General features: G+C 36.4%; 2 protein-coding genes across 3 annotated transcripts; both read right to left on the bottom strand.

Moving 5' to 3' along the window:
- Positions 1 to 26,403: 26,403 nt before the first annotated feature.
- LOC139125872 (uncharacterized) lies at positions 26,404 to 31,639 on the bottom strand. The gene is made up of 5 exons (XM_070691963.1): positions 31,515 to 31,639; positions 30,733 to 30,857; positions 30,251 to 30,479; positions 28,381 to 28,472; positions 26,404 to 27,759 (listed from the first exon to the last, which is right to left on the bottom strand). Exons 1-5 carry the CDS (start codon positions 31,582 to 31,584, stop codon positions 27,688 to 27,690), a joined length of 588 nt encoding a protein of 195 aa, XP_070548064.1. The 5' UTR covers positions 31,585 to 31,639; the 3' UTR covers positions 26,404 to 27,687.
- A 650-nt stretch (positions 31,640 to 32,289) lies between these two features.
- Positions 32,290 to 53,033, bottom strand: LOC139125905 (uncharacterized). 2 transcript variants are annotated; one of them, XM_070691987.1, is made up of 6 exons: positions 52,946 to 53,033; positions 39,190 to 39,492; positions 35,434 to 35,529; positions 35,144 to 35,205; positions 32,961 to 33,042; positions 32,290 to 32,662 (listed from the first exon to the last, which is right to left on the bottom strand). In XM_070691987.1, the coding sequence occupies exons 1-6, from the start codon at positions 53,016 to 53,018 to the stop codon at positions 32,331 to 32,333; spliced, it is 948 nt and encodes a 315-aa protein (XP_070548088.1). In that variant the 5' UTR covers positions 53,019 to 53,033; the 3' UTR covers positions 32,290 to 32,330. The 2 variants fall into 2 exon arrangements, with proteins under 2 accessions (XP_070548088.1, XP_070548089.1); XM_070691988.1 differs by lacking the exon at positions 52,946 to 53,033 and adding an exon at positions 44,735 to 45,506.
- Between the last annotated feature and the right edge of the window lie 19,056 nt (positions 53,034 to 72,089).

Here is a 72,089-nt window from a genome sequence, read left to right as displayed (position 1 = left end):
TACTTTTTTACTCTGTGGTGATGTTGTGGCAAACATATTAAAGTTATGCATACGGGTTAGCTACACAACACATGTTTTATCATACTAAGTAGTACTGCATTGACGAATAAAGGGCTACATGTTAATTAAAATGCCCTTTCCACTCCATACTCAATGTTCCCAATTCATATATATTTAATTTAAGCGAAAAGCTCCCACACAGGTGGCTCTGAACATGATTTTGATGTTATTCTCTTCAAATAGCGCTCTCCTACCGACTTGTGCTATATGTACTTTGTGTACCTATATCAAGTGAATTCCTTCCTCCAATTGGGTTATTGCTGTTACATTATGGCAATATTTTGGTCGATCGACTTCGAACGGAAGTTTAATGCCGGGACTGAGCATTGTTTACGTGAAGGGTATGTCAACGTGTACTCGGCTTTGGAAGTGAAGCGACGTTGATGGCAAAAATGAAAACATTGATTATGCGGAGCGTGGGATAAATGCTCAAATGCGACATTTCAGGAACACAAGAAATGTTCAGTTTCACGTAATTACTGGTACGTCTTTCTGGAGTGTAGTGACGTACGCGTTTCCGTGCTAACATGTGAATTATCAGATAACTTGTGCGTTCCGAACGATTTTGCTTCATACTTTTTCTTGGAAACACGATAAATCGGTGTAATATTTTTGTAAAATTAATCCTTTACAAGACTACTACTCTTACAGTTCTAGCCATTCGTGAATCAAATCGGTCGATTTTCTGCAATACAGTTATATATAAAATATACAGAAACCTTTTATGATGCGGCGGATAAAAGGTGGCGTGAGACTACAACATTTGGCTCATGTCGGGAAAGCGAGTACTTCTTGTACTGGTGTATGGTCTAAAAACGGATATACTTTCAGGCTGGGATTTTGTTCTGTGAACTCTGGACGGTTCAGACTTACATCAAGCCTGTAGCCAGAAAAGGATTCACTCTCTTACTCATCAGAGTCTGTCTGGACTCAACTCCATGGAGACTGTAATTTAGGAGTTTGTGCCATCCCAGCTAAGCTGAGCAGAGTAATCTTTGTACTGTTTTGTAACTTTCCCTCAAGACTTTGTTATAATTATTATTTTAATACGTTTTCATAAAGAAAATCGCTGACGTCACCACAAACATATTACGCATGATTATGACCTAAAGTCGAAGTGTCGTTTGCTGTTTTGAATGTCTGTGCCATACCACAGACAAATAGAGAAACAGACTAGTGTTGTTCAAGGCATGAAGCGGTTACGTAACCCATCCATGTTCGCCTTGCCTCAGGTAGCTGTTGCCTCTCTTTTCCGAAAAGTGCCGATCATGCATCCGATTTTCGCCAATTGTTAAGCGAAAGTATGTTTTGGCAAAGTTTTTGTTGTTGTTGTCATGTGGTGCTGAGCGGAATTGGCGTGCTAGCGAAAAACGGGAGTGTTTTGAGATGCAAAAAAGTGAATTTTACCATTTTAAAAATTCCTCTCATATTTTTATGAATATATAATAAGTTTGTTTTAACCAACTTTGAAATTCTTTTATCGATACTTTCTGGTTTTACTCAATGGTTTACAGTCAGTCACACCGTCGTTTACACGTTCGTCGAGGAAGGACATGTTTATGAAACTGCTGGCGTGTTATGTTTTGATTGGCATGAAGCAGTATTTCTTCCCTGAGAGCTCACAAAGTAGCTATGGTTGCTACGCGACTGGCAGCACGATGCCATCTCGTCGTATTTTTCGCATTATCTCTCGCAATTATCAACCACAAAGAAAGTCTCCAAAAAATTTAACCTTTGAAGCTCATTTTAATATGAAAAGAGCATGGTCTACCGAGACGACCATGGAACAAAAAGGCATGCCGCGTTGCTAGTCTGTCTTTCTATTTGTCTGTGGCCATACATACATGACGTCTTACTATCACGTGACGAATAAGTCACGCGTACTGATGGACGTAAATGGTCAACTGATCTTGTCTATTTTATCAGTTACACTACTCTGGCATCTATCTCCATGTATTTAGTTATTCAACCACATCAAACCCGATCTTTCCTGGTATCTTTACACTCTCTGTGTCGGCATTACGGAAAAACAATGTGTTTTGCTCAAAATCATATAACACATCACTACGTGTCTTTGCCAAATAACTTTCTTGCAAAGATTTCTTCATTTTCCTTTAATTTGTTAGGAAAGATTAACATATTGGTTGGGTTCACATTTTAATATGACAAGCGATCGTAGAAATGTTGATGTATGTAAATGTACGCAAATCAACCGATTGCCAGACTTTTTATCCTTCTATTCAAAACAATTAACTCCCCTCTGGCATGGTCATATTTGTAAAATATTCACATTATTTTCTTTAAATATTATATACAAAAAGGTCGGTTTGTGTATTTGTTGTACAGTTTTTACATTTTGAATAAGAGTCACTTCAGTTTTGCTTATTATGATTTTAATAGCTTTTTTGAATTTTTAGTCTTTCAACGCCTGCCATTTAAGAATGGAAATATATAATGGAAAACAAAAATCTTTTTTTTCTACGTATACTCCAGTTTTAGATGATATATTTAATTTAAAGAAGTTGTGACAAGTTTTTGAATAAGATTAATTTTCTCATTACACCAAAATTGACGTTTATTATACAAAATATGTAGGCTATTCATCCTTCAATTTAACTGTTGCTCCCATACAAAACTTTAGATTCGCCGCTTTTTTTGTACTTGAGGTATATTGGGGTTTTCATATCATATTTCACAAGACATAATGCTTAGCGTGTTGATTAAGTGCAACTCCACCTTACATTTTTATCCATTAAGCTTCTACTGATACGATATTATTGTTTTCTTACTGATAAACAACTATTTTCTCAATGGGCACGTTTTCTGTGATGTTTTATGGCAGGTACTGAAGTGACAGTTTGGCTAACCAAGTGTCAGTTCATCACATTATTTGCATTAAAAACGGCATAAAAATCATAAGTGAGAGCTCCTGCTCTTTATGTTTGTTTCAAATTCTGTAACTGTTTTGTAAAGTGATTTTCCTACTTACTTTTGCCTGTATCGAGGATTGCCACAGCTGTACGATATATGTATATATATATATATATATATATATATATATATATATATATTATATATATATATATATATATATATATATATATATAATTATGTATAAAAAGATCTGTAGAACTGCGGGTTGTTGAGTTGTAAGATTTACCTTACTTCCAATCCCAAAAGTAAAGTTTTGATCTCTCTCTCTCTCTCTCTCTCTCTCTCTCCTCTCTCTCTCTCTCTCTCCTCTCTCTCTCTCTCTTATATTATATATAACCTATAGAACGACAATGAATGTACTCCTTGACAACCTTAGAGATTAATGTGCGAAAGCAGTAGTAAACTGACTAACCTTCAGGCGATGCAACGTTATAGTTTGGAGCAGTGCTTCTTTCATTGATGTTGTCAGTTTGTTCGACCTGCGACAACATATAGAAGAAACTCGTCAATAGGGAAGTTTATTGTAGAAAATACTTCTTCTACGTATGCCTGCATTTGGGATGGTTCAGAGATTCAAAAACGTGCAATTCGTGACAAATACTTTCGAGTGGCATGGTAGGTCAGGCGAACTAAATGTTTCGTTAAACCATAAGGAAAAGAATCATCGGGGTAGGAAGACAGACTGCTACATACGTTCAGAATAGAAATAAGTTCCCAGAATTATTTGATATTGACAAGGCATCAAATACTTCACTCTCTTATTCGTCGACTAAGTATGGCACTGTCTTACATACAATTCACAGTCGTATGCTATGTAATATACCATTGTATGCCATGGCTCAAATGTGAGTGTCGGCATTGTAATGTCATATACAAGAAAATAGATAAATATCAATAAACAAGTGGTTACACCTGGAGTTCAATCCGGGTCAATGCGTCAGCCCGCAGCACAGCAAACATACAAAACCTGTTGCCCGATCACCACCTTCTGCCTATTGCCGGGGACATTGGTAAGTGGTTATTACGCAGGAAGTTGCTTATGAAATATCATTCTAAAATATTGCCTATAAACCCAAATGCACGACAAAAACTATGCAGATAACCCGAATTTATAATGTAGAAAACAAGCACAGCTTACCATTATTATCTCTGGTGTTGTTCTAGGGTTGGTTGTACGGCTTGGGGTCAGAGTGCACACGATTGAATGATCTAGACACAACAAGAGAAACGAAGTAAAAACTAGCAGGGTCCATAGACCTTGGACCAAGAGGGTCTTTGTGTGTCGAATCTTACAACGTCGGAGTAAGCTCTTTCGCAGCTCTGTAAATTGAAGTTTTTCACCCTTATTCCCTCTATAGCTAGGTTCTCTTTCTATTTGGCGAAGAAAACAATACGCTCGGTTAAATAGAGCAAAAGTCTTTTTAAAGTCATATCTTACGAATATCGGCCTACATATTGAATAAGAAAGTACGACTGTCAAATAAAATAAAGCAATGTGTTCGATGTTTCTGTGAGAGGTGAATGTTCTGGGTCTGCTGTTGATAGTTTTGCAGCAATGCTTATGTAGCAATACACACACCGTGTGATGTCATCGTGGTAGATAGTATATGTGTTACAACAATAATAATGGGTAGGCTACCTTGTACTTTTCCCAACACCGTCGGAAACTAACGGAGTAATGCCCCCCCCCCCCGAATATAGTTGACATATTCCTCTTTTCCTAAATTCAAGGAAAGTCATTTTAAAACGTAATAAATGACTTATTAAAAACCAAAGACAAGTATGAACTATCATGTATTTTATTGCCTTGCTAGAGACTACAGTGTTTTCTGATGTTGCTAGTTTCTGTCGCACATATGATAATATTTGCCCCCGAGTTTTGCCATTTAAACTTTAAACATTTACATTTTTAACCAGTATCTTACAAAATCTACATAAAAAATCTTTCTCCAAGAGCTTGATGTGATCCATCACAAGTTGTTGACCAGAACAGTATTGAGAATTTGAAAGCCGGAATATCTGTCTCCGAGGCTTTTTCTTCCTGAAATATGAATACTATTCTTCAATGAAGAGAATTATAATTCTTTAAATAATTTAAGCCATTACGTGTGATCCTATTCAAGGGAACAAATGAACTAATAATTCTTTTTGACCTTTAAAGTGAAGTACACAAACAGATACGCAACGTGGTAAATATGCAAAAAAACTACACTGAAAGTGCAAATGAATTGATTGTAATTATTATACTGTAAAAATAAGTAAAATATCTACACTAATTGCGATGTGGTTTTTAAACTTGATATCAAAAATTCAAAGTCTTAAAGTGACATCAAAGAATTTATTCAGATGTATGTTCTTCATATACCCATGAAAACATATTTTACGTTGACTTGGATGAAGGGTTATTTCATATTTTTATATAGTAGGGGCAACAGTACGACGGCAGCGGTACACATATTAAACTTTACCTCAAAGAGTGTGTGTAGTGTATTGAGCGTTTGCGTGAAGGGAGTAACTTGATTCCTCGTATAGACTCCGTGCACTTTTCATAGCAACATTGATCATGAACGTATTACAAATGTAAAAGTGTGACAAAAATTGCTCATATTAAGTCTACAATAGACTACCTCCACAAGTTGGCTGGACAGGCAGACAATAATACGAATAATTCAAATACTTGTATGTGCCTTCGCAAGGATCGGGCCCAAACTCGCCATTTGATGCCGTTAAAGTACATGTTTCCTTTGCATCACATTTTTGCACAACTTTTTCCAAAGCGTTATTAGTTTCTCCGCAACCAGTGTCATTCATTTTATCGTGATAGCAGATGGAACGCTCTGTCCGTCCATAAGTTGCTGTTGTAACTTTGATCATTCCTTGATTGCATGTTAAGGTCACCTCTTTATCTTCACACACAACACAGGATGTATCTGTTATTAAGAAAAATAAACACAAGAGTAATACTTTCATGGTGTAAATGACTGGTATTACATGGTGGATGATAGAGTTTGACTGAATTCTTTTCCCTATAATACTATTTTTCCATATTCACCATGTATTCATCAGTCACCTCGAAATGATGAGGACGATTTCTGCCCCAATTTCCAGTTTCAAACTGAAGTAAGCGAGGCCTTGTGCCTGATATAAATGTAACGCTGTCTGGCATATCTACAATTTTTAACTAGGCACATGTGAGATTTGTGGTTTCCTACGGCATCTAAAGGTCAATAACAAGATCTAAATCGACGATTCTCACGAGGTAGCTTCATTTTTCGCATGGCTGTGTAGCGCAATACACTAGCACCGATTTAGTCTGGTACCGAAGCACAAAATCCAAATTTTCGGCCCCACAATGGTTCTTGGTGGTTTCTGTATCGTCAAATCCTACTGAATCAGGATCTGTATGATGCCACCCTGGCACCCATGGGTATTTTAATATATTCAAGATGGCCGCCAAGATGGCCGCAAAAATGTAAATAGTAACATCTCAGCTCTATGTGATGCCATGAAAGTGATCCTGATGTCATATGCCAGGTAAACAGAGCCGAGGAATTCATTTCTTCCATTCCCAAACATGCAAAGTGCTTAATTTGCATATAAATCCAAGATGGCTGCAAAAACGACCTCCAAAACATATAAAATTTTTATATCTCAGCTCCATGAGAAGCTGTGGAGTCACTGTTGTCCTTTGCCAGGTAAAGTGGGTCAAGAAACTCATATCTTTCATTGGCTGACATGTACAACCCTATTTTGCATAAAAATTCAAGATGGCCGCCCTGATGCCTGTTTCAGTATTAAGGAGTCTTATCACAATGCACTAAGCCACTGATTTGGTGTCTTTTGGCAAGCTTTACGGGTCAAGAAATCGGTATTCTTTGTTATATTTGTTGTAAAACCAAATATGAAAATCTGAAATTGATACTTACAATCAGACTGCCAAGCTGATTTCCACAACACATATCAAGGTACATGTATATTTAGGTGAAATTGCATCGTAGAGGCTAATACAATTCGGTGTTCAAGGAAAGCCAAAATGGCCAGCCAATATCAACCATTGCCACACAAATGGATGCAACAAAAATATTGAGTCGTATCTTAACCAACCAAGCGTTATTGAGACCTATTTTGTTGTGTTTTGGCAGGTGTTATTTGTCGCGCATTTTTCATTTCTTGTTTTCTGAGCTGGAATAATCTGAAATCAAATGGAGGGAATTTTTCCAACATTGCTGCTATAATGGTTGCCTAAATCATTATACCAAATCGTAATTTATTCAGCAACTTCGACACATTAGGTTCTGTTCGAGAGGTCATGGAATGCGCATTTCCATCCATAGAAATTATCAAACAATCTATTTACATTGAATTATAACGAAGTGTATCTTCCCATACAACTTGAATGGTCATTTTATCAATTCAACCACAATAAGTGAACTTCAGTTATTCTGGGCGAATTTGCTGACCATTATTTTAACTTGCATAAAAGTGACGTTTTGACGATCTTTGAACCAACCTGAGTCATCTCACTAGTTTATCTTTGCGCTCACTTAGTCACTCAGATCACTTTCAGGAAGATCTTTACTATTGCTGTCCTTTAAATATATGATCGCAATGGGTGTGGCAGAGGCCTTCTATGGATACCTTGATCATTGCTAACATGGTTTTCTGTTTTAACACTGCAGATACTTGTCTTTTGCAACTTTTGACGACCAGGTTTCATGTAATCCGTCAGACGTTGTACCCCAAGCTGTGCAACCACCATGTCATTCATAGGAGGCTAAGATACCGATCTCTTGCGTTTGACACCAACTCAAAGCACTTCAGGAGTTGCGAGTCGCATTTTTACCAATCAAGCATTAAAACCTATTTTTATGTGTATGATCATGTTTAGTGGTCGCAGAATTTGAATCTCTAGTTATCTGACCGGAAAAAACTTTCAAGTTTTAGCCAACCTAAGTCACTGACATCCGTTTGAGACCTAATATTTTTGTTGGCTATGCCGTTCCTTATTCATATTTATAAAGTGAAGTAAAGTAAAGAAAGCCTTTATTGAAATCGTATCCCAATTGGGATCGTCATTATAAATTACAATAAAGGTTTTGTAAAATCAACAACAGAGCATGAAATAAAAGACATATATGTATTAATATAAATATCTATATATGGGGATATTATATGTTCATCAATATTTTAATTTTTAATTTTTTTTCTCGTCTGAGTTTATATATGCAAGGTGTATATATTTTTAATGTGTATATATGTTTTAATTAAAAAAAAACAACAATTCAATTAAATATTGGGTAGTTGTACTGCAATTAAAGTGCTTTGAATTGGTGTCAAGCACAAAACATCGGTATTCTTGATGCCCCTACGGATGACCATATCGCAGAAACTATGCAATTGTTCACAGACAACTTCAGAGGGATAATATGAAATATTGTGGTCAAAAGTGGCAAAAGAAGTATCTTTGTGTCAAAACAGAATAATATAATTCATGTAAATGGATGGTTTGACAATTTATATGAGTGAAAATGTGAATTCAATGACCTTTGAAATTGACCCCAATACATACAACCTTGTGTCAAAGATGCTGGATAAGTTAAGATATGGTGTAATGGTTTAGGCAAACATTATATCGGCAATGCGGCATAAAGTCCCTTTATTAGAAGTATGATTTTTCCAGCTCAGCAAACAAGAAATGAAACTCAGCGACCAATAAAACCTGACAAAAAATGATCCCTGGGCTCTACCTTTTTCGAATTCTAGTCCACGGCATGGATCTATGAAATATTGGCTAATGCCTCTCTAGTACGCGGAACACATGTGCGTTGTGATGCAGTCTTATTGTCTGAGAATGATTTTGGAGAAGTCTGGGTTTGCCGAAGACCCAGAGACTGGTGTTTTGATTCCATGATGACAGCACTTTATATTTTCACACAAAAGAGGTATTCAGAAGTATTTAAAAAAGAGCCACCCTTGTCAGTATTGTAACTTGCTTTCGCATCAAACAGAAGATTAGAGAAAAGAGTGATTATAATTATTTCACGTACTCTTTCCCTGTAAGTTATTTTTGAATTTCCCTTGTATGTTTACTCAGTGACACTTAACCGCTCACATATACAAGAAAAGTTCTAAAAGCCCTTCAAGAAAAAAAGAGACTCGGCAACGATTTGCACAACCTTCTAGTACTGGTACCTCAGTTTTGATACACATGTCAACTGTTAATGAAACATTATGACGTACACTTTACTTAGATGTGTGCTATATTCCAGTGAAGGATTAAAGTTTTTTATCACACAATTACTTTATGATATTCTAAATTTTGATGCTAAAGTACTACTAATTTCCCTTTAAATCGCCATGAACTCATTCAATTACACATTTGAACCTTTTTCAAAGCTGTAATTATAGTATCTGCTTCGATAATGTTGATGTTCTTTAAATGAAAGATATGAATTCGTTAGGTTTATAAAATTTTTGTGGGATTTAAGCCTGTAACTTGAAGGACTCCGGTAAGTATGTTTTAAAGTTCTCAACAAGTGTCTTGAGAAACTGCGACTTTCCGATCTTCTTGGTATTAAATACCATTTGGTGACAATACTTGGGAACGGCAGATTGAATATTTCCCAAATTTGTAGAGCCTGATCTATTTTTTCCGTTCAGTTACCGCATACGATTGCGTTTGACTGACTAACTGCGCTTATCACCGGTTAGCGACAGTGCACCTGTGCATCACGAGTCACTTGTTGAGCATTCACTGAATAAAATTATTAAAGTGATTGTTTTTATGAACATGTCACGGCCATTAGTAGCATGCCAGTTTAAATTCCTATACATCGGGTATATTGCATAGAAACAATCGCTAGTCGCCCAAACTAGTTTTATTGCGAAAAAGAAGGGCCCGTGTTTCAGTTGACTACAGTCATAGAACATTGGCTCAACGTAGAATTTTTAAACCGGAAAACATAAACAATAAACCACAAGAGAAAAAGACATCATTTTTTCACGTTTTCCTGGTCACATGACTATTGAAATAGTCTCAGTGAATGCATGTAAACAGGCAGGTTTAATTTAAAGGAATGACACAGATACGTTAGCACGAAAACTTGCAATTAGGAAAAAAGGCTGCAAAAACTGTTCCTACGTCACAACGGCAGTAAATATGTCATAGGATAATGGCAAACATGGTGACACTATGGAAACCAAGATGTTTCCCTATATCTAGGCTTTCCGAAAATATATAATTTACGGGGGTTTTGAGCTTATTAACCACTAGAGAATTGTTAGCTTAAAAAGGTCAATGTCTTGTCTTGGAACCTTAATGTAAATGAAAAATGCTAAATGGTTGGAAATAGAGCGAATTAAGTGCCTTGTACACATGGGCAGCTACCTGGCACTATGTGTGTTTAATAATCGAGGTATTTGCCATGGCAATCACCTCGGTAGTAGTAATTTGCAACATCATATTAATATTTTACAGGGTAAAAGTGGAAGAGAGTATCACTATGGCAGTCTAGAAAACAGGTAATATAATATAGTTTTAACACTGTGTACCAGAATATATGGTTAAACATATAGGGCTCCTTCACACGTGTCATCGTCAAGGCGCTTCATATCGCAGAAAGTGATGTTGCCATTGTTCATTTTAAAATAGAACTGATACGAGACCTTGATTTTATTTTCGCATGTAGTCTTATTCCTTCCTCGGCAATTTTACCAAATTAGTGATAGAAAGCAGGCTGTGCCTACTTTGTTAATGAAATATGACCTTCATTAATTATGCATGTTATCGTTCGTGGGCTAATTTGGCAAGTTATTAGTTATTACGGTAAACAGACGGAAATTTTATTTGTCACGTTTTATTTTGTGGTTTATTTTATCTTTTGTTGTTATATGGACAATGAGTCCGAAATAAAGTCTATAATTAAAAAAGTAAAATTAAAAAAATTTGTCAGGCTGATTATCGAGATTGTGATCAACGAGCGCTTGTGTGCACGTAGACATGGTTCAAATCGTTGGTCATGTAAAAAGAACCACAGTCTTTCAGCAAGTTTTTAGGCATTAATGATAATTTTATTTGAAATATTTTGACTGACACTCCGCATTATGATTTTACGACGTCTTCAAGCTTATGTGAGATGAACACCCTGAATAGTGGATTTGCTCATGCGTGGAATGAACGCGATCGGCAGTAAGTTTTTTCCCGCCTCCAAATACTCGAATAACTTTGATGTCATCTTGTTAAGAGTAAATGTGAAAACTGGATATGATATCTCATCAATGATTCATTGTAACACAAATGCTGCAAGGTGACCAAGTCTATGAATTTCTGTGAATTGTCGTGTCACGTGTCTTCCTTTACAGTCTATGAGTTGAGGTACCGGTCTGGGATTGTAAAGCTTTCAGAACCTGAAGCTGACACACCAAGATGTCGGTTCTAAATCTCCGCATTGACAGATTAGTTCAAATGTTGCACAGCTGATTCTATATCGCCATATCTTAATTACCGTGTTCAGAATTCCACTGAAGATGTTAACACTGAACGCTTTCCTTAATTGTAGATAAAGACCTTAAAATAGAAATAACTATTTTGAATTAGTATTTTATCTGACGGACTGTCATTAGGAAGAGCGTACTGTCCCTGACCAATTTTTTTATGTATTTGCTTGCCGATTAAAAAATATTTACAATATTTTTTTGCTTATTACCCTTTACAATTCAAACTCAGCTGTTTTTCTTTTTAAGTTATACACTTGTTTTACCGAGTAATTTGAAGTATCGCAACATTCAGCTGTAAGGCACATAACACTTTTGAGAAATTTGAAATATATGAATATCAAATTATCCCAAATTAGTTCCAATCATGTTCATGGTAATTTATAAACAATAACAAATTTAACATGAAAACTAAAATTTGAAATTCTTGTAAAGTTCTGCAAGATATCCACACTGAATATATCGGCATTGTAGAGACATCATTTGAAATAACAGTATTCGAATCAGAGGATCATTAATTAATCAAGCAAGTTCTTCAAGTTTGTTGGCAAAACTTTAGGCAGAAATATATCTACGTGCCAGGAATTTCTTATCAACATTAGACTGTAACGTCAGCAAATATCCTGGCCGCGTTTTTTTATTGTCAAAGGTGTATCGCATTGCCTATAGATCGCATGACTGCGCTATTTGCATCGGTATATTCAAGGAAAATCCTTGTTCCATTATCTCATGATAATCTTAGATATTTTTTCAACATATAAAGAGAAGATATTTGAAGTGAAATCAAGCCTCCTTTCATTTATCACCAGCGTACATTTATTTTCAGCACTTGTATGAATTTCCACACCAGTTTTTGTCACCCTACATTTTATGATGGTGATAAACAAATTGCAAGCAGTAAAATTATCATACTTTAGCTGAGGTTCAATAAAATAATAATTGCTTACAAGTGCCATTTAGATAAAGGTGACTAGTTGATTCATGCGTTAACCTATAAAACATATGATGATATTTATTTTGTATCGACACAAGAATTATAAAATTGTTTTCAAATATTTTCTGACGTATTCGTTACTTGGAAACGCCTAGTAACGGAAAGAAGAATATCACTTTATCTGGTTCAATGTCATCTGACCGATCTGTTGTGTAAAAGCTGCAGTCGTAAAGATGATACCGTATAATTTGAAAATACTCTGGTAGTTAGTGGTGAATTTCAAAGACGAGCTGAATTGATAGACAAGATAACTTGCTCCCATATCGTACGATGACATTGAAATTTAAGCATTATTTTTAATGATTTTCAGGTTTTTTCCCAGGTGCTATCCATTTATGACTAATATAATTCTGTTGAAGCAGCAACTGAAAAATATATCACCTTTAAATTGTGAAACAATGGAAGAGGACTGGACATTCCCGTAACCGCAGCGCGTTCGCTCATGTTAAAAATAAGCATTAATGAGTTCTGTATTGGCCCCTTCGGTATTTAGCAATTTATTGGGTGATATAAGTGGAAGGAAATAATTTCCTTTGCATAGGGTATGTTCGACATGCATGTACGCATGCATGAATCGATCAGTACAAGTGCTAGCGAAAATAAACTTCGTTCATCATGTCAGGTGTTCATAGAGTGGCAATGACGTCGTACTGGCAACTTGCGCGCGATGTAAATTGCCAGATGTCCCTCAATTTACAGGCAAAATATTGGTAATTTTGAGTATTAAAGTTGTGTGTGGCCTTCACGATTCATTGCTTTGCTATAATCAATAACATAGAGAAGACAGTAGTTTTCCCCGATCCTTAAAATGTTGTTGAGTGTTTTTGCTTTGTGATACTCATCGCGAGATTATATCGGTATGCTACCGGCATATAATTGACTTAGCAATTTCGTATCCAACAGGACTATTGATGATTAGAATTTTTTGTGAGAATTTTCGAGAAACACGCAAATAAAATTAGGTTTTGCTAGAATCGAAACGATTTAACAAAATTTTTAACACAATTTGTATTTTTGAAGTAAAATCAAACTACTTCTACACATTATACTCTTCATGTACATTAACTTTGTTGCTCGTACGACGTCATCGATTTTCTCTATCACACTTACCTGTCTTGGCCCATGAAATACTCGTGAAAATGATTCCAAGACACAGAAGTCTGAACAGCAACGACAGAGCCATCCTCCAGCAATGTTGCATCGTTAGTGTTAATCGTTCCTTTAAACGCGGAACTTACTTTATTGAAATGTCCACACGTCGTTGCTAATAGCGATGGCAAACGAACCGCCCATTTTCCAATTTGCTAATTTTGTTTTCTTCATCATCTTCATATTATCAGATCACTTTGTATGTGCGCAAATTTTGCCAAATTCAGCATGTCTGAACTTTAAGTTGAAGACATGAGTGGAAAATAATTTTCGTGTATTAGTTGTAAATATGACAAAAGTGGATAGTATTTTGTTTTGCTTCTAGTGTAGTGGCATTAAATAAAAATTATATCTTGCAGACGTTAGGTTGCGTCACATGTCTTTCCTTAAAACATTCTTTTGGCTCACCCTTTTTCGACTCAACGTCCAGGATCCGAACAGCTGAGACAGGCTGTATTGCCCTCTTAACTAATGTGAACAGGTTTCATCTGAGGCAATACAATTCACAGGCAAAGGGGAACAGAAACAGTAAAGTAAACAATATAAGGTAGATGTTGACTTTGCTGTCGTAGACTATGCCTGACTTGTAGGTTAAAGGTCGATTTTTACTTGAATACAACATAGGATGCTACAGAATTTAGGACGCGGCACCAACATTAAGTAGTACGATCATATTAAGTAACATATATAAATAAAAACAAACCCTTTGAAGTGTATGTTATAAATTAATTAATTCTAGAAAGACTTTCTATACTTAGTAAATTTCACATACACTTCTCATGTTTTGGGTTATAATTTTGTGTTAAATTAACGGTCTGTTTTCTACATTATGGTGACGAGGTCTTATAAAAAACATTACAATTATTTAAGCCAGGATGAATATTCCATTTTCATGGGATGTTAACATGCACATTACGTGCAAGTGAACATTTTGTAAACACAATCTAACTGACGAGGAAAGATGTACAAACATCGATCGGTGACGATTTAATGTCTTCATGGGGATTGGAGGTATCGCCCGTTGTATTCCTTCAAGTTTCAATTACCTTAATTGCTCTTTTTATGTCGCCTATTACAATTTTGCAATGCGTCATATCGTCTCGCAGTCGGCTCGAACGAACACACTTTAGTGAAACAGCTATTAATGTTGACAAACCAACATACTTGCGATCGATCACGTGTACATAGTCTGACTGAAATGAAAATGAAAATGTTTGTGAAGGATATTTTAATGGACAGTAAAGAGGAGTGCTGGTTTCCCTGCTACGGTAAAAAGATAATCGGTTGATCACTATTTCCCCCTTTTAAAGCAAAACATTTCTCGAGCCGACAAAAGTTAATTTTATTACAACTTTGATGGGGTTATTATGCGTTCTCTCAAACGAATAGAAGCTATGACATTGCAAATTTTGCTTGAACCTAAGAAAAGAAAAAACAATAACCAATCTGATTTGAGTATAAAATATCATTGAGATGTAGATAATGCCTGTTATCACATTATTGCGAAGGCAAAACGTTTTCCTAGTGTTGTATTTACGCCTGCTGCACCATTACACCTAGTATTCCTAAAGGTAGCAAAACATTAAGAACATCGTTGTGTCATATTTTTGAGGATGTTCAGAATGTACTACACAGAATCCTGTTATGCCCGTATTGAAATGCTTAGTTCATGTCACCTTGTTTTCATAATGAAGTGATTTGCTTCAATAAATTGTAACGATAGTACTTTCATCTGAATTTAAAGTATAAATTGTCTTGCTCTGTAGAGGGTTTTTCACTAGAGGGCTTTACAGGGGTACCTAGGAAATCGTAGTTTTGGCAGTCAAAGATATGTCATGACTATGGACGCAGTAGTTTTCACCAGGAGTCTAATTAGTCGCTAGGTGAAAAGTGACCTCGATGCAGGGTTATGTGTAAGCTGTGATGAAAAATGTTTTGATGACAATTTCACCGGCAGATAAGGCAGAAGCTGGCGATGGTAAGAATTGTATGCCACATCTTTACTATCTTTGTGTTGAGCATCGTTTAAGATGGGGCACCGGGATCTGCGCCCTTAGTGATATTAGCATAAAATGTGCATAATCACGTTTCCAATGGGAACTAAAACATCACGTCATTCCGGAGAAAGGCGTTCTAAGAACGTGCGCATGACCACCACTGTAAACATTCCAAACGGTACAGAGACCCCGTATGATCGCAACTTTGTTTTCATGATCTCCTACTAATTTTACGTTCCGTCTACTTGCTTGCTTGGCTCTGTTTGATTTATAAACTTCGTATTTAATTTCATACTCTTCTGTCAGGATGTTTGAGCCATTTTCCACCGCATTCACACCAGTGTTAGTACTTAACAACATTGATGATTATTTGGCAGGTATAAAGTGTGAGAAAAGATATGTATGAAAGTTTGAACACATAGTGACGTAATGAGATGACGCTATGCATGAGGACTGCTGGAAGAAAAAAAATAGTCAATTAGGGCTTAGTAGCATATGTCGTCATCAGGGCTAACCATATCACATAATGTGAAACCGTAGTTTTTGCATTTAGAATAAAATAACACCATCGATTCGTTTAATTTCCATACGTAGTCTTATTTGTTTGGAGTTTGAACAGTACAACAAGCACTGTTGAGCAGTATAATTTCATTTTTATTGTTCTTGGCTCGTGCAAATAAAACCAACATTAATAATGAATGTTATCGTCCTCTGGTGCATACGACAAGTGGTTGATACGCGTTTATGCATTACGAACGTATTCCGGAACGGTAGACAGATTAACACTGAGAAATGGCTATTTCATGTTATATTCGTCCGGCTGCTTTGTTAAAGAGATCCCGATATGGAGAATTGAAATCAAATTGAAAGATTGAACGACTGCTCATGTGTACTTGACGGAAACATTCGATCACCAAACCCCTACTTGTGAACATTTCATCGCTCACAAGCTTTTATTGCAGTTTTGGCGCAACTTTAAAAAAAAATCGGGTAACTTAAACTCTGCTTGAGCGAATTTACTCGAATAAACGACGTCTGATACGTACAAGCAGATTATTTGAAACTATTCTGTGTTTAATGCTGAGGAAAAATTGCTTCAATGTGCATGGAATTACAGCGCTCAAATTTTGTGGCAAAGGTTTCCAGAGTGTTTTAGTGAAATAATGGTGAATTCCATACATACGATACAGGCAATTTTTTTTGTCTCTATAAAATTCGTACAGAAACAAAGTCCAAGAAGAAGAATAATAACTTATCTATATACATTACTTAAGTTGCCTAGTCAGTGAAGAAAAGGAATTGCTTGTAAAAATCCCTGTGATATGTATTTATGTCGCTACAGGCACGTTCTCTCGCATGTACCTAAGTTGGCACCAAAAACATACTTGAAAATGATTCCTAAAAATAGATACCTGCACAAAAAGAGAAGCACCATCGTTCAGCAGTGTTGGCTGACTCATTTCATTGTTTGTTCTGACAAGTAACAGCCTTACCCAAATGTTATTATCTGTGGCCGATGTTGACTAAGTATTTGCATATTCCTCCAATAAAATTTATGATAAAAAATTAATGAAATAATTTCATTTAATTCGTTGTACACCTGAGGCTTCGGGATCTTTCGCTGAAACACTCCGTCTGGTAAATAGCTTTCAGGGCATTAACATATGGCAAACATTAGTGCAACCTGGAAACGACTGAAGCATGTCTAGCTTTATTTGTTACAATGTGAAAAAAATGTCAGAAATGTCAATAAACACAGAAGTCTGCACAATTAGGCAAAACGACAAATGTCAGAAATGGCAATAACACCAAGTTATGACCTGTTGATACTTACCTATTTTTTATATCATTTTTATGATACGGTGCGCATCTGTATTATTATTCTTTGACGTTAATTGTACAGTACTTTGGAATGTTGAGAAAACCGTTTTTTCTTTTAATGGCTAGTATACTAAACGCTAACTGTGAATACGCAGCCGTGCTTTAGGCCATGGCCTATCAATCGCACTCGGGTCAAGGGACATAGCCGCAGAACTGTGGCGATAACCCTTGACCTGAGCGCGATCGATACACAACAGTACCGCTTCATAATCACAGCTAACACATGTCTTTTAGTAGGTACAATCGCGTGTAAAACATCAGTTTAACATCGCAGAGTATTCACTTTATTGTTTCAGCATATGAGAGTTGGCTGTTTTACTTTTCATCAGTTGATGACAAGGAGAAGCCAATATTGTGTAACAGTATTGAAAAGAGTCGCTGTATATGAAAGTCTCCCCTTTTCCTTAACCTAATCAGGCCGCCTTGTCTTTCATTTAAGTCCCATCTCGCCATTTTACCTATTGTTGCATTATTTTCAGATATTGAAAAGTTGGATTTAACTGGAAATTGGATTTGTTACAGGTGGTGGTACAGAAATTGAAGAAGATGAGTGTACAGGTAGCTATCTGGAAACAAGCCTGAGAACCTCTGTTCATCTCTAATGTAGACTTAAACTTTCAAGGGTCAGTAACTGAATTTTGATAAGTTTCTGTATTTTTGTTCTGAATTTATCCAAGCTTTAGTAGCACGCTATAATCAACTTACTGGAGGATAAGCTTTCAGAGACGTGTAGTCTTTCTTATCAGATGCAAGATGGAATGAAAATTAAAACAGAAAGCGACAGAAAAATAAGAGTGAAAAACGTCCACTCTGAATTTCTGAATTTTACTGAAATTTTCACTCTGTATTTTCTGTCCTTTTCTGCTTCAATTCTTCGATGAAGGAGACTTCACGTCTTTGAAGGCTTATGCTCCAGTAACATTTAGTTGATAATAGCCTGCTACCAAATCTTCGATTATTTTGTATTGTAGATCAACACGTATTTTGTTCCTAGCAAATGTGTTTCAGCTTTGCTGTCAGCGACGCGGACCTTATCTAGTAGATAGATATGTGACATTGTCATTAATATTTTTCAGGGTTTAGTTAAAGATATTACAAACAAACAAACCCTTTTGTTTCAGAAGGACTTTGTTGGACAAGAAAATAGGTTTTACACTCAGTCTGATAAGGACCCTCTTTACCCACTTTCTGCACATTGTGCGTTGCTGTGACACTTTGACAACTTGACATGTTGTGTTTACTTTAGTGTGGACAACTATATAACATGTGCATCAGAGAAGCCTTGACTCTTTCCAAATTTACAATTGTCTATACAAGAGGTAATATCTCTAAACCATCTTACAAAAAAGGAGTATGCATTCCATACAAATACGTCTTTTAAACACAATAAGTAAGCCAAATTTTGAGCTGTTTCAAATTGTTTTAACGTTTTTACAAATGTAAACATAAAACGTAATCAACAATATTTAGTAAAGCCTGTTGTGTCATTACTTTGTTAATATATTTTGAAAACGATTTACAGTGTTTATGTGGATTTCCTTTTGTTTATGTTTTGATAGGAAGGTGTTAGCACCGTTGGTGTTTTCCTCTGACAAACTTTGCAAAGTGTTCATGTTTATTTGCTCATTCTACACTAAATGATTGTGTTTATTCAAGAATGTTTTGTGTGTTATTATTAGAATAAAATAATTTTACTGAATATCAGTGGTCTGCTTTGTTATTTCAAGGCTTGAACACCCCCTGAACGCCCAAAATCAAAGGTGTTTAACAAGTGCATATTATGTGTTTTAGCCTTAAACACACTTATCGTTAAACGGCGTCCGTGCGTTCAAAATGTTTTACAGCCCTTTCAAAGCGTAAATGCGTTCAATTTTTGAACATACTGTTCAGTCATGGATCACCATGGTGTTCAATATAATGTCTGATGAACACATAGTGTTCAAAATTTGCACACGTGTGTTCAAAAATTGAACGTTGGTTGAACACGTAGTGTTAAATTTCGGAACGTCTGGACGCATTCGAAAAGTGTTACAAAAGGGCGTGAAATAGGTGTTCTATCCTTGAACACTTATATATCCTTAAAGTGTATATACATGATTGTTCAAAAGGAATAAGGTCATGCTATGCATTATTTATAAATGATTGTAATGTTGACTATGCTTATTGTTTAGGTTTAAGCCAAAATTCGTGTTGAATATAAAACGGAACAATTTTATAAAATATTTAGGATGCTACTCCTACTCCAGACATTTAGCATCATCATTATATGACTTAAATTCATTAATTATAGTTACTTTAGCCAGACCAAATATTCCCGTCACATTGAGTGTTAGAAGAATAAAATGTGTATATGGAGAAGAAAATTTAACTGTCATATATTAAACACACACACTCTATATAAGCTCCGACATAGGAGATGTGATTTATCGTCGACTGGTGTTATCACAATCTGGATGATAGGGATTATTGAACATACAGGGATGTTTAAATGACAATAATTGGAGATCGATACAGGGATTCCAATGTCATGATGCCTCTGTATTACCTCAATGAATTTAATTACTTCTGAGAATTTCAAATTATCAGCAAATTATCGCCAGGTTGAATGTTAAGCTACAGACCAAGTTGCTACCTTATGTCGCTGATTGGAATGTTGCAACTTATCGTTATCGCTGTAACTTGTGACAAGTTTTTCCAGTATTCTGCTTCTGTTTATCAACTATCATGTCTGACCCTAATGCGTTCGTTATGCTTAAATTTCGAGTATTCTTTATGTGAACACAGCTTTTATGTGTGTAGTGATCATTATTTATTGTTGACAAATGAATTCTAGTCCGGACTTGAATAGAATCCTTGAATACTCATATAGGTTGTGTTGCTATGCTAAATACTTGGCATTAAATTACAGTTTCGGGATTCAATGCAGAAAGTGTAGGGAAACCCCCCAAAAGTTCTGTACAAATAGCAAAAAGATACAACTTATGGAGCTTTAATAAACATATTAAACATATATAGGTTTAAGAGTTGTACAACACAGACTTGTCTTGAAATGTCATGATATTCGAACATTTAAGGTTTTAAATCGTAAGTTTCAAAGGTTTACAATATGAACAATTAACACGATGGAACTATTTTCAGATAACTGAATCTCCATATTTTTAGAATTTCTCAAAATGTTAGGTGCCTTATAGCTGAATGTTGTAACATTACGAATTATCAATAAAAACAAGTGCATGACTTAAAAGCAAATGAGCTTACATTTATAGATTAAACAGACATTACTTCACCGTCCAATTATCCCAAATGTCACGTGTTTTTTCTTATTTTTATAATTTTTTCTTTCTGTTGAATGTGATAAGTATGATAGTTTGACAATAAGTAGTTCTATATTTTGTTTCGTGAAGAATCGACGGCCATTTTGAGTGTCAAATACTAGAAAAATTTTAAATTGTGTTCTTGAGATTCCAGACCGCCGAATGGTATTCTATGCTAGAAGTAAAAATTAAAAGTTTTTCTTCGGGTAAGTTAACCATTGTTTCAAAAATCACTTTCAAACATGTTTCACTGAATATATATAATGCAGTTTTGCTTCTCTCTTATTGCTTTATTTTACTGCCAATCAATATATCACAAAAGCTGACATTGCTCCCCGTCTTTAAAGATGAGAATATAGGATCAGTCTAGCAAACAGTAATAAACCGTGCCATTTGTTTCTCTCAATTATGTTATTTTCAATTCTTATGCGACCTGTGAACGTATTTGCGAAAACATTAGCAACGCACAAAATTGTAAAAATAACAATCATGTCTTTTTTTCAGCAAATCAGCTAGTTTTTTTATATTGTGAAAGAATAATTACAAGAAAACGTTTCATACAATTACTATATCATTTCCCAAAAAGTCTAAGGCATTAAAAACCCAATATTTTTCATAGCTTTAATCATGTTATCTTCACCAAAAGTGTTCGAGCATTCGACAAAGTGCTTGATATGCGCCTAGCATATTTACGTATATTGACGTATACAGAGCACAATATTAATTGCATACGTAACGTATATCGTTGTATATGAAACATTCCAAACTTTTATTTGCGTAGTGTATTTATATGCAGATCATGAGTATACGTAATGCAGATCTTTTCCTACTAAGTGTACTCTGTAGTTTTGCATTTTATTAGTATACGTACGTGTATACTTAACGCATTTGACACATGTAAACAATCAGTATATGTGTATATATTGATGTATATCAAGCATTTTGCCCGATGGAGTCTGTTCACAATCCCTAAACATGCGCTCATCTGTTTCAACAATGATACAAATCTCAAATCATTTTTTGTCCTCTTTCTTATTTGAAAATTTTGTATAATTTTGGAAAGTGATATGTAGGAAGTTAAACATAAATGCAACAAGCCGACATTCACCCGTTAACCTTGGCGTTTTTGCAACCTCAGCGTTTTGACACTCAATACTAAAATCGTACTTACTTTTCTATATTTCTATCAGCTAAGGATATAGTCCAGTCAATCTAAGCCAAAAAAGGGGTCAACCTAGGACTAATTGCAACAGAAATTATTTCTTCACCATGCATTTTGAAAGGTCTTAGACATAACATACTAAAAGTATAATAAAATCTAAGGGGTGCAACAGTGCCTAATTTGCATAAATGTAAAGGGGGCTCACGGGTATAAAATTGTCGCTGATAGAGGTTTCTACTTAAAATATGTGGCTAAACATGATTTTGATGCAGGTTTTTGGCTTATTTGCCTCGTTTTTGGTCTAGGCAAAGTTGATGGAAATATTTTGTCGTCATAGAAATATTCCTCATTTGCATAAATCCAATATGGCCGCCACAACACTTCACTTTTCTTTGTTTTTCTCTAATTAATAACTATGTTTAAGCTACTACTGACAACAATAGAATAATTTTTCACTTTGTATTTTGGAGAAGTCCTAGAATAACATACTAAATAACATACTAAAAGCCTAGTACAATCTAGAATTGTAAACAGAGCCTAATTTGCATAGATATCAAAAGATTATGGTTACAAACTTAGTGCTGATAGAATGTTCTGGGGAAAATAATTGGCTAAACATGATATATTATGCAGGTTTTGGGCTTATTTGCCTTGTTTTTGGTTTAGGCAATTTTGATTGAAATATTTTGTCGTCACAGAAATATTCCTCATTTGCATAAATAAAATATGACCGCCACAACACTTCGCTTTTCTTTGTAAATCCCTAATTAATAACTATTTTAAGCTACTTCTGACAGCAATAGAATATTTTTTTCTTTGTGTATTTAAGAGAGGTCCTAGAATGACATACCTAATGTCCAATACAATCTAAAAGGTATAACATTACCTAATTTGTATAGATATAAAAGGATTATGGTTGCAATACATTCACTGATAAATTAATTATATTGAATTGAGAAAAATGCGACATTATGTTCAAGTTATGTATGCATTTATCTTATTTTTTGTCCAGGCAACATTTTTGAATACATTTTATCGCCTGAGAAATATTCTAATATGTGTAAATCAAGTATGGCTGCTACTGTGTTTCGCTTTCACTGCATTTCACTTAAGAATTATATTTAATCTACACAACAAGTAGTTTTTGTTTCCACTCTGTATTGAATGTATAGAATGACAAACAAAATGACTTGTAAACTCTAAGAGGTGAGACAGTGCATAATTTGAATAAATATAAAACTTAGTAATGTGAACAAAATCGTTGCTGTTAATAGATTTCTTAAAAATATATTGAGCAAATTGATATTTTATTCAAGCAATTTGATTATTTAATGTATTTTTTGTGTGTGTAGGCAATGCATCATATCGTTTAAGATTCCTCATTTTACATAATTGCCATGTGCCCCTCCTACCACTTTACTTTTCCCTTTCTTTCACCTATAAATGACTATATATAATGTTAAAAAACAACCGAGATCATTAGAACTATAATTTCTTCATTGTAAATTTTAGTAGGGTCATGGAAATAAATACCGCAAGTTTAAAGGCCTTTGTTGGCTCGAGATTGTGTCATCAGAAAATCGACCCACCAGATTACAATTTCAATGGAAAACAAAAGGCTATCACACCTCTACAATTCTCTTACAGACTAGAACAAAGGCGATCCCAGGGATCGCGAAAAGTACCTTTCATGAAGTTTAATTTACCCAAATGCTAAATGGGTCATAGATGCTATACAAACCTGGTGCTGATAATTTATTTACGAAAGTGATTTAAGAGATAAGCTGACATTGTAATGACTATGTAAGAATTTTTTTTATACAATGCAAGATCCGAGGTACATGAATATTCCACATTGATTATGGGTCATTAGCATAGAATTTTAATACCGAAACAATGCTCATTAATGTAATCTGCATATTTGAATATCATTATACCTCGCATCTTGCACTAATAGTTAGTTTAGGCAATGTTTTCACTTATATCTTACAGCAATAAAACGTTCTTATTCGCAATAGTCCAGTAAGTCAACCGCGTCACTTCCTTTTCTAATTAAAAGAAACATGAGTTATTTCTTCACCCTAAATACTTAAAAGGTCCAAGAAAGGTTTATTCAAAGTGTCATACAATCTACATTGTGCAACAGAGCTAATTGTAAAAGATTTTATAGGAAATGCCTACATTCTATTAAATGTAATACTTGAAACTTGAAATGTTATACAATATCGTAAAGAGAGATTGGAATTTTTTACTAACATTGCTAAATATATTTTACCTAATTTTGAACGATTCCTCATGTGCATAAATCCTATATGATGATCATTAAAATAATTTTCTTTAATTTTTCAAATTGACGTCAACTTATTTTAATTAATTATATTATCAGTAAAATGAGAAGTTACATTAAGAGACACTACTTGTTTAAGTTATTTATTACTTTAAGTACTTCCTATCGAAAGATGATCATTTTATAACTTGAATGAACATTTTGCTCAATACAAAGAAATTGACATGATTATTTATTTTCTGTGTATTTTAACTCATTGTAATGATTATATACTAAATGACCATACAGAATGAAAAGCCCTGTAAAAATAAACAATGATTGATTCGTATAGTTCGTTTCAATTATCTAGAGAATTTGCATAATGTCAATAATATTTGGAACTTACTGGCGGATTTGGATTATCTTAATGCATACCAAAATGCTTGATCAAATAACCAACACTTTGTACTAAGGGAGGCTGAAGAAAATTTGTGTTTCAGCTCTATTTTCTTCTATTTTCACCCTTACTGGTATTACTAATATAGATTAAGTGTTGGTAAAATGTAATTAAAGACCAGGTTATGTGGTCACTGGTAAATCAGATATACTTTTGACTGTGTGCAACTTGCCTGTTAATGCCACATACAGAAATTTATGATAATAATGATATAGAAATTATAATGATCATGATGATATAGAGGTACAATTATTATACTATACTGCCAATTATCATGAAATATGTGATAAGCAAAGCTGTTCCTTAAACAGCTGAAAGACATTACGATAATCAAAGGACACTGCATTTCTCAAAAATTTGAAATTTCTTGAAGACAACAATTGAAAATTAATATAAAGTCATATAATGGACTGAAGAGAGAGATCTTACAGTACACAGCCATAGCAGTGAGGAGGAAAAACTGAAAAAAATCTGTTGACTGAATCATGATAATCTAAATCACTGGTAAAAGCAAATCTAGATACTTTTCATAATGTTACATGGTCTAGCTGCTCTCTTTAATTTTTATGACCGTGAAACAACAAAACCAAAATGTGGAGGGATTTGCATCACAGCAGCTGCCGTTAACGAGTTTATCAATTTTGATATCAAATTTTGATATCAAATATATCCTGTATTTTGAACCTTATCTAATTTTCACCTCAGATTGGCCAGACTGTCAATTCCTTGAATGATCGATCTTATTGGTAATGATACAAAAGTCTAATAATCTGCAAATGGAAAGTCCATTACATAAACAGCCCCATGAGTGATACTTGCATATCTAAGATCTGATATGATACGCGGTACAATTATATCATCCCTTGCTTCACATCTTTTCATTGAGTTACCCTTCCCCATACTTATGGGTTCTACAATGAACTAAAGCAGCATGAATTACCCCGACAGAAAGCAAAATCAAGACTTTCTGTTGTCAATGAAAGGATTCTGGCTGTAAACAAATGAACCACCTAGAGGAAGATGTGAACAGGGAGGAAGAGGAAGAAAATTATGATATGATAATGACCATCATAACAATTGTCATCACCACCATCATGGTGATTCAGATGATGTTCGTATTTATACTAATGATAGTTCAATAATGAGAAAGATGATTCACAGGCACAACTGTTAAGTGTGGTGAACCATTTATTAGTAACTGAATATTTCCATCGTCATTGGAAATAGTGACCCAAAAAGCATAAAAAATTCCTTCAAAAATTTTACTGCAATCGATCATGTTGTAGGAGAAAATCACTCAACTATTGACAATGGATGTCAAAAATTTGAACACGTCCAATGATTTTTAATGAATAACCTTAACGTCATAAAAGAAAGAAGAACATCCAAAGAAAGTATTCTGATTCCCTTTATTTAAACAGTAATGCTCTGAAACTCTTCTCTTTATTCATTGCATTCCTGAATAGCCATAAAATGTCAGTGGAAGCTATTGCAGTCTTATTGTATTCAAAAGACCGTTTGTGTCAATTATGCAAATTAGACCTTTTGTATTAAAATAATTAGCATGCAAATTAGGTCAACCTCATATTTTTTGGTATGGAATTGATAATTCTTGCAAAGCCTTGGCAATTTCAAAGAGAAAAAAAATTGTTTAAATATGAGTTTAAATATTCATTTCGTTTGAAATAATAAAAACTGTGAATATATGCAAATTACTTAATTTGCATGATATTTATTTTCAAGACATTTAGAAAATAACTTGTTGAACCTTACTAAATTGTGTTGCAATGAAAAAAAGTCACTTGAATTCAGTTTACATGCCCAATATGTGATTATAGCAGACATTTTAAGGCGATATATAGCTAATTTGAATATATGCAAATTTAACCAATTTGCACCCCTTAGATTTTCCTATAGTTTTAATATGTCATTAGTGAGACCTTTCAAAAGGTTATGGTGAAGAAATAATTTCTGTTGCAATTAGTCCTAGGTTAAACCCTAAATTGACTGGACTAATAAACAACTTTTTTATCAATCAAACGTCTATAATATTATCTAACCAAACCAAGCTAAGATAAAGTGATCTGACTGTATTAAATGATAGTCTGCCACCATAATATCACTTAAGAACAACAATATTACTATAATACAACTTCAGCAATATTATACTCATGAAAATTGGTTATTACATTCACATTTGTCGAATATTAGATTTGTCTCATGACATTTAAACTAGAAAAGCATGACGTCAACATGCCACTACTTAAGAACATATACATTAGAAAAACAACATGCTCTTTACATACCAAGGAGAAGATGCAAGGTATTTCTTAGAATTGCTCATTTGTGTGAAATTTTATGGGTTTGATGGAATTACTATTGACGAGAATTTAACATGTCACCTAACCATATTAAATAATGTGAATGCTAGCAGTCGGAACACGTAAATGATGGCGAAACTTCAGATGGTGCATAAAGTGTCGAGCAACTGCAAGCCATTACTACCACAGACAATATATATTCAACTATTTTCAATAGTTGGAAGCAGTGGCCGACTGGTTTTGTGTGAGGCCTAGCAGCTAGGCGATGTTGCCGTGAGTGTGTGGGGGTTCGAATCCCGTTTGGGTTATAGTAAAATTTATATTTCAATAAGTATTACAACGACGGTTAAATTTATGACTAAAATGACTATAGTCTGAAAGCACAGCAATCGATTTTTACTAGCTATAAGATGTTCAGCCAGTTCAAAAAGATATGAAAAATCCATTCAAATAATTATATCATACTCGGGATACTCGATATCTATGAATTAAACTCCTGAAAATAGGCGGTTGTCTTCAGTCTGACTTAAAATGTATAATGTCAAGGCCGACACCTGAAGATTAATATTTACAGCAAATGCGAATGGTAATGTCATAGTGCCAGCATCTTGAACCATCTTCTTACTCTTCAGTAGTCTAGCGTATACGGGTTTTCCATATCACAGTGCCACAGATGTTGTCAGGTGCTTGCACAAACACAAAGTGGAATTCACGTTGGACTTTGACGATACCTGAAAAGGGAATTGACATACACTAATAGACCAGCGGCACAATTGAAATTTAAAAACAAAATACTTAATCGGTTCAGTTTAACAAAAGTAATGATTTTCAATTGGAAAGGCCATCTAAAAAGAACTTTGCTGCGGCTATATCTAATCATTGTGCAAAACATCCCTATGAACACGTAAATGGTATTCTGTGAGTGTTTTTGTTTTGTGTGCCATTAGAATTGGGTTACCACAACTTCAAATAACCCTACAACTACATTCATGCATTTGATTGTATGCCAAAACAAGTAGGCGTATGTACAAAAATAGACAATCTTTATGCAGTGTTTAGTTGAAATTCAGTAATACGGCAAGCTCGAGTAACGATTTCCTAGCAAATGGCTGAACACCTGCACTAGCAGGGTGATAAATGTAGTCTATAAAGGTTATGGATCTCGCCTTGTACACGTATATATATATATATATATATATATATATATATATATATATATATATATATATATATATATATATATATATATATATATATATATATATATATTATATTGTTCATCGAGGTGAAAAAGTGAATTCAAATAAAGTACAAACGTCTGATTGCACAGCAACAGGACAAGGAATACGAACCTTGCAACCACTGCCTTGCCAAGAGTTGGTGTAATCAACAGAATAATAACATCTGTGTAAAGTAGTAGTCACGTGAAATTCGACTCCGTGATCTGAAATCCAAACAGGAGACAAAGATAGAGTGACGAAAGATAATTTCTTTAAGATTTTTTAAAAAATGGACCAACTTTTAGCTCATGTGTTCACACACATGAGCTGAAGTCGAAGCGATGTATGTCTATCTGTCCGTGAGTGTGTTTGTGTCTTTCTGTTTACACAGTAACTCAAAAGCGGCTGAACGGTATCAAGTCACATTTGATTGACAAGTATTGTATACAAATTGCAAGAAGTGATTAGATTTCAGCTAGTGTGGATTGCATATTAATTAAGAACTATATATATGAACTATCATGTTTTTTCATATATAAGGCAGTATTAACAGTGTTGACATATATCAACACTGCACAAAATTTCATGAAATTTGTGAGTGTCATGTCAATTATCTGCTAATTTGAAAGCTTAATAAACTTTTGTAATTAGTGATAATTAGTGATATAGCTTCGAAATTCCTACACCAGATTTGATGATACCTGCTACAGATATTGATCCGATAGATATCTAACTGTCCTGAGAAGAATTGGGCAATGTCAAGTAAATAAATACCTCATTTGCATATTTCATCAAGTTTTTTAATTAGTCATGGAACTCAGACATAACTGCTCCAAAGTTGATGAGATCTGCTGCAGATACTGATGCGAGAGGTATCTGACTGCGTTTTGAGGCATTAATTTTTCTGAAGTTAATTAATGATTCATTTGCATATATGATGAACTTTGTAATTCACTGGAATTCACTGGACATAATGCTTGATATACATTCATACGTATATTGATGTAGATGGAATACAATATTAATTGCATACGTAACGTATATTTTTGTATAAAGAACATTCAAATACGTTGATATTCGTAGCGTATATCTGTGCAGATCATGAGTATACATAATGCAGACCTTTGCACACCAAGCGTACACTTGGCGTACTACATATTTAGTGAACTTTGTAATTAGTGATATAAATCAGAAATTACAGCATTAAAGTTGATGAAAGGTGCTAAAGATGTCGATCTGTTAGATATCTAATTGTCCGATTGTGCAGTGTCAAGTAAATAAACAGCTCATTTGCATATTAGATAAAGTTTTGTAATTAAAGATTTGACTCCGAGAGTACTGTGCGAAAGTTGATGAAACCTGCTATTTATACTGATCTGACATATATCTGATTGTTCTGTGAAGCGTACTACTATGTAATGAACCTGTTGTAAACTACGCGAGCACATTCAGTTCACATCTGGTGGATATTGAAAATATGTCTATTGGAAAAGTAACTTAAAGGTCGAAAGGTATTGGTGGACATAATCCATGTGTCAATGTTCATCAAAAAAAAGGAGCACTCTAGTCATAGAATTTAAAGATAGAAAAAGAAATTATGTATTATTTGAATATTTTGGGCTCCCGTGAGAAAGAGTTAGTTTGTTAGTTGGAGCATTATAAGAATAACACTTGAAACTTTGTATTTCTTCTTTTCCATAGAGTTCAGAATAGCGATAGTAAACGTAACTATGATAAATACAATTTCGTCTTGCATATGCCATATTTATAAGCGGACAATGGTTGTATTCAAAATGTATCTTTATGCTTTGAAAACAGTAGTCTTTGTGCGTAAAATGAAAATTCCCCAGAAGGAAACAAACAAACTGAAGGGAACAAAGTACGCAGGGTTAAAAAATCAAATACAGAAAGCTGAAAATGCGTACCAAGCTTATCTTTACATTATCCATTCACATTAATGTGAGACACTTAACATGAAGAGCTAATTGTTTAAGCAACCTACTGTAAGTAAGGTCAAAGGTCACATAATAGCTTCCCGCTTTAGTTATTCTATCTTCCGGGAGAAAGATGTTGGCAATGCTACCGTTGAGAATGACTTCGCTGGACAACTTTATACCTCCATCGCTGCTCGAATTTCCTGGCAACTCAGTAAACACATACGCAGTGGTGTTCTCGTACACAGGGTCATTCGTTTCCAATATTATTTGAATGGCATGGTAGGCCTTGGATACCTGGAAAGCCACAAGAGAGTGTATATTCACTCAAGTGCACACAGGCTAATGGTAGTATTAGAGAAATGACGTATCGCTATAGTTCATATAAGTCAGTAGTAAATCAACGAATATGAAGTCGAGATAGTCGAAAGGTCATAAGGTCAAGCAGAATGATAAATGTATGATATATGAGGTACTAGGTATAGATCGTATGTAGTTTAGGAACAATTACTTGCAGATGATTAAAAATAAGCAAAACGCGATTACTCACCAAAATTTCGAAAATGTAATGAGCAATATGGTCGATTTCTATGTACTGTCCCGTCGCCGATGTTTTATTGAACGATCTTTGTCGATTGCCGAGCCAAATGCCTATGTCTTGTGTCGTATCTTGTACTGAAAATAATTATTTATGTACACAATGTAAATTTCATGATCGTGCTAGAAGCGTAACAAAACTAAACGAGGAAACATTTACATATCATAGACTTTGTGTAGGTACGGCTTAGGCTTTGACAGAGTCATTGTGCTATTTAATGCACTATTTCGGAGGCAAACTTTCGTAATCGTTAAACATTGGTTGGCAGCGAATGACACTAAACCGAAGCTGTTTTAAACTATTCATAAATCACATGCCACATAAGATTTGAAATGATCCTATCAATGGCTTTTGAAATTTTCGCTACTTTTCAGTCAGAATTGCAAAAAAGTCTGTTTCCGTATTCACAATACATCGTATTTAAGTCCTATGGTTTTACAAGAAAGTTATCGGTTAGCCACTCGCAGCAGACCAGGAGGAAATATAGCGGAGATTTCCGGATCACACTTCTTGCTTTGAGCTTTTTTCGATTCCCTAGCGACAAAATTACATTTCGATAATTTTAAAAATGCGAAAAATCTAAGTAAAGTCTCAATTATGCAAACGCCGTCGTTCAACTTAAGCCGAAACAAAAATATAAGCCGTTCCCAGTATTTCATTGAAATTATAAAAATGAAACTGTCAACCAAAAGTATATTTTGTAAAATTAATAGCTCCGTTTATGCTAAACTTACCTCTGATCTCTTCACCAGATTCATTCATAAACATCAAGGTCAATATATCCGTTGTAAATTGATCTGTCATATTTGTTATTTGATGAACATCAGCCTTCAAGCGAAAAATCTAGGGTAAGAAAAATATCCCTCTAAGAAATAATCTACGATTGATTATTTATGGCAGTGCATATAATTAAAACAGAATTGTCACTAAACGTAAGAGTCAGCAATGCATATACACGTGCTTTTGATCAATTATTGACTGGACGTCCACAGATGTTCGTAAAATGTATGTTTTTCTGTTCAAAGAGTACTCGTCTGTGTAAATAAGAAATATTAATACACAAAAATTTACGGGCCTTGATAGTCAGTTGCTTGAATTCTAAAGGGTAGACATCCTTCCATTGCCATTTTGCGGCAATAAGAGATGGTCCCCCAATTGCTAAATTATAATAACTTTATTCGGCGTGGAGGAAAACACTTACAATCAAGTTTCTAACGGGGCTAGCTATTCTAGCAAACGTAATTTTTCAAGGTTTATTAAATAAAATTGTTTTGTTGTTACGTGTCATTTCCTTCATTGCCATAGCGCTCTCGCACAAATCACTTAAACGATACTTATTTTCAAAAACTATTCAAATCGAAGTACAAATCTAACCAAGAACCCACATACGTTCAAAATATGACTTCTTAACAATTGTTCATTCATAATTATTGTTCATAAATAGGACTGGAATAAACACACCATACATTTGGCTGGTGCAAAGGCCTGCCAAACACGCCATCAACAAAGTAATATGTTAAACGACTCTCTCGACGCTAAACTTAGTTGTTTTATAAAATACCACGTACCAATCTACTGCCTGTTACGTTTTCTCCAACATGAGGAATAACATGCTCTGCTTTTGGGATTTCGAATCCATTGTAAGGGTCAACCATTACAATGGTATCGCATAAGTTCTGAAAAGAGTTCTTTTCAACATTCAGATCAAGAGAAGAAGTTTGAAGAGCAACAGCGCTACGGCCACTGGTCAACCTCGTAAGTATGAGCATTCCAAGGCGTTCGACCATCGTCAATAGTGTTTTGGTAAATCGTCGCAGATCTACGGTTTCGATATCATTCGAGAAAATGTCATCTATTATTACTTGTGTGTCGTTGAGTATTCCTGTGAAACACATAAGACAATGCATTAACAATAACACAATGCTTGTGAAGAGCCAATTTAGGTTACTGATATCATTCAAATAAATGGTACAAAGGATAATATAAATCCAAATTTTCTTTGAGAAAAACAGTTTTAGTGTTTAAACAATACAGTTCACTGTATTATTATTGCAGGATAGAAAATAAACTTCTGAAAAAAGAGACTGTAAGGTGATCGGAAAATAAATTTCCGACTGTCAGTTTTGCCATACAACAAAAGCAACAACATAAAAACAACAAAAAATCAAAGGCAAGCGAACCTTTAGTCAGTGTGATGATCTCGGTCAGCGTTAAGTTTTCCTTCATGGCTTGCAGAATGTAACCGTCAATGTTATCAATTCTCTGGATTCAGAAAAAACAAGTAGTGGAAGTGTCAGCAATTCGAAGGTTATGGTGTAAAATAACGTTTGCTGGGAACAATAGTGATTTCGATGATTATGATGCTCACATACGTAATATAACAGTCGAGCCGGTGATCATGATTAGTCGGAAATCAGTGAAAAGATAAATTCAAAGATACAAGTGCCATACTTAAGTTAAAAGGCCAATAACATCGATTATGGAAGAATATACGAACGACAGTATAGTCAGTAGTTTTGTATTACCTCAGCAATAAACATGACTTAAATACCCGATCTCCTTTTTTAAGCATGATACAGTGAATTTCATAATAGCATGGAATTACAACGTGCTAGGGTGATCAGAAAACCGTTTCTGGCGATAGAAAATAACTCCAACTGCATCCATTGAAAACGTTCTTCTTTGAAAGATTTTGCAACAATTTAACCCAATACGACGTCCACTGTTCTCACTCACAGGACACGTTGAGTGTAGGAAACACCAAACGTTGTACCGACCCGTACACACTGTACCGAGAAAAAAACTATCATTAGTGTTCTGTGCGGTTTCATCGACGGGAAATGTGATAAAGGCAATACAAGAATGTTCAAACAGTCAGTGTATGGGTGAGTTTTTCGATTGAAGCGCGGCAACACTGACGGATGTTGAGTGTGACACAATGAACGTCGTATTGGGTTCAATTGTTGCAAACTTTGTCGAAGTAGAACGTTTATAGTGAATGCAGGTGGCGTCATTTTCTATCGCCAGAAACGTTTTCCTTATCACGCAAGTACGTTCTAATTCCAAGCTATTTTGAAATTGACTGTAATATATAATACAGTGTTATTTTTCAAATACTAATGTGAATGCCAGTGTTATTATTTTAATGCATGTAAACACACAGACACACACACAGACACACAAACAGACACATATGTGGAAGTCAGCAACTTGGATATCAATATCTCACATTCCTGGCCACTGGGAGTGTGGGATCGACGGTGTGGGAAAATTGATCCCAACTAAGAAATCGTCCCATAGTCTGCAGTATATATTACACAAGCTCTGATAGGATGATAAACAGGATGTTCCAGGCGCAAAATATTATCCAATGGCAGGATGAGTAACACTGACAGGAACTTCAAAGTAGGTCAGAGTACGGTGGAAGACGACAGCATTGTTACGATTTTGGATTATGTTGTACGTCGTTGGTGACAGACTCACAAAAGACGGCCGAATTTTCCAAATAACATAGGTAACTTGCAACATATAGCAATTTTTTCCTGTAGGACATCTCGTCCGTAGCAAAAGTTGAAGTATCGGCAGTGGAACTCTCCATGGAGTTTGCGTTAGTTACACAGAATATCATACTAAGTAGAACAGTCTCTGACACAATGTTTCCAATGTGAATTGAACGCAATTTGTGGTCATGCGAGAAAAAGAATCTCACACGCCGAGGACTTTGGATCAGATTTCTCACACTCGTTGGCGATATTTTGTCTGTCACTCGCCTGCGGCTTGTGTGAGATAAAATACCCAAAACTAGTGTGAGAGATCATCATGCTATCTAGAAAACCGTACACCTGGTCAAAAGAAGTTCAGAGAAGAAGTTTGATGTAAAAAATGGAAGCTTTGATCGAGCCGATATATGCGAACTGCTGGGCACTTCATACTTAATACCCTATCGATATCACATAAATACAACAATGGAGATTAAATTGGTGTGAATTTACTCGAAATGTTATTGCAATGTGACTCAAAAATGGACAAGATTTCTTATCCAAGCATACAAATACTACCAAAAGCACTACAAGCTAAGTACATTATTCAACAGAAACATGATAAAGATAAGCTACAGTAGCAGGAGCAATATAAAACAAATCATAGACAACCATATAAATAAATAAATAAATAAATAAATAAATAAATAAATAAATAAATAAATATATATATATATATATATATATTATACAATGGTGCTCAAATTATTAATTTGCTATATTGTACAAGAACATGGCAGAAGCTCTCTAAATTACTACGTTCTGTATGTAACGGAGTTTCATCCTATACAAAACTAGTGAGATATTTATTTAATCATAATTACCTCTGATATTGTCAAGGATTCAGTTACCATACTTGAAGATAACATATCGATCGTCTTGTCATCTTTTTCACCACCCAGAAAGGCAAAATAAAATTTTAAAGTTTAATATAAAATTCCAATATCTGGAACAAGCAGATCTCTGTTACAGTAAGATTACTACTCAGAAATGAGCTGTTTCGCAGCTACAGCAGTCAAATTACAAAACTTGATAGGTTTTCAAGGATTAAGTGTAACGAAATATGTAATAGAATACAAAGATAAAGAATGAACAAGAAAATGTACACACTTACTGTAAGTTGAACTTTCTGAGCTTCTTGTTGAAGGCTCTATTGTACTTAGTTCTGTAGGCGTAGACACAATTCGTGTCGTCGGTCTCGACACTGTAACTGCAAAAATACAAGATTAAATGAAATGTAAGGCGTCACATTGAATTATTCCAAAATACATACTCAAGAATATGTAAAGTGCACTTCATGTTGATACAGCAATGTAAAGAAAAATGTTGTAACTTTCTGTTGCAAAATAAATATGAATTATATTTTATGACTTATATTTTATTTTTTAGGTTATTCATAAAATGACGGAATTTATGTACTCTTATATCGTATAGCAGAGGTATTGTCCGAGGCGTAGGGCGCCGCGTGTAACAGCCAAAGGAAATAATGTACGAGGACACCTTTTCAGCGGAATAATACAATAAAGATTTGATTTATGTTTTCAGAAAACCCTGTCGTACACGACGTAAAGGATTTTATGAAGGCTAGGATCGCATTCAGCACGAATACACAGAGGACAGACTGGAAATTCAATGCACGCTGCAAAGGACGCAAAGGAAAAAGCAGTTCATCAGGATTGTCTGATATATATATATATATATATATATATATATATATATATATATATATATATATATATATATATATATATATATATAATTTATGGCAAAACGCGTCCAACAGTTATTCCTTTTAGTTACTACAGGCCTAGGTAAGAAATATTAGCAAAGCGTACGGTCCATATCGTCAGGATGGAATTCTAGATAGCTAAGCTACGAAGTCCCACCTATGAGATGTAAAACACAGATAGTTGATGACAAAAGCTAGGTTGTCAAGACGCAATTTTGACGATTTTTCCCGTCATACAGGGCGTTTCAACATGGCGGCCTAGGATAACGTCGATGCGAAGGCAGCAGTCGTGGTAAGTTTTTACCGTTATTTTTAGTTTTGAAGTGAGAAATCGTGAAAAATGTATCGCCTTCCGGCTCAAATATCATGGAAAATGCCCTCGTTAAGTATTTTAGTCGAACGTTTGGTATTTTTAGAGAAGATAGATGTTAATTGCGGACTGCTGTGGGTCTACCAGCAGATCTGTGCGATTTTGCAAATACTAATAGGAAATAGAGCAAACTTTGCATGAGTACCATTTAATAAGCTAGACCCTGCACATACGGTAATCTCAAAGATCAGATGGTAGAAGTCGCATGTTGTATACGACCAAGTCAACGAGTTGAGATCTTAAATTGAACTGCACTGCACCATACCGTGTACCATACTTGTACTGATACGCACGTGGTTTCTATGGATATCGCACAGATCTGCTTAGCATCGACGTTATCCTAGGCCGCCATGTTGAAACGCCCTGTATGACGGGAAAAATCGTCAAAATGCGTCTTGACAACCTAGCTTTTGTCATCAACTATCTGTGTTTTACATCTCATAGGTGGGACTTCGTAGCTTAGCTATCTAGAATTCCATCCTGACGATATGGACCGTACGCTTTGCTAATATTTCTTACCTAGGCCTGTACTAAGAAATGAAAACAAAACATCTGTGATGTAGACCAATGACGGATAAGAAATACGAATTACCCCTGTTCTACGTCATAAACCGGAACTGTTTTCTTGCATGGTACCGTTCATACATGCAGGTCGCAACATAGAGCGATTTGTCGTGATCGATGCCGTGCCAGCCCTCATGACATTTTCACAAAAAGGTGACCCGATAAATCCAGATATGGAAACATAGAAGGCATATTTGTCCAACGAAATTTTGAGTCGCTAAAACTATAACTTTTCCCGAGAATTGAATGGGTATACTGTCGATCGTTTTATTTTGGCTCAGTAACGTCGCGGCTCCAGTCGAGTCGTAAGGCTCAATGTTAACGTCGTACCTGGTGATCCCGGTTGGCGATAAACCCGAAAGTTAAACCTCAACGTAAGTTCAACTGAATAAATTAGTACAGTATTAGCTTCGGCAGAGCAACATAGGAGGCACAAGCATAAAGTCATTCAACTAACAACGATAAATTTCCTTCATCACACAAACAATTCCGTAAATTCTCGCTCGGAATCAAAGCTGCAGCGCGGCGCAAGGCCTAGCGAAGACATAAGCTGTCGAGCTCTCTCTGCACTGGAGTGCAACGCTGTGGAATCCGATGTACTTCGAAAGTTGACTCAGACAACACTCAAAACAGAGTTTCCGCCGAGTAAGAAAATAACTATGAATTCACGGGCGAGATATGTCTCACTGCAAACATCAAAGTCCGTAAGACGAAAACATTGACGGATTGACGAGTTGACACCAGCAGAGACGAGTGACATGACAGCAGCGTTGTGGGCACAAACATGCAATGAGGTACACTCTGTGTGTCATCGAACGGAATCTTTCGCACTCGCCACGGTAGTAAACTTGCGTGATATTTTGAAAAGCCACGGAATCTCTGAGAATGCAAATTACTTGTAAATATTCTAAATAACTCTGAATACTATGGCTATCCGTCGTTTGCACGGGGAAAGCTATGTCCGCCGATGGCCGATAGCCGACTTGCCTTGGCATCGTTACAGCGCGAGACAATGATTGACACGTTCACGTGACTGAATCCGTACGTCTGGTTGGTGGAGATACCATTCGCTGTATCAAAATTTCAGCTTGATTGGATTTATGAATGAAGGTATCTCCTTGGTGACGGGCCGCTTTCCTCATTAAATGAAAGTAATGCGCGTAAGAAAAACACAAATCACGACGAAATTCATGCAATTCGTTACTTCATAAAATACAGTTACGCAACGCATCGATATCGCGATTAGACATCGAACTTGAAGAATTTTACTTAAAAAAAACGCTCAAAAAACTTTTAAAAATTGTGTTTTGTTACATAGTCTCCGCTGCTTACAGAAACTCTTCATTTGTTGGTTCGCCAAGCTGCACTAGACTAAAATTTAACAATCAAAATAAATCTGAAGCTATAGACTTGTTCGACATTATGGCGCGTTCAGCTCTCACGTTGGCGTTCGAAATCTGCGCGAGCTTAAAAATGTTACGTGGCGCGCAGGTCTTCTTGTTGAGAATATAAACCCCGGCTTCAGCCAATCAGATTGCCGGATTCCAGCTAAGCATATTATAATAAAATTAAGATCTACGTCAAAGGAAAAATAAGAAGACTGTTCATTTGATAAATATATAATCCCATGGTATTTTTCTCTGTTGGACGTCATCGTATACTCGTTTTTCCGCGGAGATACACAACTTCTGGCCTTCGCAAAAACACTCGCATACGACGGCGTCAAATAGAGAAAAATACCATTAAATTATACTATCTATCTATCTATCTATCTATCTATCTATCTATCTATCTATCTATCTATCTATCTATATATATATATATATATATATATATATATATATATATATATATATATATATATATATATATATATATATATATATATATATATATTATATATATATATATATATATATATATATATATATATATATATATATATATATATATATATATATATATATATATATATATATATATATATATATATATATATATATATATATATATGGTAATAACGAGTGCTTCGGTGTATTCGGCTGCAGTCCTTTCACGAGCGATGCGAGTGAAAGGACAGCCGAATACACAGCAGCACGCTCTTCGCTCGTGAAAGGACTGCCGCCGAATACACCGCAGCACTCGTGCAAGTACCGCCAGTACGACGTGCTTGCACTCACAGGTCATGGGGTTCTCAGCTGACATACATCCAACGCTTGCCCGGTAAGGCAGACAATTATAGGAATAATTCAAATACTTGTATGTGCCTGGGCAAGGATCGCGCCCAAACTCGTCATTCGATGCCCTTAAACTACATGTTTCCAATCCATCACATTTTTGCACAACTTTATCCAAAACGTTATCAGTTTCTCCGCAATCAGTGGCACGTATATGTGGGTGATGGCAGATGGAACGCTGTGTCCGCCCATAAGTTGCTGTTGTAACTTTGATCATTCCTTGATTGCATGTTAAGTTCACCATTTCATTTTCACACACAACACAGGATGTATCTGTTATTAAGAAAAAATAAACATGTATAAAACACACGAGTTATACGTACATGATGTAAGTGACTGGTATTTTAGAGAGGGTGATGGAGTTTGACTTGCTGCCTTTTCCCCTACAATGCTATTCTTCCATACTCAACACGTACACGCAAAATGATGATTAGGACGATTCGTTGCCTCATTGCTTTGAGTATAATATACATTGTAGCGCTGTCTGACGTTTCTAATACTTTTAACTTAGCACACGTGAGATTTGAGGTTTCCTACAGCACCTAGAACCCAATACCAAGATCTAAATCGACAATTCTAACGATTTAATTTCAGTTTTGGATGACTACGTAGAGTAATACAACTAGCACCAAGGGGGAAAAGAGTTGCTTAACTCATTAAGGTAAACAGATAGTGATTTATCTCTGACAGTTCATTGACAAAAACTGAAATAAAGGTCACCCTACTTCGTTCATTTCTAATGATGATAATGACAACCCCAAAAGCATTTCCTAGCCATCGGACAAAAACTATCGACTCATTGCACATGGATGTGATTAGTTTAGGGAATATTCAGTGAATATCACAGAAACAGACAACTAAAGCAGTTTGCTGTAACATATTGACTATGGGCAAAGTGGAAACACAAGCTAAGTGTATCACAACGAGACAAACTCAAATATACAATTTCCACAAGAAATAACCCTTGTTGGTTGACACCACAAGGAACTTTTAAATATATGTATCAAACCACAAACCATCTGTACATTAAAACTCGGTGATATTCCAATGTTGGCGGAAGCTTCGATTTTCATGATATGGTCAACTCGGTAAAAAGGATGAGCCACTTATCTTTGGATACAGTAATCAAAAACGAGTTGGTGCAATAGCGATAGAGAAAGACCTTTGAAGAAAGACTTATTTAATCTTCAAGCCAAAACAATCTATGCCACTCATACAACCCTTACAAGTAGGTGCTAAATGCTGCAAGACTCTTATGAGCTCAAATGTCCGCTCTTGAGAAACCGAAAGCTCATATCGGCACCATTAATAATCTCCGATCATTATTAATCCACTGTCAGCGACGCGGAGCTTATCAAATAGTCTAATTTTCCGTCGTCGTCCGTCGTCGTCGTCGTCCGTCCGTCCCACGTCAGTCCTTCGTCCGTCAACAGTTGCCTTCTCCTCTAAAACCAACCATTGCCCTCTTCTATGTAACCGTAAGTCTGATTGCTTTGAAATTTGATATGCAGTTCACTCTGGGTAAACTCACTTAAGTTTGTTCAAATTGCGGTGAAAGTTGCATATATATGTTATTTTTGGGCTTTTTTCCTGTTTTTGTTAAAAAAAAATTTTCTGAAACCGCATGTCCGATTGCTTTGTAATTTTATATACATATAATACGTAGGGTGACTTCAGTTAAATTTATTCAAATTAAGGTGAAATTCGCATATTTGTATTTTCAAGGCAATTTTCGTCATTTCTGGTCAAGAAATCTTTAAAAATCTTCTACAAAACTACAGGTCACAGAGAGAGAGAGAGAGAGAGAGAGAGAGAGAGAGAGAGAGAGAGAGAGAGAGAAGAGAGAGAGAGAGAGAGAGAGAGAGAGAGAGAGAGAGTTACAGAGAGCTGTCAAATTCCATGCCAGAAATGCCGTTAACAATAAAAGGATATACGAGTGTTGCTTGTTTCATGAACAAACATAACTGCCTGGCATGAAAATGATTAATTTAGAATTTTAAATATTCACTATCAAGATCACTCTCATGCTGTGACAAAGTCGACTTTTTACCCACAATCCATTTCAATGTCCTGCATTTCCGCCTTAGCGGCAAACAAAAGATATTTGCCGTAGCGAGAATGTATGCTCGTATGAAAGGACGCATTTAGGTCATCTCGTATAAACCAGGTATCACAGTTTCTCTTTGTTTAACAGTTACGCAGAAAGAGGAGGAAAACATGATAATAAAGTCACCGTACTTTCCTCTAAATCTATAAATACAGGTTATACTGTATCAACGTGTAATTACCTATTTTACAAGAGCTAAAACGGACATTTCAACAAGCTTTGAGGCGTAATGTTCAGATAGCAGCAAAAATCAACGTATCAAAGTGTATGTCCCGCATAAATTCAAAGTTAATTTTGCTTAAAATGAGCCATGCTATATGATTTTGCCACCCCTACTTTATCAAATAAATGCATCACCCCATGAAACGACGCGGTTAAATATTATTAAAATGCAATATGTTGTGCGACTTTGAAGTCAGCTGCCATTCGGGTCGTTTCGGAATTCGCGGGCATTGCCACCGGAAATGACGTAACTATAGAATGTACGAGTGAGTGTGATCACCTCGGCCATAGCGAATGCTTACCGCTGTGGTTTCAACATGGTGAGAAGTTACGCCTTTGGTGGCTGAAGTAACAGCAGCCATTGTCAGTTTATTGCATTTTAGGATGATGTATTAGCCGCATTTGACAAAATTACAAGAAAGGGGTGCACATTTTCGAGTGCCGTGACTTAGAATAAACACGGTTCGGAAGCCAGATGTACGGTAAGATAGACTTTAATTCCTGGAGTTACTACATCGATTATGTAATCGCAATGCCGTACCAGTACGACCATTGTCACCAGAAAGCTTCGCGTGTATCATCATCAACTGTGGACAAGAGCGAGAACAGCAGCAAGACTGCGACAGAATGCCCAAAACATGTCAAGGATGCGGGGGCCGCGGAGAAGTATGGCCGTGTTTACACCCCCCCCCAAGACTGATCGCCGATTCAGATGCTTTACGAAAGTGATTGTAAATAAATAAATGAATACAAGTACAAGATCTCTTGCATGTGTGACTCTATAATTAGTAACGTTAGGAGATATCTAATTTTATATTCCTAAAAAGTTTACGTAGTGATTGACTGACTCTTTGCGAGACTGAACGATAGGTTGTGTATAATACAGCACGGCGCTGCCAGTAACAGTGACACAACGTGTAGCATGCAAAGAAGTTTATACTGTTGACGAAGCAGTCGCGTTGTCGTCATCTGTTCCCTTCTGCTCGACTAAGTCTCCCCTAAAATATTTTAGCTTCTTTGAGAATTTCGCAGTCATGAAACAATGAACACTGTGCTTTATATCGCTGACACTTAATCAAGAAAAAAAAACTGCGGAAGCGTAGCTGATCACTCCGTCACAGAAATGGCCGGCTGAGCTGCCCGGCCTCGGGTGCCAGTGTGCCCGATATTTACATCATGTCAATTTTAATTTATCTCTTCCCGAGAATTTGGCTAGACATGTCTTTACGGTCACATATTTTTAAAAGTGCCAATGTTCATGTGAGGTTTTATAACGCCAAACTGAAGATTTTGCGGCGAGAATACTACCTTGGTGTTTATGCTAACATGACCCTCAGCCTGTTCCACTTCCAGCTGTTGATAGGAAAGATGTGTGTTATGAACGGTGGACAATTTTCAACTTGATCTCTACTACATTTATCTACAAGCGTCATGGTGTAATTCAAATTTTTATATACAGATTTTGAACGAGGCAATTTGTGTTGAGAAGTAATAATAAGGTGGGATGGCAACTCCAGACTTATATTTATATTTGTTAGCTTGCGGTTGTGTGTACGCTAGTGCACTGGTGTGTTTGACTGTGGTCATGGTGGGCTTGTCACTGACGCGACGGTCAACAAGAGTTCCGCTCTTGTTCTCGTTTAGGTTAAGGTTCCGACTGTTAAAATTTGCAGGCCTGTAAATTCTGAACAGCTTTGTCATATCTTCTGTGACGATGATATTCTCAGTTGCACTGCTTTCACTCATGAAATTATCACTATCTCCATAGTCAATACACGAAGTCACCATCACCCATTTTATTAGTGACGTCACAGCTACTTGCGCCAAAACGGGGCGAGCTCGGCAATTTTCGGAAAATGTCGCCATGATGGAAATCGAAAAGTGCAACTTTTCCCGTGTTTTCGTCGAAATAACATAATAGAACCGTCTAAAAACCGCTCAAATAAGCTTCAGTTTGTGTGTAAATGTTTGTTTTATTAATACCAATTTCATTGACAACCAGAACTATAGTATATGCCTCAAGTCAAACGAAAACGTCTCAAAATGTGGCAGGACTCACACTTTAAACAAATGATTAACAACATTTGGATTATTCCCAGTATAGTGCAAACGTTTACAATATTGTTATTAGAATTGCCTTATTATAATGTATTTGACTTGCGCTAAGCCCAATCAATTGTGTCACATTCTGTCGTCTGCGATCCTAACGCGTCTTTTGTATCCTTCCTGACATGGGTCCTACTAATTACTGCCCGTGACTGCCCGTAGCTGCCCGAGGACTGCCCGAGGAGCAAGTAGGCCAAATTTCGCCCATTTTCACACTAAGCCAATAGGTTGAACTTATATTATGCCCAGCCAACAAAAAATATCATTCATTTGGTGTTTTCTGTAGCGGTTTTAGAACCCGAAAGACGCCGGGCTTTCAACGAGAAAGACGTCCCCAACTTGATTGAGAGATCATACCATTCAGTGCAAGGGGTGGTAGGCTGTCAGGCTGTACACGCTTGGCGAGGTTATTGTGCCACCTTTCAGACTGAATGGTATGATCTCACTATCAAGCTGGCGACGCCCTGCAAGACCGACGTCTTCCGTGTTACAAAACTGCCGGAGAAAACATCAGGTTAACGCCAAATCAATGATATTTTTGGTTGGCTGGGCATGATTTAAACTGAACCTTTTGGCTTAGTGTTAAAATGGGCGAAATTTGGCCCACTTTTTCCTCGGGCAGTTCTCGGGCAGTCCTCAGGCAGCTACGGGCAGTCACGGGCAGTAATTAGTAGGACAGTCGACCCACCACCATCAATGGGTGGTCCCCAGGGCTGGATTTCCCTTCAACGACGATCGTTAAATGTTAGATCACGCTTTCGTCCTTTTTTAGTCAAAACAAATTGGGGAGAAAACAATTCAGAACAATGCTTATGCAATTCGCCCTTTACAGCAAGAGCTCTATGTCACTCATTGTACTCTTATCTTGTGTATAGAAACCTGGAGCGGGGGTTATTGGTATTTACCATGCTCGTGTGTCATTTGTCACACTTGCGTTCTCATGTATTACAGAAGTTTCGAAAGGAAAAATTATAGGATGCTTCTGCTACAGATTTATACACTCGCACATATTTCAAATCACAAATGTTAACATCGTCCCGCTAGTCAGCTGTTGTTAAAATATGACATTTTAAAACTTACCTTCGCCAGAAGACTTGCATGTTGAGTTATTCATGAAAGGTTTACTTTTCTTGTTTACCCACACACTTAATCGTTTGAAATCTGGGGAACGGCTATTACATCAGGTTGACAACCACCACAAGTGGGCAGCGAATTCAGAGCTAGCTCCATGCTCTTTGTAAGACAGTTTCGATTCCGATTAAAGCAAGACAAATTTGTTGGTTTTACTAATTTCCCTAAAATTACAACACTGGCATTCATCAAACAGGGAAAACTATGTAGACCTAGCAAAGCCGTGTGTAATGACATTCGAAGGATAATGAGCATGCAATTACCAGGTTATTCCCAAATGCTTGCCCTATACCATGGAGGTACTAGCTCCCCTCCTGGATCCATGACTAACCATGGAGGTAGAAGACAACTTTTTACCTCCTTGGACTGACGTACGCGTGACCTAAAAATAAAGTCGCGGAGGTTACTGTTAAAGTAATTTTCTGCCACGGTATCAATTAACCGATCGCGATGGTCAGCTATTAGCCCTACGGCCGGTATGAGTCAAGAGTGCTCGGCTATGACTACGCCGTAGCCGTATTATAGCCCTGCCACGCAGAGCGGAGTAGCGCGTGTGTAGTCGCCTAAGAAGTAGCCGAGTCCCTTCTTTTATCGTACACGTGGTCTTTGGTCCTTGCAAACTTTGTAGCCACCTAAGTCTGTGTATGGTGATTTGTGTTCGTCGACAGTGTTTCCCTCTATTGTGGTGCAGGGTAACATAGTGAACGGAACATGTACACAAAGGTCCACACAGCATTGTACGTATGGTCACAGAGAAACATAGAGAGATTCGAAACGGGTATTGTTTAAGGCGTGAAGCGGTTACGTAACCCATCCATGTTCGCCTCGCCTCAGGTTGCTCTCGCCTCTCTTTTCGGAAGAGTGCCGACCATGCATCCTTCGGAAATTTTCGAATTTTCGCCAATTTTTAAGCGAAAGTATGTTTGGCAAAATTGTGTTGTTGTTTTCGTGTGGTGCTGAGCAGAATTGACGTGCTGGCGAAAACGGGAGTGTTTTGAGCTTCAGGAAAGTGAGTTTTACCGTTTTAAATATTCCTGTCATATTTTTATGAATATATAATGAATGTGTTTGAACCAAATTTGAAAGTCTTTTATCGATACTGTCTGGTTTTACTCAATGGTTTACGGTCAGTCATACCGTCGTTTACAAGTGCGTCAAGGAAGGACATGTTTATGAAACTGCTGGCATGTTATGCTTTGATTGGCGTGAAGCAGTGTTTCTGGCTAGAGAGCTCACAAAGTAATTATGGTTGCTACGCGACTGGCAGAACGATGCCATCTCGTCGTATTTTTTTGCATAATCTCGTGTAATTATCAACAACAAACAAAGACTCTAAAATGTTCAACACCTTTGAAGCCCATTTTAATATGAAAAGCCAATAGTCTACCGAGACGACCATGGAACAAAAGGCATGCAAGCGTTGCGACTCTTCCTATGATTCTCTGAGGTATGGTGCATCAGAAAAACATGAATTGTTTTTCGCTTTACAGAGGGACTAAATGCATACAATTAGCACCTAGTTAAAGGTTTAGAGAACAAAAACTGACCCTGAATCATTTCCTCTAGTATTACCAATCTATGTAGGCACAGACCTTGTCCGTGATGTAGGGGACATCACAGTTTTATACTCCGTGGATCCACTATGTGGATTGGTGGGACATCATGGAATTTAGTTTCTACCACGAGATTTTGACCAGTTCACGACATATATGCACGAGCGGTAGCGAGTGCATATATGTCGTGAACTGGTCACAATCGAGTGGTATACCGTCGCTGGGTGTGATTTATTGCTATTATATCATAAGAGTATATTGAAATTCTAGTGCGGAACGTCATAAGCGGATTTACGTTTAAGCTGAGAGCTTGCGCGAATACCAGCCGTGGTATATCGCCAATATACCACGGTTCTTTTTTCGTCTCGACCAATCAGATCACAGTATTTGCACTATCAATAAACTGGTATGATATAATACATGTCACAAAATTTCTGCATTGTTGACTGTCTTGTAGCGTCTGATCTAAATCCATCCCTATATTAGAACCCACTGTGAAGGAACTCGGCATGGCGTCTCAAACGAAGCTTTTTAGTAGTGTAACAGCATTTTGTAGTTTAGAACATACAGTAGAGGGGGACACAAGCAATTACATTTACAAAGCCTTCTACCCTAGTGATGCACATGTTGAAACTTACGAAAGGATTCCTCCAACTTCTGTGTACATGGAAATTTTGATTGAACTAATTCCACTCTGAAGTTGCAATTTATAAACATACTGAAATCTCTATAATTTATAACTCTGTTTATTGCATGCCTATATCGAACGTTGCGCGCTGCAAAGGATCCAATGGTAACTCCTCGATGACCTCGCTGGCCGCATAGTCATCATTGGACTGAAATTGAACCGGAACTAGTTTTTGATGTAAAAATGTTGAAGTTTCATGTTTTGGAAAGGAAATCCGATTTTTTGGAAAATTTTGCCGAAAAAATACAAAAAATGTCGACAAAGTCAAAGTGTTGAGGATTCATACAATATTATGTAACTAGAGCCTTTTTGATGGTGGCATCTTATGTCGTTCGAATTCGGTCGTCATTTTAAGTATCTTTGTGGATGGTTTTACTTCAAGCTATTTTCAAGTGTCGACCATGTAAAACGTAGTTTGGAAATGAAATTTGACGATCACTTGCATTATGAGGACTACTTATTTTTTGCCCCAACATCTTTGTACCAACATGATTCCCCTGTGAAGTCGCCTGACCTTTTACAAAAGAATGACATTGCTAATATTCTTGCGCCTTTGTTATGCAAAGTCGCTAGTAGCAGTGGTGAAGCGGTAGCAGAAGAGTAACGGAACTGAGACCTGTTTGGAGTGTGATTCCTCCACAGTCTAGCCAGAAACGTGCATGCCCGTAGAGGCGTACTGGTCTTTTGGTAGCTCCATTGCATGGATGACCCATAACAGCCTCGTTCAATTGAATGATAATAGTGCACTTATGTTAAAGATTTCGGATTCGAAAACGGTTTAAATCTGCTACGTCTCGTTATAAACGTATTTAGTACTAGCTATGGTAAAATAAAATCTTGTATTTCTTTTCCCGTCGTAAATATTGAAGCAGTGGTTCTCGCATTGGTTGAACGAGCTGGAATATGTTCGCCATGCATGACGGGACTATTCGTCAGATTGACATCCGGTTGTACATGGTTGGTGCATGCAGCTACTTCAAAGCGTACACTCTGAATCAGCGGCAGCGGTAATTCCCGCCGTAGGAATGGAACATGGATCACCTGAAGAGATGCATTCCTATAATACAGTACGAGTGCGACCCTGTAGCAAAGCCCGTAGACTTGAGAACCTTCCGACTTCTGGGTGTTTGGTGAGAACAAATGTATGTTCAGCCGAAGAAAACATTCAGAGCGGAGCACATAGTAAAAAGAAGTGATACAATAAAGGAGACGTAGAACAAATGATTCATCTAATTGTTTTTATTGAGACCTAAAACGCCGAGTTGCCAGTGAAGTAGTGACATCTATTCAACAGGCATTCATCAGGTGTCAATCATGTCTTCGACACGCGACTTAAAGTAATGTCACAGACTACCGCCAGTAGCATTTTCACAAACATTGTGATCTTTTGTTCTACTTGATCGGTAGTTTATTTTCTCTCTGGGGAGTCACAAGCCATTAATTCGGTAACGCGGAAATTTTCCGCGTTCAGATACATTTGTGCCGGCCAATCCCCTCATGATTGTATATGCCGTACTAAGGCTCGTTGGAGCTCCACTCCAGGGAGCTTGCCAGTCTAAACGCATCATCTATAGAGCTAAAGTTACAAGCCATGCCAATGATGCGAAATATTACATCTACCTAATTGACATCACATTTAAAATACGTTACGCGAATGATGTCAGATGTTTCCCAAACAAGATGTATGCTTACAGTACAGAATTATCAAAGTGTGTCTGGCACTTGAAATCAAAGGACAAACCATCGAGGATATCGCCGTCAATATTAATCCTATCAAAAGCAAGCAGTTACTCTAAGGGGCCGTGGATAATTAAAACATGTGCACGGCGAACGGAACTAAGTGCGTTTGTCCTCAACCCCCTCCCCTAAACGAAAGTTTGGAAGTGCGAAAGTCTACCCAAGCCTCATTCTATATCTGCATCCAATAAACGGTGATTACGTCGCTATGAAATCATGCATACGCTACCGACCGACCTCCTATACCCCCCTCTAAAATCAATCTCTGTTCAGTGCCAACTCAACAATGACGCAACCGATAGACTGAAATGAAACTGTATACAAAATAATTGTTACGTTATTTTATTCGTGCACTGATTCACATGCTGGTGTAGCGCCACTGCCGTAATGGCCTGGTACACACCAAACAATGTAGCAATATTTTGCGATACAGAAAAAGGTGTAGCGAGATGTCGCGATAGGAAAACTAGTGGATTTTTTGCGCACGGTAATCAAAATACAGCCAAACCCCCTCCCCCTATACATAGAAGTTGCGTTTACCGTGCGCGTGTTTTAATTATCAACGGCCCCCTAATGTGTCCACAAAACGCAATCTATGTCGAGCAGATAAGTTATTCCTAACCAATGTAGATAGGTCAAACCTGTTAAACAAGTGTTCTGAGTTGGTGTGCTAGTGTCGATACGAAACGAAATCTTACTTGTCAAATTTCCATTCAACCACAGAGAAATATAGAGTCGTAACGGGTATTGTTTAAGGCGTGAAGCGGTTACGTAACCCATCCATGTTCGCCTCGCCTGAGGTTGCTCTCGCCTCTCTTTTCCGAAGAGTGCCGACCATGCATCCCTCGGTAATTTTCGGATTTTCGCCAATTGTTAAGCGAAACTATGTTCGGCAAAGTTTGTGTTGTTGTTGTCGTATGGTGCTGAGCAGAATTGACGTGCTGGCGAAAACGGGAGTGTTTTGAGCTTCAGGAAAGTGAGTTTTACCGTTTAAAAATTCCCCTCATATTGTTATGAATATATAATGAGTGTGTTTGAACCAAATTTGAAAGTATTTTATCGATACTGTCTGGTTTTACTCAATGGTTTACGGTCAGTCATACCGTCTTTTACACGTGCGTCAAGGAAGGACATGTTTATGGAACTGCTGGCGTGTTATGTTTTGATTGGCGTGAAGCAGTGTTTCTGGCCTGAGAGCTCACAAAGTAACTATGGTTGCTACGCGACTGGCAGTACGATGCCATCTCGTCGTATTTTTTTGCATAATCGCGTGTAATTATCAACAACAAACAAAGCCTCCAAAAAGTTTAACACCTTTGAAGCTCATTTTAATATGGAAAACCAATAGTCTACCGAGACGACCATGGAACAAAAGGTATGCAAGCGTTGCGACTCTCTCTATGTTTCTCTGTGATCCAACCAACCACAGCCAATGGTTTGACCGAACTGTAGCGGAATCTCAGGGTGTAGATAGTGTTGTGAAAACTCATCAAGTTGGCTCTGAGTAGCTGAATTTGTACATATTCATGTACTTAGTGTAACTTCTAGGTGCCTGAATTTGGACTCTTTTCTAGTGACTTGCAAAAAATTTGCTTGCTCATCTGAATAATGCATGAGTCTAAAATCATTTCTAATTTTTAGCTATCTTATTCTAAATGTAGACTGATATTACGGAAAAGATGATTTATCTTAATACAAGAAACAAACTGGACAACTTTCTATGAGATTGAACTCCTGGAATTCCTTTCCTCAAAATATTTAACTCTGCTAATTTTCTAGATGTCAACTGTAGATTTTGGTCTGTGTCGATCATGACAGTTTCTACATTGTATAGTTATTTCCAAGTCAATTAAAATTGTTGCTGTATCAACTATTGTCAAATGATTAACTTCGCTGCCCTTAACTGCTGACCTGTGATTTGATGCCAAAACTTAACTGACTTCTCAACACTAACTGTTTACATGTCTGTAAGGACTTTACGAATTTCCGTCCAACCATTGACCACAAATGGTTTGATTTAACTTGATAATTATTATTATATTAACATGCCTTGTACTTCGCATTTTAATTGGTCGAGCTGAACCACCTGACTGACTATAAATACATAGTAATGGTTCGTTAACATGCCCGTGAACATGAATAATAATATTGACAACTCACAGTATCGTAAACATCGTAACTTTACAGCTAAAATGTAAATTGTGATTTGTACAAAGATCACAATCAATCATCATAAAATAAAATGGAACACTTGTGGGCCAAGTTTAGACACAAAAGATCTCCGGATTTGCAAAACGTTTACAGCGCGCGTGGCAGTGCGCCGCGTTTTGCACTACTCACTGACGAAAACGCTGAGCTGGCGTACAGCACGCCACTGTTCAGTGGATACAACATTTGTGTAATACAAGTTTCTGGGGCGACATTGACTTTCGCGTGGAGAATTTTCGTAAATTTTGACGGTTTTCTTGGGTTCAGTGATAAAATAAGGGAACTAACAGACTTCGCCCTGATCATTAGCGTTTATTTATGGGCGCGGGCGAGAGGAAAGCCAAAATTAAAGAGCTTTGCAAGCCTCGCCCGTTCATTTTTGGCTTTCCTCTCGCCCTTGCCTCTAAAAAAACGTTAATGGTCAGGGCGTCGCTCATTATTTGTATAGTATATGATATTCTGAAGCAAGTTTCAAACTGTGAAACCTCCCTATATGACGATCACTTGACGTAATAGGTACTTCATGTGTTCCAATTTTATTATGTATGCTGAGCAATAATCCTGCATAGATCACTGTACCTTTCTTTTTGTCTGTCTGTCCGTCTGTCATTTTGTCTGCCTGTCTCTCAATTGATTCTGAGGAGAAAACTTGTTCCGATATCGAATACGTTAACGATGACATTAAGTTTTAAACCATGATCTCGGTGATTTTCAGGGTTTTTCCCTTGTGCTATCCACTTGTGACTCACACAGTTTTGTTGCAGCAGCAACCTCACAATATTTTACCTGTAAATTTTGAAACAGTGAAGGGGAACTGGACATTCTTGTAACCGCGTTTGCTGATGATAAAATTGGCATTGATAATCTCTGTATTAGCCCCTTCAGTATTCAGCAATTTATGGGTGATATAATAAGTGTTAGGAAATAGTTTCATATGCATCAGGTACGTCCGATATAGTAAGCAGCATGAAGCAATCAGAGAAAGTGCTAGCGAAAGAAAACTATTTTCGTCATCGCTGTTGTTTGCGGAGTAGCAATGATATCATACTGCCAACTTACCCGCGATGTAAAAGGTCAAATATCCCTCAATTTCCAGGCAATATATTTGTAATTTTGAGCATTAACGTTCGGAGCAGAAACTTATTGTGTATGGCCTTCATACTGATATTTATAGAAACAAGGTGCATGTATTTTTGCAGCGGTTGTTTTTAGTATCGACTGTGTCTTTTATTCCTTTCCATATGACTAAGTATTGAGCTTGTAATCGGAACATTAAAAACAATAGATCTGTTCCGTGTTGATGGATTGGCTAAAATTGTGAAAAGCTGATTCTGAATTGCCATATCTTAATTACCGTGTCTCAGAATTCCAATAAAGATGTTAAAACTGAATGTTTTCTATAATTGTAGACAAAGCCCCCAAAATAGGAAAGACTATTTTGCATTAGGATGTCTAACGGACTGTCGTTAGCAAGAGCGTGTAGCTCCCGACCAATTTTATCATGTAACTTTTTTGCTGTTGAAAAAAGCTATTTTGCTTATCACCCGTTACACTTCAGTAATTCTTGATTGCTTGGTCACGTCATTGCGTTGATATCACCAATTATGCAAGAAAACAATAGTTTTCCCGATTCTAGAATATTTTTAGGTGAAGGCACATTTCTTTTCCTTGTGATGATCATCGCGAGATTCTCTCAGTATGCTGCCTGCACATAATGGTTTACGAACTACGTAGTAATAATAGTGAAAGCAATCTATTTGTATCCGACAAGATTATCGATCATTATAAATTTTGGCGAGAAATTTCGCGAAAAATGCACACGAAATTAGATTTTGTTTGAATCTAAACTTGACAAAAATTTTAACACCATTTATATATTTTAAATAAAATCAAATGACTTTTACATGTTTTACTCTTAATGAACGTTTACTTTGTTGCTCGTACGACGTCATCGATTTTCTCTATCACACTTACCTGTCTGGGCCCATAAAATACTCTTGAAAATGATTCCAAGACACAGAAGTCTGAACAGCAAGGACAGAGCCATCCTTCAGCAGTGTTGCATCGTTTATGTATATCGTTCCTTTATACAGGAAACTTAATTCGTTGAACATTACACACGCCGTTGCTACTAGCGATGGCAAACAAACACCCACTCACCTAATTTTTCCATTTGTAAATTTTATTGCCTTCTTCATCTTTATATTGTCAGGTCACCTTGCTTGTGTGCAAATATTGCCAAATTCAACATGTCTGAAGTTTAAGTTGAAGACGTCAGTATATAAGAAATTTCGTGTATTATTTTTGAATGTGACCAGAGTGGAACATATTTTGCCTTATTTTTAGTGCAGAGTTGTAAAAATTAAATGACATCTTGCTGTCCTTTGGCTGCGTCACATGCCCTTCCATCAATCTAACTGGCAGGGATAGCTGTACGTACATCGGTGAATATTTAATTTCTTCTGGGGAATCGAAGTAATTGCGGGTTGTATAATTTGCAATTACCTTAATTGTTACTTTATATCGCAAATTAGAATTTTGCAACGTGTCATCGGATTGCAGTCGGCTTGAATGAACACACTTTAGTGAAATAGCTACAAATTTTGAAAAGAAACCAATATACTTGTGATCGATCATTTGTTCATAGTTTGACTGAAATGATACAGAAATCCTTTGTGGGAATATTTCAATGGACAGTGAGGTAAGCGTCTTGATGTCAAACAAAGCTATCTGACTAGTAGTTTTTCGAGAATCAAATTTTCTAACTAAAAATGACATAAATTGCCCCCTAATATATAAAATTTCAGATTTCATCGTAATTTCAATATATCATATTAAAAATATTCCTTTGGAACCTTTATACCAAATATCAAATCTGCTAGTCATGCTGTTTTGGAGAAATACATTTTTTGACCAAAAATGACAAAAATTGCCGTTAGACACAAATATGCAAATTTCACCACGATTCGAACAAATCTAACTGAAGTCAACCTAGGAAAATCGCATATAAAATTTCAAAATAATCGGACATGTGGTTTAAGAGAAGAATATTTTTTTCCAAAAACAGCAAAAAATGCCGAAAAAATAAAAATATTTCACCACGATTTGAACAAACTTCAGTGAGGTCACCCCAAGTGAGCTGCATACGAAATTTCAAAGCCATCGAACTCGTGGTTTCAGAGGAGAAGGCACTCGTTGACCAACGACGGACGGACGTACGACGACGACGGAAAATTAGCCTATTTGCTAAGTTCCGCGTCGCTGACAGCGGAGCTAAAGATATCGGCAAAGATGTCTATAAAAATTCATTGAAACAATCACATATGTATTTATCAGGGACTACAACTGTATGTCTAATTTTCGATTTCTTAATATGAAATGAACTTGACCGGGATAATAATTATAAATCTCTGGTCTTTGTCGAAGATTTCCCGATATGTTTCGAATGGACTTTTCAAAAGACATTTGACAATGTCGATTGATCTCTATTTCCCTCCTGAAAGTAAAATATTGCTAGAGCCGGCAAAAGTTGATTTTATAACAACTTTGATGGGGTTATTGCGTTCTCTTAAAGGTATATTGATTTGACACGCTATGTAATGGTATATTTTGTTTGAATTTAAGAAACGAGAAAAATTTACAACCAATCTGATCTGAGTATAAACTATCGTTGAGTGGTGGATAATGTCTGGTATCACATCTTGAGAAAGCATTACATTTTCGTAGTGTTTTATTTATGCGTGCTGCACTGCTACATCCAGTGTTCCTAAAGCCAGCAAAACACTAAGTTACACATAGTTGTGTCAAATATTTCGAGGAGGTTCAGAATGTACATGCCTACACAGTATCGCGTTATGCTGGTACTGAAATGCTTAGTACATGTCACCTTTTCATTGCATTGCTTCTGAATCAATGACTTGTAACGATGACACTTTCATCTGAATTTAAAGTGTAATGTCTTGTACCGTCGATGGATTGGGCTTACAGGGCTTTACGATTCACAAAGAAGTGGTAGATCATTAATATTATTATTGTGTCGAAAACTGTTTTCTAGACTACTTACAATGCACCTCAATTAAGTGACGATATATCTGCGTTTTAGATCATTCATAGAATCCTATACTTTGTCGTTCAGAATGTACATTCATAGTATTTTGAAGAAAAAATGCTCAATAGCTGGAAATAAATGACTGCCAAACAGTGACAAAAATCGAAAATCAGATGATCAGGTCTATTGTACGAGTTCCATCATAAAGTGTGCGTGATAAAGGTACAATAGAGAAATCTAACTGTACACCCTATCTTGAGCATGAACTATGACCTTTTGTTATGTATGAAATGGAACCTTACTTTAAGTGGTACAGGGAATACCAATGATTGGTGTAGTCTCTAATTGCGGGTATTGATATCTCAGGTATTTGGTTCTCTAATAGCGTTGACAATCCTCATGTTTTCTGGTTTACTATGAAAAGTATATTACGTCCTGCATCATAAAAGTATGGACAAACGTTTGGGGATTTCATTTTTGGCTTTCGTTATTTCATGTACTCATGTTGCAATAGAGCATTGATTTGCTTCAGTCACTTGTAGCGATGGCACTATCATCTGAAATCACATTATAATGTCTTGCACCATCGATGGATTTTGGCTACACCATGGGTCTAACAACTGAAGACAAAATGTGCTGCAATGTAGACCATTGTTTTATTATGCCATCTTTGTATTCCTTTCATAAAGACAAATAAAATGTAGCTGTCTTATTAAATGTTATTGCTTAACTATTGTTGAACAACGATCTTTCCTATTACAATGATAGTAAGTGTCGTGTCATTAAAAAACTTCTCTAACAATGCCTCAAACAGTATATACTAAAAAAATATATGAAAAAATGTTTCAAGTAAGTGCCACTTAAACACGAATGATGTTGTCATACAAATGGAAAGAAAGTCATCTGGCCATTAAATCATAGGGTGATTGGACATTGTGTATAGTTATTACACGTCATATCAAACGTCATGGAATTACTTCACAATGTAATCTAAAATAATACTGTGAAAACAATTGAATGAAACGCTATGCAACATATAAGTATATTATATATATATATATATATATATATATATATATATATATATATATATATATATATATATTGTGTGTGTATTTGTGACACAATTCTTAGTATTGAAACCTACTAGTGTCAGTACATAATGATAAATATCATAACAACAACAAAACAACAACAACAACAGTAATTATGATAGTAGCAATAACAAAATAACATGAAACAACAACAACAACAACAATAATAATATGATACAAACGACTATAATCATAATGTAACCTACTTAAATAATGCATGTTGTTGTCCCCTTGTGCATACGACAAGTGGTTGATACGCCATTTATATATCCCGAACGGTAGTCAGATTAACACTGAGAAACGGCCATTTTATTTTATATTCGTCCGGCTGCCTTGTCGCGGAGATCCCGATATGTAGCATTAGAATGAAAGTGGGAAGACTGAACGACTGCTCATGTGTACTTGACAGTAGCATTCGATCAGCGAATTCCAACTTATGAAAATTTCATTGCTTACAAAGTTTTATTGCATTTTTTGCGTAAATGTTCAAAACATCGGGTAATTTAAATCAGTCTGAGCGAATTTAGTCTAATAATTGTCTGATACTCACGTACAAGCAGATTGTCTGTAACTATGTGTGTTTAATGTTTAGAAAACAAATACAGCGTTAAAATATCGTTGATGAGGTTTCCAGAGTATTTCGGGAAATAATGGTTAATTCCACACATACGTTGCAGGCTAAAGTTTGGGTCTTTATAAAGTTCGTAAGTCCAATAAAAATAAAAACTCATTCACTCTTCTTACAGTTTATTGCCTTGACCAATTGACATTACACGAACTAAACATATTGTATCACTCGAGGTGTTGTCATACACACACACATACATACATACGCATACATACATACATACATACATACATACATACATACATACATACATACATACATACATACATACATACATACATACATACATACATACATACATACATACATACATACATACATACATACATACATACATACATACATACATACATAGGATTATATGCATGCATGCATGCATGCATTCATGCATGCAGACAGACAGGCAGACAGACAGATTATGGCAACTTCCCGATAAAATGGCCATGCAATGAGTTGAGGTTCGGCGATTTGCGTTGACAGCTTTGGTCAGATATCGCATGATCGCACTCAATCTAATTTATAGCAAGTGCAGTGAAAGCGGCCGAAGATATGCCGCTTGCAAAGCGAGCACTTCAGACAAATCTCTGTAACCTACCACATGTCTGGTCTTTACACGTCGTCGACCATTGTGACTAATTTGTCACGGATTACGGGAAATAAAAGATATCAAATGTACATGACATCGGCTTTTTACTGGCAACGGAATCTCTCGGTTTCGAAGATACTAGGAAAGTTAGTTCAAAATGAGTTAAAGTTACTTTTAAAAGCCATGTTCAGTTAAGGCCGTGCGCCCGCCGCAGACAGCTCAGCCCACCATTTAGAAAAAGCCAACTCTATTGGCTTTACATTGGCCGATGCAAAATTAACAACCGACTCACCCGAGATTCAAAAACGAGTTGTGTGTTACCAACGGCAAGAACAAATATTTGATGCCCTCTCTTTCCGTCCCATTGTCACAATTCCAAACTGATCTAACCGTAATTTGCCAGTTATAATTGATTTTCGTCCGTAAACATTATTGCTTTGCATTGTTGCTAAAATTTATAGTTATTATAGAAAATAGTTGACAGCGCTTCTACCTACATAAGCACTCAGAGTTAGACACAGTAAAACTATGCAGCGAACATCGTGATAAGCATTCTGGCTATGCACAATGGTGGGACATGTTACCTTTTATTCAGTTCACTAAAGAAACGTAGACATCATCCGTAACATACATACTTATATCGGATTTCTTCAGAAATATCACCTGATTTCGCTAACCCGCACTTTCATCCGTACGATAAGCATGGGCAGGCGTTCGAATCTCGCGCTGGCCTTGTTTACTAAAGTAACGTTGACTAGGAGCAACGTTCGTAGTAAGCAGAATAAGGCACTCACTCTTATATGGATACAAGGTGCCTGGGCATGAATCGGCAAATGATCACACTAATATGTGAAAGCATTTTTTTCGAATGACGTTACTGAGGAATGTGGCTCGAAGTATATGATAATCAAAACCATGCGGTATATCACCATCTAAATGATAGGGATTGTTGAACATATAGGGCTGTTAAAAAGGCAATTAGTGAAAACAATATATGGATGCGAATGTAAATATGCCTCTGTAATACTTCAATGAATTTAACTACTTTTGAGAATTAATATGCTTTGAAAAACGACAACAAATTATCGTCATGCTGGCTGCTTAGCTATTGCCTAAGATACAACTTTATGTCGCTTATTAGAATTTTGCAACTGATCGTTTTGCTAAGATCGGCTTGAAAGATATCGCTTCAGAGAAATCGCCATTATATTATTGGTGTGCTTGAGAATATAATATACTGGTTATTTACTCAAAGAAGAAAGACTCACAGAAATAAAAAACACGTGAGTGGGCAATATTTCAGATAGTATTCTTAGTAAATAAAGCATGTTGGTTGATCGGTTTATTGTATCAGTAGATAAAATGTCGATCATCATGCAACTGAGTCATTGATCTCCATCATTCTGTAGTAGTTTAGACAACAATAGTTTAGAGAACGGAATTCACAGAAGAAGCTGCTTCAAATCATGTAAACAACATAGACTGATTAGACGTGTTTGTTTTGTTCATCCTGGGGGAAATAGCTGTCATAGATGCCTTGTAGATAACATGAACGCTTTATACATATTATGAAAATAAAAACGCCTGGCAGTAGCTAGAATCTCCTTTCCCTTTCAATGAACTGCCGTAGATTGTATCCCAGTCTGAATTCAATTTGATATGACCTGCCTTGAATGAATCAACAACGACCGAGGAGAACACGCGTTACCTGTCATACTGTAGTATCGGTAAACCTTGCAGTTTCATTGTACTTCCATAGCAACCACGTTTGTCATTGTTTGACTAGATTTGCTTCAACAAGCGGTTTCGTGGCAACGAGATGAAGCGATGCGTTTAAATTACATTTTTTACTGCGCCACGATACCGTCTCTTGGGATCTCACATCGAGAGCCTGGAAACAAAATGGATCCAATATTTCATCTGCGTTGTAACAGCAGACGACGAATTTACACATTCTAATGATAGCATTTGCTATTAATGTTGAGATTTTACGGAATAAGAAAACCTAACCATTCAAACTATATTTTACAGCAACAACATATCTACCCTCAGATCAATATTTATATTTTTAGTTTTCCCTATTAAGGTCAGTAGGCCGGGAAAATACTACCATTTCCTTACAAATGGACTGGATTTACTATTATGATACCATAATTGACATTTTGTAGACTATAAAACCTGTTGTTGCATCAGCTGAAATAGTGTGTTTTACAAAAGCTCCGTGTACACACACTTAATGATACGTACAGTTAGGAATGATTGTGTGTTTCTGCTGAAGCAATCAATCAATCAACGAAGCGGACATTAATATAGCCAAGAGATGTTTATTGAAACAAATATGGATTTGGGAGTTGTACAATACTCACTTAAATTGAAATATCATGATATTCGTACATTTGAAGTTTTAAATTCGTAAGTTTCAAATGTTGAAAATATGGGTAACAGATCTAGACGTAATAGAAAACTTAATCTGTCGTGTGTTTATTCTAATTTTGATCATTGTTCTTGGTTATGAGAATGTGATCACGACAAGCGTGGTAATTGACAATAAATAATTTTTTATTTTGTTTCAGGAAAAATTGACGGCCATTTTGAGAGTCAAATATTGGTAAAAGTTTACATTTTTTCCTGTTTCCGGACAACCACATTATATTCTTGGCTAGAAGGCAACTTAAAAGTTTTTTTATGGATAAGTTGAACCATTCTGTCCAAATTCAATTTAATAGCATGTTTTATCAAAACAGGTATAATTCATTTTTGTTTCTTTCGTATTGTTTTATTGTACTTTTAATCAATATATCACAAAAGCAAGCAAAAACCGATATTGCTTCCGTCTTTAAGGGAGAGCATAGGATCAGTCTAGCAAACAGTAATAAACCATGCCATTTGTTTCTTGCGTTTATTTTATTTTCAATTCTTATGTGACATATGAACAACTTTTGCGAAAACGCACAAAATTGTAAAGATTATAATCATGCCTTTATTTCAGCAAATTAGCATTTTTTGTATATTGTGAAAGAGCAATAACAATAACACGGTTTATACAATCGTTTAGTCATTTTCCAAAAAGACTAAAACATTAAAAATCCAATATTAATCATTGTTTAATCATGTATAGGTCGATTATCTGCACCTAAATTTCTGAATCTTTGGCACAATCCCGGAACATGCGCTCGTTAGTTTCAACAATGTAGAAATCCCAAATTATGTGTTGTCCACTTTCTCCTTTTGATAGTTTTTTTATGACTTTGGAAAGTGTTATATAGGAACTTAAACATAAATGCAACAAGCCGGCATTCACCCGTTAGCCTTGGCGTTCTTGCAACTTTAGCGGTTTGGCACTCAACACTCAAATCGTAATTACTTTTTTTGCATCTCTGTTTGCTAAGGGTTTACAACTTTTTATGTCAATCAAAACTTTATATTAATCTCTAACTACAACCATTCTAAGAGGATCTGATCTTACAGTATCAAGTGATAGTTTGACCATAATTTCGCTTGTTATTATCTAATCTTTTCTTTAACAAGCGTGAGTTGAACATAAAACTTCTTGACAAACTTTCAAGGAGTTGTATTGTGCCGATCGATTAAAACATAACAATCTATCTATCCTCATATATAGTTTTTCACAGAATTGTTTAATTTCAAGTCTTCCGGTCTTCTTTACCAGGTGTTTCATGCAAATTATACTGGTGTCAGTCCAGTTGCGACGTTTCTTTGAAATGACATATTTGTAACACCAAACAATTTGATCCAAAAGGGAGTCAGAAACAGTTCAACATTAGTATTCGTCCTCACACAAATTCTATTGATTTTGCTATTGTTTATTCTCTTCATTGTGCTTCATATTACGATATCGTTTAAATAATAGGACAAGTAAACCTATTGCTTACGGAGTTTTTTTATTCAATGAAATAAGCAAGAAATGATTCCACGTAATATTACAGCATTTACTGAAAGTTTTTTTAACACTTTGGTATAAAAAGTACCGTTGGACATCAGCCTATTAAAATCTCTGTGGACATCGCTTCGGCATGGTTTGCTTCTTTTAGGTCAATCGTGCGACCAGAAATGTCGACATTTTTCAATAAATTCACGTCCCCTAATACCGCTTTGTATCATACACTGCATGACAATAGACTTGCTCAAGGTCTGAAGGTATATATGCTAAGTATCGAAACATATAAGAAATTCAATGACTAAACATCAGCAGACCGTCGCGCTGATGGTAGGCTGTTGCGTAGATGGTGTGGTGAACGCCTCGGCCCACAGACTTGTGGAAGGACCGTGTTGCAACCATTGGATAATGCGCAATTATTCTTAATTACACTGATTATGGAATTTTATTCCAATAATATTCGATACGGAAACTAGGTACACTATTCAACTTGATTGAGTCAGACTGAAAAAACTTATATGCACGGAACATGGCCTGTGATGGAGGCCCATTGATGCCTCGCATTCCAGGCACTGCACTGTATATGTAGTACATATTGGTGTCAGGCGTTTCCATTTTCTGCATGCCAATGCTCATCTCTGATCGTACCAAGACAGTAAAGCTCCCTGAATCTAGTTTAGATAACTATCGGCTACAAATGAATATTATTTCTCGTGATGAACCGATCTCTTCGTCAGTCCGAAGTCCTTTGTCAATCATTTGGAATATGTATAAGCTTATGTCAACACACGTCCAGACCGCTTGTAACACTAGAGGGCGTTTGCAAGGTACACAAGTTGCTTGCCAGCTGGTAATTCAGCTGCCGAGAAAAGCAAGCTCTACAATGGCACGTTTTGGGCTACATTTTCTCTAAAACCTATTTAAGCTATTTAAGCAAGAGGCGAGTTCCTTATTTATTATTTCTCCAATACTTTGCTGAACTGTGGTAGTACAAAACTAGGCGATAATTTCCAGGGTCTGTGGGCATTCTTTTTTATAGATAGGGATGACTTTTGCAATTTTCAGTTCGGAAAAAAAGTCTCAGGAGAATGATAAATTAAATTAATCATGTACATCATAACTTCGGGCTAATGTTGTCGAAGCTGACAGCTTTATTTTCATCTAACCAATTTAACTTATCTAGAACGTCTTCATTAGTTACACCATGGAAAAAAAGATCTCTTTTGTGTATTCTGTAAGTTAGCTCTATTATTACCGATGTAATTTATTTCAAGTGCAAGGTTTTCTCCCACTGAAACAAAAAAAAAACTTGTTAAATTCGTTAATTATGGAGTGTTGATCAGTCACTTTCGTTAAAAGCCTACTAATAGGGGATGTAATCTCCAAGTACTCGCGTAAGCCCATTTTCGTTTTGCCGCAGCCCAATACACTGTCAATAATCTCCCGTGTTTTATTCATATTTTCGCAATAATCTGCAAATTGATCAAAATAAATCTTTTGCCTAATAGCCATTGTATGCATATTTGTGAGAGTATTACGATGTCTTCTATATTTCTACAAGGCTTCTGGATTGTAATTGCTTTATGACTTTTGAAAACAATCTATGATTTCGTCTTATGGATTTTTATATTCAAGGTTTCTGTACTTCTCTCCTAGGGTCATTCGTTATGGTAATAAGGGGAGGGTGTTTGTTACATACACTTAGGAACGTTTTGGAGAAATGCTCGCATGAAGCATTTTCTTCATTACTATTGTTAACTCCAGACCAGTTAGTTTCACGAAGTTCGTCTTGAAACTCCTGACCATTCAGTCTTGAACAATCTCTGAATGTGATTGATCAGTCGATTTGAAATGGCCGAATGGTCCGAGATATCTACCCTGAAGTAACAAAACGGGAATGTGCATTGGTATACAAATGATCTACAAGTGTACAGGACGTATCTCTAACACGTGTAGGAACAGTGATAATTTGTTTGACATTGTAACTTGAAGACCTTTTTTTGCAGATTACTGTTTTCATTGGTGTGTCTGTTGAAAGCGTTAATGTTAATGTCGCCAATCAGGATACAATCTGTAGTTTTGCTACAAATGTTCTAAAAGAGCATTTCTAGACTTTCAGTAAACTCAATAACATTGTTGTAACGTTTTGTGTCTGCAAGTTATGCCATATGAAAGCATTTTATTCCTACCCAAGTCGATCTTAAGGATGATCAAGCTTCTAAATTGTTTACCAACAATTTTCGTTATTTTTCTCTAACAGCACGACTTATATGTGAGAATGAGATTAAGACAAAAAATCAATATGTCACCACATTAATTTGGCAGCTAGAAGGATTTGAAATAAACCCACTTTATCCCATTCGAATGACAGAAATTATGAATCTCCCGTAAGCGTTGCCCAACCCGATACATTTACTTTCAGTTCCTTCTTGAAGTGCTTCACTTGTTTTATTTACATGTGAACCACATAGAATAACAAATGAAAGTTTTAGCTATGTTTCCGCTGAAAATGTGCATTAGAATTTAAATTATCACTTCTCAGGCCTTTTTAAATGGGATTTTTGAAAGGGATTTTTAAATACTGTGTAAATATCTCAATATTCACACATTTAAAACTTACATCTCGAAAATAACATGATGATTATTCAATCATCACTAAGAACGTCCGCTTTCATGCTAAAAGCTCTGAAAATAAGTTGTATGAAGATAGGTTTCAATCAAAACCACTGTGTAATTTCACAGTGCGCACAGTCCCTACGGTGGACGCGCGCGTCGTAGAGTGCGCGTTCTATTGTTTGCAGCTATGATGGCGTAGCAAATGACTCGATCACCCTTAAGCCATATAATGACTCGGAATGACATAAATAAAAGTTTTCAGAATCAATAACAATATAACTCTGCGATGAGTGAAAAAAAGCACCGACCACAATTGTTACGGTCAAAATCAATATCCCATTATTTGGCCATAGTTTACAATGTCGAAGTCACTATCAATGAGTCACCATCCATTTTCGCCATTCAATGTTTACCTTTTGTATTACGCAACACGCACATGTACCCATTCCAAGCTTGATTTAAGTCAGTTAAGTTAAGACACCCTTAAGGAGCGGACATGAGCTATAGTTCTCGCCAAGATTGCTTGTAAAGACCATTGTGACGGAACAGTTTCGAATCTGTTGATGGAGTAGTCTTATACAGCACTACATACTTATCGGTGAGTTGATCTTTTGTAATTTAAGTAAGCATTCTCGGAGGAACCTTGAGTAGCCTTTTCCATTGTGAGACTATTAGCACGTGTGCCGAACAAAGGGCCAAGGACTCAGTGAACTCTTACAAACAATGAATGCATTCAATGGACTTTGATAACGCTTATATTATCTTTATTTGAGACTTTTCAGTTAAAGAAGATAAGACTTATGCACCTATGAATTTGTTAGCCCTTGTTTCAAAGCAGCTAATTGTTCACTCGTTAAGTTAAGGCTGCTTTAATGCAAATGAGACTTTATCAACAAAAGTAAACGTTCAGTCACCGTTAGAGGGCGTTTTCTGAGGTGGGTCACATGACCCTCTCACCTTTTTTACCTTTGACCCTTGGGTCATTTCAGAGGGAGTAATACTTCATGTTAGCTACTTCCTGTTTCTCATGTCCTGCGTCATAGATAGTATTTACTTTCTGTATGAGAGTATTTACTTCCCGTGCCATAGTGTGAACCTAGTTTAGTTCTCACTTCTTGTATCCTTTTGTTTGATTTATTTTCAGTTAATCGTTCCCAAACATTCTTAGTTCAACATTTTTCGCAGAGAATTCTGGAAGACATGCTTATATTCGAATAAACCACGTGAAACTCAGATCGGATATTTACTTCGTCTTATTTAAGAAGGAACGTATTATGGAATATCAGCTGTAGACGACTATTGCACAGTAGATGTTGACAAATTATTTTGAGTCCTACGGAATTTGTTTGCGCGCTACAACAATCGGTATTTTTGCGACAAATGTTTTCAAGGACTAATTGTAGACTGTCAGGAAACCCAGTAACATTTGCTTGCTGTCTGTACATTATGCCTACCTAAGTCGATCTGCAACGATAAGCTGTACAGTTTTCAAGTATTTTATCTTGATGAGATTAACTCATGGAAGTTTTATGAATTCATTACTGGGAGGTAAAACGTCAAATAATGACTAGGATTTTCAGACGATTTTTCGTAAATCGTCTTCTGTATTAATAACAATCGATGACGACCCAAGTTATTTACAGGTCAATAAGAATTTGTACCTGACAGTTTTACGTCTATCATTTGCTTTGCCCATCAGACATCGTTGCTTTTTAGTTAGATTTTCGTTGATGTATACATGATTTCTTCCCTTGAATCCTAAGTTGTCAGTCGTCGTGTTATCTTCTTTCGATAATCGCATTTGTCACGTGCCTTCCAGCTATTAGTTTTAATGATAATTGGTCTATCTTCTCTTTCTTGATCCCCAACTCTATAAGTGATATTTATATCCTTCTCGGTTATGTCAATGTCAACAAACTTTAGGACTTTCAGGGCAATGTAATTAGTGTTTTAATTGGCATCTTAGGTATTCCTTGCATTTCTAGGTCCACCAGTCTACTGTATTGATTGTGTTCATCCATTTTCTTTCCCACCTTACTCATTCTTCTCATCAGTTCTTCATTTAACTTTTGGTCCCGGGTTTCTTCAAAAATTGTGTTGAGATACTCTAGTGATGTTGTTATGGTCTTCTGGGATTCTTTAATTTCGCGGACAATCTCAAGTAGGTTTGGTAGACAACTTAGTTGCGTCTTGATCGTTTGAAGTTGCTGCGAAGCAGAATCACACGTGATGTTATCGACGTCTTTACCTGGTGATATTGCCTACTTCTGTTTGCGTTCAAATTTGTTACACAAAGGAACGTCATCTTGGGTGATGCTCACATTCTGTGTTCCACCACAGTCGTTGCATTTCAGCATGGTTAAACAGTTGCAAGGTATGGTAATTAGCAGAAGTTCAATACGCAAATGAATAAAATTTGGGCAAACTAGTCAGAACGTGATCAAAGGAATAGAAAGGTGAAAGTGATCAGTTTCAGTGGATATATAAGAAGGAACTACTAAAATATTTCATAGCATTAGTCAAGGCGTCTTCATACACCTGCTAGTCAAGGTTTTGCTCAAACTGCAGACAATTTAACGCAAAATTTGCTGTTTCTTATGGACATGATGCAACAACGATGCGACCCGAACCATAGCGCCCTCGACGACACAAAAGGTTAAAAATTGGCACCCGGAATCCTTACATAACAAGTCTACAAAAACGTTGGCATTCCTCTTGAATATTTTATAAAACACAATTACATCAAGTAAGTAAAACCATCGGTATATCCTACTGAAGAACTCGAAAAAACCTTACAGTAAGTATTCAAATGTACTTAAGAGCATTAGTGAAATCCATCGGGAGAGTCAAAACAGTTTTGTATTAATCGAGAATCGCTGTTATAATGCTCTTCACGATTTGAGAATATGTTAAAAGTCTTACTTTAAAAGGTATGTCTTATATCTAGCATTGTGCATGAAAAAATATTGCTATGGGCATTTTGTGGGACGGCAACTAACTTTAGGCTTTAAGGGCCATGAATAGGTTCGAAGGATAGTTTAATGTATTCAGAAGAAGTCATTTTACCTTTACTCTATAAAACACATATACATTCTCTAAACCCACTTTGAAATGTAATCCCAAACACAATCACGCCATCCACGCATAATAGCAGGACGCCCCAATGAAGACTCCATTAATTTTCGCTAGTAAAGGAAACTTACTTTAAGTTGAAGCAATATCAAAAAAATGCAATTCAAATCATTCGGTTTCATAAGTTTGTCAATGATGAACATAACCAATATTTTTCTTGTGGTAATAGTGTTGGCGTTCCAGAATAATGTGTGAAAGAGATTGGCTGTTTGGCCGTCAGTTATTGGCTGTAAAAATCAAGACAAAGTTTAAAGACTCTTAATTACCGGTGGGGCAATCTTTTTGTTATTTCACTGCGATTTCTTTTGTGTGATAGGAAGTATTTGACCATCTCACTCAAACCAGAACTCCCTCTTTTACAGCTAATGAGAGTAAAACAGAAGACGTGTTATCTACATATTCGAATTTACACGATCAATTAAAAGCAAATTTATAAAGTCATTTACCCTCTTTTATATAAATATAAAAACTCACCAATCGTAGCTGAGCTGTCTGATAAGTCGGTTGCTTGAGTTTCCTACAAGTGTAGTTACTACTCCCTGCTGGTTGTTATAGGCTTGTACTACATCTGGTTACGAAAGTACCTGGACGAAGATACCCTGGCTTCGTGGTTTCAAGCTAGCATATCAACCATATCCAGATAAATTCTCATTTGAAATTCGTCCTCTTGTCGGGGCTATATTTCAGAGGAATGGTTAGATGGTCTTCAAGGGAGATTTTTAAAACTCTCCGAGGACACTGGGAGTTTTTCCAAACGCAATAGACACCATTGCCGGTACGTTGTCAAACAACGCAACCACAACATGACCTTGACGGCGTAAATTCTAGATATTACGTGATGAGGATCCAACTAATCTATGACAACAGGGAGAATATCATATATCTACATTCTGGATTGTAAATGACAACTGACAAGTTCAGTTGCTGTGGCGCATCGGCTCTGGACTAAAAATTTGATATTCCAAATGATACATATTTATAAGCTGATCGTGGATACATAAACAAGTATCCGCTTATCACAGAGTTTTCAGCGCGTCTGCTAGTTGGCGAGAATCGGGTGGATCGCATTCAATCGTGAATTTAATCGGTGTCGCATTAACGCGGAGTACATGATATCGTATTAAGAGACCAATTAAGCCACAAAAGAACTGTGCCGCCAACCCCGTTGGTTCTTGCCTGTATTTGTCAATGTGTGTGCCTTCCTCTCTCAAGGCCACATCACTTTGGAGAGAAGACAACGATTGAAAATCTCGCAATATTTTGTTCAGTCTATTAATGTCCCTATTTAGTTCTTTTTTGTTTGCGTGGTTACTGAATATAAGTGGATTAAAACACTCGTTATTATCACCATACACTGTGGGTGTAATAAGTATTTTTATCTAAGCAAAAACGAGTGGTTTACCTCCTGACCTATAGATAGCGTGCTACTCACGATGTGAACCTTATCATCTGAAAATCTCACCGCTGATACAAGGTTTCAGATATATAACCCTATATGACACCCTGCAACGTCAACCGCAAAATGAATGCTACCTTTTGCTACTATTTCAGTCAATTGTGCTGTCCGTGAGACAAAGCAGTGCCCGAATATTATCATGAGACGAAATACGACGAAATGAACTGGCGCTTACTAATTCATTTGGCTACGGTCCAAGTGCTAAAGAATTTGTCACGAGACATGCAAATTTAACGATTGTTAAACCGGTCAGCTTTATCGCAGTATTGTGGGAGTCACATCTGTCATTGTTTGACTGAATTCGTTCATGCAAACATTTGAAGTGAGATTTTGCAAATTGCCTATTTTTACAGGGTCATGGCACTGTCTCTTGGGAACTGAGTCAACACCATGAGACAGCTTTTCTGCATAGACGAATGTGAGTCCCTACGTTTATGAGACGTGGAACTTACCGCTAATAGGTGTAAGCACGTCAACTTAAACCATGTAGGGGCTTTACTGAAGGGGAGGGGGTTGCGGTGACGGGGATGAGCAATTTAAGGTTGTACTTCTCGTTGATGTACCTTCTTGTAGAGCGGTAGGTCCAGTGTGATCATCGTCATTGTGGTCAAACTTCGGCCTTTTGTCAATAGAGGACGACAATGCAAGTTGGTCATTAGTTACCCCCTCGAAAGTAAAGTAATTTAAGAGCATGTATTGTAAACATTTCTATAAAAAGTAAACATTTTTCTTAAAGTTTTATTGAGCCCTGCTGCGCCGTTACACCCCTTGTCCTTAAATATAGCAAGATCATAATTTCTGTGTATATTTCGAGGATATTGATGATGTTCAGGTCAATCTTAGAACAATTGCAGCTTCCGATTGCTAAGTCGAACATATGGGGTCATAGAGAGGTCACTTTCTTAAATGTAATTCTAATAAAAATTCCTTTATCTGAAAATAAGTGATTGTGCTTTGAGCTGTCGATGACTTCAAACTACAGAGCTTCAGTAATATGTAGATACATTGCAATTTGGAATAAACCAAGATTTTTCGCCTTGTTTGGTTTTTCCGTCAACCCATGAAAGGCAGAAGATGCAGTTCAATTACTTTAAAGCTACGGATTATCTCATATAATTGTTCATTGTATCAAGGGCTGTTTGCTTGCTTTAACCATTCATCTCTTCATTCTGTTAACTATTACTATTATTATATAGGGCTGAGCCCTTGGTGTCGCGCCAGGGGTTAAGATTGGCAATGTTATTTGTATTGATTCATGATAAACTGTAATTGTTACTTCATAAACGTTTATATGACAACTATGCCCAGTTTCCCTCTGATGAAAGCAGTTCACGTACTTACACGACGTCAAACCCTGCAGCAGGGCAGGTATAGATTTTCTGTAGCGTGTAAAAATTTTGGACAAAAATTGGCAATTTTTACAATGATAACAGCCTATGGCGTTAAACAAGGGACGTATTATGCAATAATTATCATTGCAATGGTAACTGCACTGCCCACCTTCCACTTGCAAGCTAAAAACTATAGCGTTCCGTCTAAAAACTTGCAATTTTTGAATCTAATTATTGACACAGGGGGCGCTCTTCTATAATTCAATCCCAGCATTCTTTGCGTATGCCCCCGTTCATATGCACGACAGTTTTCTCCGTTTATCTATATCAACGATACTTGTATCAGCGACAAGGTGTATAATAACATTTACTGGCTAATAAAAGAGGTATATTTTATAAAAGGCATGTTATCATAGTAATTTGTTTCGTATTTGTTTATTTACGAGTACTCAAAAAAAAACATGGCGGCGCCCATCATGAGAAAGAAGGGTACACTTCCGGTTACTCGCATAGTATATTATGAATAAGCGCATGCGTAGTCAGTAAGCCGCTGGCGCGAACTATTACTATTAAGTGGAGGATAATTTATGGAATCCTCTATCAGATTCTATGAACAGAGTTTTAGAAAGGGGTTTTTTGAAGAAAAAATACTCAGTGGAAATAGATGGGGGCAAAGTATTAATAAAATCTTTTAAAATATTCAGTAACAAGGCTTGACATACCAGTTTTATCATTTAATAATCAAGAAACGGGAAAGCACGGAAATCTAACTGCAATTAATGCCTTGAGCATGAAATAGATTGTTTTGGTTTTGTGTGAAAATCGAACCTTTAAGGTTGACATTCGTTATAGAAATAAATGCAGATAATTTTTGCAATTACTGATCGGAAGTCTCGATATCACAAGAAGTTGGTTTCTCTAATGCAATGAATGGCGTTGACATCGAATTTCCTACTTTGCCCCTTTATTACGAAAATTTGTATAAAAGCTTCGTCAATACTGGTGAATTTTGTGACGTCATCCCAAAGGTTACTACTGATAATATATCCGATCATCCATTATTGTGGCCCCTGTGTTTTCTACATCTCAAAGTTTCATGGCATTGCCAAAACTATAAAATAATAGCAATAATGTACCCCTCCCGACCAATAATGGACTCAAGCACAGTTGCACAACATAATGTACTTGGCTGCGCCCCGTACATTATGTTGTGCAAAGTTTTCTTTTCGTCCATTATAGTCCAGAAAGCGGTACATAATTGTGTAAGTATATTTCATCTTGCTTTAGCAAAGTATGGAAAAAGTTTAGAACTTCCGTTTTCGGGGTGCGTAGTACTTCAGTCGTGAGGGATACCATACACCGTCACAGGCCTAACAACTAAAGATAAACGCTCTGCTGGAATTGAGACCATTGCTTTATTACCACTTTGCTGTTCAACAATTGTTACAATATCTCATCAAACTATTTTCGTATAGACAAAACATAATTAACATCACAGCTTTTATTAATTTCAACCTAGGTGTTCAACCAATGTTCAAGCCTCAACTCTCACATCCTCTCTATTTTGCTTTCACACTTGTAACATGTCTTTTACCCTTTGACTCTTATTTTGCCATTCATTTTCTAGTCTAAATGTGTTAAATGTTTGCGAAAATCTTTCAAATCAGTGCTCTTCAAACACGAAGAATGTTACTACCAAAAATTTTAAAATCACGTAACCATCAAGTCATTAGGTGATTATGATTGTTGGTGTAGATAATTCATTATAAGACCTCATGGGTCGAGACAATTACTGTAAAAGTCGTAAATATTATTTTCAGTTTTAACACCTAAATATGGTATCTTATAGTATAAGAGTTAGTATTGTAGGGGGTATTAGCGAATAAATAAGTACACCAATACCTTCATATATTAAATATGAATTTATATCACGTCGACGGTTGGCGATTGTCAATGCGTATGTGCGTTTTTGTCGATAATCTTCGCTATCGCACGTACATGGAAAAGTAGAAAATCCAATGCATTGGCATAAGGTACCTTTACATTTGGTATAAATTCCATCATGAGACGTCATAATCATTATAGAGTCTACGATTAGACGCATTTCTCTTACAGTTCAGGTGAACGGGGCTTCTCACCTAAGTCAGTGGCTCGACGAAAGGTAAGTTCACAAACTAAAATTTGTTTATTTCAACTGTCAAACAACGCACAAACAATTCAATCGTGTCGCCAAACGAATACATGCGGTGGCAGTGAGGAATATGTGACAAATAAACATTATATAATTTTGTGTACAATCTGAAGAGGCAAATCCGAGTATTTTTCAAGT

The sequence above is a fragment of the Ptychodera flava genome (genome assembly GCF_041260155.1).
Source record: "Ptychodera flava strain L36383 chromosome 3 unlocalized genomic scaffold, AS_Pfla_20210202 Scaffold_26__1_contigs__length_13983176_pilon, whole genome shotgun sequence".
Lineage (NCBI taxonomy): Eukaryota > Metazoa > Hemichordata > Enteropneusta > Ptychoderidae > Ptychodera > Ptychodera flava.
The sequence above is the reverse complement of the archived record's forward strand: the minus strand, read 5'-3'. Positions and strand labels throughout refer to the sequence as shown.

Bases quoted from the DNA above. Each gene is read 5' to 3' on its own strand.
- LOC139125872 (XM_070691963.1), bottom strand. From the start codon at position 31,584: ATGACAGATCAATTTACAACGGATATATTGACCTTGATGTTTATGAAT. The intron at 30,858-31,514 runs GTAAGTTTAGCA...AATTATTTTCAG, and splicing joins ATCTGGTGAAGAGATCAGAG to TACAAGATACGACACAAGAC. The intron at 28,473-30,250 runs GTAGGTTGCTTA...TTTGGATTTCAG, and splicing joins GACCTTTGACCTTACTTACA to ATCACGGAGTCGAATTTCAC.
- LOC139125905 (XM_070691987.1), bottom strand. From the start codon at position 53,018: ATGGCTCTGTCCTTGCTGTTCAGACTTCTGTGTCTTGGAATCATTTTC. The intron at 35,206-35,433 runs GTAAGTGTGTAC...GTGGTGAAAAAG, and splicing joins CTCAGAAAGTTCAACTTACA to ATGACAAGACGATCGATATG. The intron at 32,663-32,960 runs GTTCGCTTGCCT...TGTGTTTCACAG, and splicing joins GATCATCACACTGACTAAAG to GAATACTCAACGACACACAA.